The 72,089-nt window shown below is 46.0% G+C and overlaps 3 protein-coding genes and 1 long non-coding RNA gene across 4 annotated transcripts; 1 reads left to right on the forward strand and 3 right to left on the reverse strand.

Annotated features, from left to right (window-relative positions):
- Positions 1-23,306: 23,306 nt before the first annotated feature.
- On the forward strand, positions 23,307-23,893 carry LOC135367760 (uncharacterized). Its single transcript, XR_010414512.1, has 3 exons — positions 23,307-23,379; positions 23,453-23,585; positions 23,653-23,893. It is a non-coding gene; the product is annotated as an uncharacterized LOC135367760 (long non-coding RNA).
- Positions 23,894-35,388: 11,495 nt separating this feature from the next.
- On the reverse strand, positions 35,389-39,340 carry LOC135382954 (uncharacterized). The gene is made up of 12 exons (XM_064612625.1): positions 39,131-39,340; positions 38,038-38,097; positions 37,884-37,937; positions 37,566-37,616; positions 37,316-37,375; positions 36,992-37,033; positions 36,869-36,913; positions 36,647-36,808; positions 36,275-36,319; positions 36,138-36,206; positions 35,755-35,817; positions 35,389-35,606 (listed from the first exon to the last, which is right to left on the reverse strand). The coding sequence occupies exons 1-12, from the start codon at positions 39,131-39,133 to the stop codon at positions 35,394-35,396; spliced, it is 867 nt and encodes a 288-aa protein (XP_064468695.1). The 5' UTR covers positions 39,134-39,340; the 3' UTR covers positions 35,389-35,393.
- A 9,048-nt stretch (positions 39,341-48,388) lies between these two features.
- On the reverse strand, positions 48,389-49,597 carry LOC135382961 (uncharacterized). The gene has a single exon (XM_064612631.1). It carries the CDS (start codon positions 49,595-49,597, stop codon positions 48,389-48,391), a length of 1,209 nt encoding a protein of 402 aa, XP_064468701.1.
- Positions 49,598-66,664: 17,067 nt separating this feature from the next.
- LOC135382968 (zinc finger MYM-type protein 1-like) lies at positions 66,665-67,666 on the reverse strand. The gene has a single exon (XM_064612637.1). It carries the CDS (start codon positions 67,664-67,666, stop codon positions 66,665-66,667), a length of 1,002 nt encoding a protein of 333 aa, XP_064468707.1.
- Positions 67,667-72,089: the final 4,423 nt, after the last annotated feature.

The raw sequence follows: 72,089 nt of genomic DNA on the forward strand, positions 1-72,089 counted from the left end.
AATTAGAACTCGCGCACTCGTTATTTCATTTTTTCCCACCGTAACAATCCAACTCAAAAGAACAGTGGGTGGGCGTACAGGCAAAGTTATTGCTTGCACAGTCAGTGTTACGTTATGCAGGGCGCTTATTTTCATGCTTCACAGATTTTTTTTATTACAAAATCTATATGAGCAGCGCATATGTCGTTTTTGCAGTTGAGATATACGGCCAGCCAGGCACCCTCTGGAAGAGAGCATGTAACGAGAAGATGGCTAAAATCCACTTCATTAGGTAATTTTGGGCAAAAGCGAGATCCCAGAACGGGAGACAACCCTCGTTGGAAGTAAAGATAATTTAAAGATCCAGAAAAGAGCGCGTGCCGTGAAATATATATCGCATAACTTCGTTATGCAAATGAGCAGAAACCGAAAAAGAGCGGCCCAAGAGCACATCATGTGTATACGTCGACGGAGGCTTATCTGGGCATTAGTGACTCTATTTAGTGACCCTAATCTGGGCGGGAAAGCGGTTTATTTCGCCAGCAGATCGGCACCTACAATAATCATCTCCATCGCTCCAAATCACGTGGCCCTCTGACGTGAACTGAGCGCTGTGTTCCCTGCGTTCCCGGTCGCGAAGGTTTCGGTCTCGGCTCATTTGCATATGAAAACTTTGGGATGGATATTTTAACGCACGTGCGTGTTTCGGGATTTGTTAGACGTGGAATGGCTTTGAACGAGCAGTCTCTTATTCTGCCACCCCGCTTTTGCCCGAACTCCCCTAATTAAAGAGTTAAATAATTAAGTTTAGGTAATAAGTCATCTTGTAGTTGCACACCTTCTTCGAGAGGATGTCGGCGTGGCCGAATAAATCTAAATTCCACAAACGACATCAGTGCTGCTCTCGGCACTTTTTATAAAAATTCTGTAAACGATAAAAGTAAACACCCTGTATAACGCTCCTGAGTTCCTCGGATGTTCCTCTGAAGCTCCGCGAAAAAGATGTGTTTGTTTAGGCACAGGCATCCTTTTCATTGCCTTTGAAAGCTAAAAAATTAGAGACGGCCCCGTGTTTACAAACACGTATCGTCACGGAAATGATGTGTTCGAGATTACGTTTTGCTTCGATGGGCAGAAAGATGCAAGCTTTGTCTCACTTCCGGCGTTCGCAGAAACGATGTCTCGGGAGGCAAGGCAGCGCTGTATTAACCCAAGCAGCACAATGTACTGAAAGTCGAGTGCAATAGGGGTGGGCGGTATGTGTCTTATCAATGTTCTTTAGTTTCAGGAGTCTGTTCAAGGCCTTCCACCTACCCGTCCACCCCTATTGCACTCGACTTTCAGTACATTTTGCTGCTTGGGAATGCGTTGGCATTAGGAGTGTCAAAATGGAAAAAGCTGTATATATACGAGGGGTGTTCAAGTGAAACCGGGACTTGTCATTTTTCAAAAGTGAAATGAACTTACAGGCGAGAAATTGGTTTTATTTTTCAACGTAATCTCCACCTGCACTAATGCACTTGTCGCAGCGTTTTACGAGGGCTTGGATGCCAGCAGCGTAGAAATCCTTACCGACGCGTAGCAGCCATGATCGGACCGCATTCTCGACCTTGTCGTCGCAGCTGAAGCGGCGGCCCCCAATGTACGCTTTCAGTGGCCCGAAGAGATGGAAATCGCTGGGGGCGAGGTCTGGACTGTAAGGGGGATATAGCAGCAACTCCCAGCCAAGTTCATGTAAGGTGCGTGTCGTGAGATGCGCGGTATGCGGGCGGGCGTCGTCCTGTAGGAGGAGGACTCCTTTCGTGATGAGGCCTGCCGCTTTTGCTTCAGCGCCTTATGCACATCCCTGAGAACCTGGCAGTAATATGCACTATTGATGGTGGTACCATTTGGCAGAAAATCAACATGAACAACGCCAGCCTTGTCCCAGAAAACCGTGGCCATGACCTTACCCGCAGACGGGGTGCTTCGGAACTTCTTGGGAGATGGCGAGCCCGGATGCTTCCACTGTTTTGATGCCTCTTTAGACTCAGGAGTAAAATGGTGCACCCACGTTTCATCGCACGTGATGATCCGATGAAAGCACGGCTGTCCTTCAGTGTCGAAACGGTACCTTAGCTCTTGGGAGATTTCCAGTCCTCGCTACCGGTCAAACACGGATAGCTGCCTCGGGACCCAAAGGGCACTAACTTTCCGAAACTGGAGGTGTTCATGAATGATAGTGTTCAACGTTCCCACAGAAAGGTACTTTTTCGAGCCAGTTCGAGACATGTTATCCGTCGGTCCTTGAGGATCAGGGGCTCCACAAGTTGGATGTTCTCAGGAACTCTGACACTGGGCTCTGAGCCGCCCCGGCGTGGATCGTCCTGCATTGATGTACGGCCGTCTCAGAACCGTTTGCACCACTCAAACGCTTTGCCGCTGCTAAATGTATCGTGGCCATACTCAGCCTGAAGTCTTCTGTTAATTTGCGAAATGAATCCGCAAGCCATTTGTACGCTCAGGCGACAGAAAGTCCCGGTTTGACTTGAACACCCCTCGTATATGTGTGTGTATGTGTGCGTCTCGTGTGGCTGTGTATGAGAGGTATAAGTAGACATGTAAAGGGGATATAAGGGGGTAAATGTAAATGCAGGTAAATGATTTGAAACTGAAGTAGTCTAAGGTGATTAAGAGTACGAGGTAACAGCAACAAAGGCAATTACAGGTAATTAAAGCAAGAAAGTTGAGTTTAAAGGTAATGAATATAAGATATATGTAATTAAGTGAAAGATTATATGAAATTAGAGACTACCAGAAGTAACTAAATGTAATGAACGTCAATTAAAAGCAAATTGAGAGTAATTAAAGCAAGTGAACGTAATTCAACGGAAATAAATGATACTCAAGATTTATCGTCATCATATTCGTCAGACATAAGTTGTACTGACGCCTGCACGTTTTGAGTCGTTTCTTTCATTTGTAGAAGCTCATCGACTTTATCTTTCAGTGGCAGAAGCGTGTGATGCAACAATGAAATATCGCTTAATTTTTCATTTATAGTACAACTGCATTCGTTGGGAGTGTCATTGCTGCTTTCGTTCACTCGTGCTGTAGCATTTTGTCATTCTTTACTTCGGATGCTTTCCGTTTCACATGTTTGACATTTCCACCCACTGCTTTTGTTCCTTAATCCTGAACAATCAACCCAAGCAGCAAAATGTACTGAAAGTCGGGTGCAATAGGGGTGGACGGGTAGGGAGAAGGCCTTGAACCGACTCGTGAAGCTAAGGAACATCGCTAAGACACATACCGTCCATCCCTACTGCACTCGACTTTCAGTACATTGTGCTGCTGGGAACTAGGTGATACACTCTGTACATGTGATAACAGCGTCGGCAATAGATATCCAAGACAGACGCATGTCATTATCACTCTTTATATCTCGTTCATTTGAAATGGCCGTCAGCAGTACAAGGAGTTGAATGATAAAGCAGTTAAAACATATCTCACCTGTTAAATAATACAGATATACGTTTACTTTCCAGTCAGGAAACGTGTTACTGACTGCGATGCGTTGATGGGCCGCCGACACGTTTAAAGTAGTCCACAGTGCTGCCACCTTGTAAACTCAATAGATGACGCAGTGATCCAGAGTAGATGACACGTTTAACTAAGACAGGTTCTGAGCAACCCTCCCGATGTAGGACACGGCACGAAAGTACGGTGACGGAGGTGTGGCCCACCAGGTTTATCTGTTAGAATATACACATATCTGTTTTCCAGTCAGGAGATGTGGACTTAATGCAATCTGGACATCGTGGACATGCCCACTCTCGTACACTTTTTCTCCCTGGTTGGAGATCGTACAGGTCGTATCTAATATAGAGAAACCCAACCTATTAGAGGCATATATACTGGACATGTATGCTAACACGCAGCATCGTCTGCTAGCGTCTCACTGCTCCCAACACAATTTGAGCGTTTCTTCGCAGAGGTGCGAGCAGCAGTAACTATGCAGGCCCTGCACACCGCCTATACTTGCCCCTGACCGTTCAGGCGTGCTCTAAGACACGGTCCACCAAGGCAGACCACGTCAACAATAATCTGTCTTGGCAAACGGGATGTTGCATATACTCAATTATAAGTTCATTCATTACACATCGCTTAACTGTGGTGAGGCGTAAATCGTTTGTAGCGGTGACGGGGATGTATCTTTGCAATTAACGAACACCACCTAGATACACAAGGACTCTCCACAGTTCGACAAACCAAAAGGGCTGCCAGGCACACGTACACAGAGAGAAAAAGAGGGGGGAACTGGTGTACACATTCACATTCCGTCCATCTAGTCTGAAGAAGAGCCTTCGCTCGAAACGTCACCCTCCATTTCTTTACACCCCTCTTCGGTACACCAGTTCCCTCCTTTTTCTCTCTCCCCACAGTTCCCTGACGTCACTCAATCCCGTCCGACGGGAATACAGCATGGCATCCGCTTGTTGTGGTTGTGTTCTGCAGATATGTTATTCCGAGGACGAATTCACCCGTTTTCTCCATGTGAACCAGCGAAATAGCATGTGCCTTCGAAGAATGGGATTCTACTGCAGTGTTTGTGCTCATAACTTACGGAATAATTGCGTAGACAGAGGCAAACCGAGCAACTTGCAGCTTCTTTTGTTATGAACATAGGAAAGCACGAACGCAGGTGAGTTGAACAACTTTACTACTCATTTGGACTCGTGTAGCTTTCACAATTCATCCAGTACAGTTCTAGAACGGTCTGTCAGCAGCATAGTTTAAAATACGTGCAAAAGGCATTGTACGTTGAGGCGTACAATTGCAGGTACATATGTTTTGGATGCTACATTGACTACGTTATGAATGGCACCCGTAGAACGCTCCGATCAAATGGCACGATGAGTATTCGCCTTGTAGAGCTTTCTCTTTCGTTTCTGAGAAGTTTCCTGTTGCTTCTCCCTGTGCAACTGATCTTCCGCAGCTTGGTGTTGTTCAACAGCGTGTTTACAGCTAGAATGTGTTGAAACAAAAGTTTCCGAATATGTCGAGACTTGAACAGCTAATGCTATCTTGTTCCTCCCGACTCTATTGAGCAATGACGGTGAATGTAGGTTGTTGATTATTCTAGGACAGGAATTCCTGGCTGTTCTCTTTTGCTCATGCAGAAGCACAACTTGTCGAATTACGATTCATAGAGAGCAGCATTGACAACAAACGTATGCGTTTCGGCTACAAAGGGGTTGGGAATCTTAAACGCTAACTTCACATTCTATTGCTCAATGTTTGCTTCGTCGAGAGCCTTAAATGTCAATTCAAGAGCTTGCTTTTTTAGGTTGTTTCTTTCAAGCGCATAGGAATTACACAGTCAACTAATAGCCTACTCACACTAGGCGAACAACAGCAGAACACGCGATGAAAAGCACGTGCTCGCAGACGTTTTGCAGTTGTTCGGGGCCTTATCACACTGGGAAAACAAAAAACAGAGAGCAGCAACAGTGCTGGCGAACATTGCTTTGCAAAACATTTCATGTTCTGCCCGTGCTTCGCAATGCATGCACACTGCACGAGCTCTCGTGAAAACGCGCTAGGAAAAAAATCCATCATGGACGACGCTTTTGCGATGCGGCGATACTGCTGTGCTGTCTGGCTGATCATGGGCAACGACGATGGTGACATTTTGGCAGCACTTGCGATGTACAAATCAGAAACAAGGGACGACAACGACGAGAAACAACGACAACGATGATGGTGGGTCAGGTCATGATTGCCGTGTGGTGCAGGGATGCTGTGAGAACTTCGAGAAGACCATGATAACTATTGGTGATGAACCTGGGCACACATGTGAGGAGCTTCTCCATTCCGTGATACTGTTGAAGCAGGTCACGCCCTTCCATCTCGTGACCGAACCCAGAGAAAGGCTGCCCATCACGTTCAGGTACCTCGCTACTGGTAGGTCGAGTACAACTACTTTGCTAGGCGAAATGCTTCATGTTACCAATGTACAATCTTCACACTAAGGTGAAACAGACCAGAGGACATCGCACGAAACTGAGACGGCACAGGAGGCTCTCTGGCCACCGCATGCAACCGCATTCGAGCACATTCAAGCCACATTTCTTCATTGAAGATCTAGTGAGTGGTCGAGGCTTTGCTGCAAGACGAGTTACAAGCTGCAGCCACAAAAACAGGTGCAAATAAATTGTCTGGAACAGCCCTTCTGAGAGAGTGACTCCGTTGAACATGCATACCACATGACATGACATGGCATGACATGACCGAAGTTTTCTCCTGGAGACGACAGTGACAATAGATCTGCCATATTTAATTTCTCTACGAGCTCGACCCACAAATTAAACGAAAAAGTGTTATTAACAAGGCTGTCCACAAAGTTCGCTGAAGCAATTAATACTTCTTGCGGAAGTCCACCCGAGGTCCTATCGTGCGGCACGTGCAGTATGTCGCCACACAAATGTGGGAGGACTCACCGTACGTGGAAATCTAAATCTCTGCTTCCAAATTGACTTTTTTTTTTTTTCGGAAGCGCCTGGTGACTACTCCAACTGCGCTCTCTGGGAGAACGGAAGGGAGAGTGAAACTGTTGGACGAGCAAATCGGATGGCGGGCACTAGTTTTAGTAACTTATGTTCTTTTCGTCTTAGAAAAAATGTCATAGCTCCTACACATGTATATTCGACGATATATATCTCCTTAAATTTTGAGCAAGAATTTTATTTTATTACTATTATTATTATTTCTTTTTGGTCGATGCAACTTCAAATTCTATAGAGATTAAGAAAATTCCCTTGGGTTCGCAACGCTGTACTGTGGACAGCCGTGTTTTCCACCTCGAAAATCGAGCAATGTCCGAAACACAGCTTTTTGTTCAGCGCACATGTTCTTCGTGCATGTTTTTGTTCGCGATTTCAATCACACTGGCAAAACATTTGCTGCCTCCGATGTTTTTTGTCTGCTTCTGCAGTGTGCGAGGATGTTCGGCGAACGTGCTCTGGAAACATTGTTCGCTAGCAGTTTTGCTTTCGTGTTTTGCTCGTGCTTTGCTGCTGCTTCGTGTTTTGTTCGTCTAGTGTGAGGCGCCCTTTAATTAACTTTCATTAATTAACTTTTTAATTATAAAAGCTACAAACTTGTCGGAATGAGAACAACTGTTCCTTTCGGTCACCTGATATGGTAGCCGTTTTCAGAACAAAAATCCGTTCGATAGATCACCCGCAAAAAATTTGTGAAGGAACGCCATTTTCTTCTTTATTTTGTTCATTGCGCTTCTTAGAACACACTATCGCCTCTCCCGTCCTGGAAAAAGATTAAAAGGAAACAGAAAATCCAACCCAAGATTAGGCCAGTTCCGATAGAGTCACCCGATACATTTGTTTTTGTTTTGTTTCCGCAAGTTAAAGCTCATCTTCGACGCATGAGGCGGCACTGTACTCCTTTCCCCTCTCACGTTGGGGATGAAGGAAATACGCCTCTGCGAAAATGCGCAATGAACAAAATAAAGAAAAAAATGGTGTTCCTTCACTAATTTTTTGCGGGCGATCTATCGAACCGATTTTTGTTCTGAAAACGGCTACGATATCAGGTGACCGAAAGAAACCGATGTTCTGATTGGGACAACCTTGTATCTTTTATATTTAAAAAGTTAATTAATAAAAGTTAATTAAGACATTGCCTTTGGACTTTGCTAATGCCCTTCTAGGGAGTGCCCTTCAGCATATGCTATATTGCAATTGATTCCATCTTGGAAAAGGTATTATATATATATTTTTTAAATATGTTCATAGTTGGCTGGGACACCCTGTATAGCTCCCTAGATTTTGAGCAAGAATTTTATTTTATTACGATTATTATTATTTTTTTTGGTCGATGCAACTTCAAATTCTATCGATATTAAGAAAATTCCCTTGGGTTCGCAACGCTGTGCTGTGGACAGCCGTGCTTTCCATCTCGAAAATCGAGCAATGTCCGAAACACAGCTTTTTGTTCGGCGCACATGTTCTTGGTGCATGTTTTTGTTCGCAATTTCAATCACACTGGCAAAACATTTGCTGTCCTCCGATGTTTTTTGTCTGCTTCTGCAGTGTGCGAGAATGTTCGGCGAACGTGCTCTGGAAACATTGTTCGCCAGCAGTTTTGCTTTCGTGTTTTGCTCGTCCTTTGCTGCTGCTTCGTGTTTTGTTCGCCTAGTGTGAGGCGCCCTTAAATGGTGCTCCTTCAACGTCGTCTTCCTTGTCAATGTCATTAGAGAGCTTTAGTAGACCGTTACGCAGCGAACAGAAGGAACGCTATTCTCCACGTGAGCAAGAGCGCGTGCGCGGGAACGGAAACGTGGCTTCCGCGTTTCACGTTGGAACGATCGGCTCATCTTTTTGCGTTCCGTCCTCTACGTTGTTTTCGTTGCACAAAACTACATGACTGCCTGCAACACCTCGTCGACTGTGTCCGAACTGAAAGCTACGAGACTGCGCTTCAGTACGAGGGACTACATCTTCTTCTTATAAGAAGCGGTATACCTTGTACCATTCGAAAACACGAACTTCTGGTCTTTGGATGCTGCCAACCAAGTCCGACTGAGCAGCAGCGTACGCCATAACGGCGGGTGATAGCGATGAACTGACCGGCAGGGGGTGTCCGTTGTCCTTTCGGTTGTTGTTGGAACAACAAATTAATTTTCAAACGCAAAGAAACAACAACAACAACTTTATTTTCGGCCTTGGAGAGTGGGGAGTTTCATCGCAACAGGCGATACTCTACCCCAGTGCTTGGTGGAATGGGGGGAATAAAATAACGAGCCCCTTTACAATAACGATCGAAGTCCGATGGTGTCCAGAAATGTCAGAAGACCTTTGAGCGCAGAGCGTTGCTGGGCTGGATTGGGCCAGGGACCAAGCAATTTCGGTAGGGAGAAAGGGCGAGAGTCCAGCTGACGAAGAGACTCGGAGAGTGTGGTTCGGGAAGGTTCGTAGTGAGGGCAATGAAGAAGAATGTGCTCCAGATCCTCAAGAGCACCACAGTGGCAGCAGGTGGGAGAATCAATTTGTCTCAAGCGGTAACGCCACTGAGCTGTAAAGGCCACATCGAGGCGCATGCGGTGAATTAATGCAGCATCCTGACGAGATGTGTTTCGTGGCATGCGGAAAGCGAGCGTGGGATCAACTCTGTTCAACATAGAGTTTTTTTGTTTTTTTTTTCGGTTCCGGTTTTCGATTCGCTCCGACACCCTGGCGATATCATTGCCTGCGTTGACTTTCTTGCATTTGCTTCGGTGCTCACTTTGTTTTTAATTTCTTCTCAGGTGGTGGTGGTGGTGGCGATGGTGAAAGGGCTCGCCGTTGTCGGCCTCACAGATGTGGGCAACGGCACGACTGACACCCTGGGGGAATGTGCGTCCTGGGCAGACTTCTAAGGGAACGGTGCCGACATATGTCTGAAAGCGTCTGAGGAAAACCCAGGAAAAACCCCAGACAGCACAACCGGCACCGGGATTCGAACCCGGGTACCTCCCAGTTCTCAGGTGCCTCTACTAACATACTTGCAGTAGACGAATAACTGGTGTGGGCGGTGAACAGATACAAGGCACACCATCAAGAGTCAGCCGTGTGACCTTCAGTTGGACTACGACTTCCTTCCCTGTCTTGCGGTCAACATAGCCTGATGTTTTTGTGATTGGTTCTGTCTCAAAATGAAGCTCGCAGATCTATGTAGAAATGTTGAATTTTCATAACGGGTGACTAGTATGCAGTGCTGTAGATAAAATAGATGCGTATTGATATATGTGTACATCTCCTTCTTCGATGGGCAAGGTTCAGTGATAGCTGAACAAAAAAGAAAATCTCATAGACACAGTTTACACCTTTTATGATTACTTTTATCTATGAAGGTTCAGAAGGATTAAAATTCATCCGTTTCGGACTCGTGTCATAATAGCCCTGGCAGCCGGGCTTGTCGACCAAACATGCTACAACGCGACAACTGAGCTAGACTACAACAAGTGAAGCTCATTCACTACAACAGCGGTGTCAGCGTGTATGCATTAAAGTGTTGGGAGTAGAACTCTGTGTGTGTGTTGTCCCGTTCTTAGTGAAATGGAAGCTCACTCAGTCAAAAAATAATCACGCACACAGTGGGACGCGGGCATCTAGTAATGTAGAATCTCGCCGCAGCAAACCAAGCAGTGTGGAACTGGATTGTGTCACGTCACGGCACAGGAGAGGGAAGCATGGAGAGGCCTTGTCTATCTAGGTGCTGTTGAATTAACCCGTGCACCTGAAGAGCCAAGGTATACACGCTTCTGACATTTGTTCCTGTCAAATACTGTGAATTTTTAATTCTTGCTACTATCAATAAGTGATTACCTGCTGAATGGACCTGCAAAAGTGATAGATTTCCTTTGTTGCTTGATAAGTGTTACGCACAGGTAAATACTTTGCGCGGGCAGCAGCACGCGAGCGATAGAAATAACCCCATAATCATTTTATTATTCCCCATATCTATTTAACGCTCACAGAAGTTATTTTTGCTTGCTTTAAGCACCAGAAAAACTTTGTATCAGATTGACAGTCGGAAAAAGATGTCATAAACATCACACATTCATCCGCATATCCAGAAGCCGTTATAGCGACATTCCTGTGACGTTCAATCAGTGGCCACAATCTAAACTCCTGGTTCTCCCATGAACACCTCGTGGGATCTGCAGGCTGCTTCCTATACATCCAAACATCCAGAGCGCAATATCCCGCAGGCGTACTTGGGACATCTGTTATTCACTGAGTAACACTGGAACGCGAATATTGTTCTGGGACATCTTATAGGTATACCATGGGTGTCCAGATACTCAGGACGTTCGTAACCTTGTAGGGATATCCCAGGGATATTACCGCAGAGAAATCCGATACCTCACATTCTATAAACCTGTGAAAATGTGTTGTATTCGCATTGTCATTTTCCAAGCATCGTACAGCGAACATCAAGCGGAAAACGAATGACAACTTGATACAGCGAGCATAGAAGAGTGACAGTGCATTGCGCGAGAACATCGCGACACGTCATGCCGTCACGCTGTTTCATTTCCAGCCGGCACGGTGCGGGTCGCTGCATTTCACGGGTAGGTCATGTCACTCGTAACAGAAGAGCACCTCGGAGCCTAACAAAAATCTTGCCACGCGGCCCGCAGCGAGCGCCAGCGCACCCACGCAAACAATCATACGTCACTGGGTGCCATTTCTCCGACCATGAGCTCACGTGCATTGAATAGGCCAGTGACCACACCAGTCATTCTAGCTCACCCCACACATACTCTTTATGACCTGTGTTGTCGCTGCGCCACAAAACCCCCAATCATCATCACCACACATACTTCGAGTCAAGCAATTAACCTGACGGAACCTGGTGTAAGGTGATAAAGCCCCAGTGCTGGGCTTTAAATGGATTACCAACCTGCCCATATTTTAACGATATTCTGGGATAATGGTACCGCGTTTTCGGCATTTGTTGCTGGGATATTCGGCAGGTGTTTTGCGGCGTTTACATGTTTCGTCGAATTCTGATAGTTTCGGCATTTTAAAATATTTGCTCCAAAAATACAAGATGGAAAATCGGCAGCTATAGTGAGTCATGCAAACAGGGCAGCTTAGTATCAGCACACTGAGAACGCGGAAAGTTTCCTCGCCTTTGTTGGAGGGCTCCACTTTAAGGCTATGGTCTCACTCCCCTCTTAAAAAGAGGCAACTTTGTACCAGACCTGTAGCTCTCATTTTCGTCTATTGGTAGTGAAACTGGTGCCATTCGGAAGCTATGATTCTTGACTTGGGGGGGGGGGGGGGGCGTCTTTCGATTTTCGGCCAGGCATGCGGTTGCGGCGCCATAAGGCCCGGAACATGCAAATATCTCCAATTATGTGTGGTATTTGTACGAATCTGGCGCAAAAGGGATAGCAGAGAGCGGCGCACAATTTGTTGCGTTGTGTTGTTCTATGATACGTGGAGGGTGCACCGTCTCGCACTTATTGGTATATGACGCTGATAATCCGAAAGCGCCTTCAGAAAAACATGAAAAAATGCCTTTCTTTGGCCTGTTGTTTCGAGGTGTTCTAATGTCGCCACACAAGCCTAAAAGTGGGAGTGGATGGGCAATTATGCAGAAAACAATTTCTGAAAATTTCAGCGTGATTGGAAGACCACAGTGCAGGTTATTACGTTTCGAAGCCATTCCAAAATATTCAGACCAAACTATACGAAGACGAAACTATACAAGATTTCCAGTGGCCACATCGTGGCGGAGCATGTAACTACCGTGTGATCAACTCCAGTATTTTGCGGAAGGTGGCGCTTGCGTCACTTCTGTTCGTTACGTCACGTTGGTTGCGTACTGGTGTGCTGCGGCGGACGCATCCCTATCAAAATGTGTCTAAGAGACCTCTCAAAATTTCCTGAGAGGTCTGAGAGGGCCTTTCAAGAAATCTTGAAAGGTCTGGTAGTACCCTTTAGCACTTCTGAAGGGTCTGAGAGGACCTTTCAAGAAATCTTGAAAGGTCTGGTAGGACCTTTCAAGCAGTACAGAGGGGTCGAGAGGACCTGTTAGAGAAAATCTGGAAGACTTTGTTGAATCATTCATGTAGCCCTGAGGGGTTTGGGGGGACCTCTCAGACAGCTTTGCGACAGTGCGTCGTGCAACACCTCCCACAGCAAGTTGCTACATGTTTTCCGCGCCGCGGGACATGCTACGTCGTCCGCTTTGGAAAATAGTTCGCAAGATTTCACATGTTTGTGCATTATTTCTCCAAGGAACACGTGCCGTGATAACCTTGTATTGCCGTTCCCCCTTTAAGCTATTGTTCTTGCAATCCGTGCATTATTGCACTGCACGTAAGTGGAAGCGTTTCGGCCAGTCGCCAGCGGTTGAATCAGTCTGTTTTGAAACGTTGAAATGTGAGGACGTCGGCCGTGGATCTCAAGTAATTTACGTTTTGTCTTCGGAATTCTAACTGTTTTTGAGGTATGTAGAAGATGTGTCAAATATGCTTTATGAGTGACAGGCATTCCTGTTCACTTTACGCTTTTACCACTGTTCGCAGACACGCATTATGAGCGCAGACAGGAAGATTACCAACCACGTTAGGTTACCAACGGAGCTTTGTGCCAAACGGTATGTTATATATTTCGGTGCCTACATACTGACTTACACTGACATTTTGAAATTGTATTTCTTACAGATGAATCTCGTGCGAAGCGACAGATGGTGAGAACCCAAGGTGGTGAGAACCCAATCTCGACAGTTAGTTGGCGTCTTACGCAAGCAAGGGAAACTAGACGGTGCATCGCGAGTCCCCAAGTATACGTAAAACAGACGAACTTGATCACCGAGAAGCAGAGTTCCTCAAGAATATTTTCCATCGCCGCTGTACGGACATTGCGAATATGTATCTCATGAGTTCACGCTTTGTGGAATACGTTGATGATGACTGTATGCTTTCGTAGACATGTAAGTGCTAAATCTAGTTTCTGTTGCTGCTATTTACCGTTTCGTGTAGTTTCTTGCGAGCGATCCTTAAACAAATATTAGATATTCACAATACTGCAAAATATTTGAAATAACTGTTAGATAATCTGATAGCAGTGTGCATGCCTTGAGTGTATCTGTACAATCGAAGGAACTCAATATACGTGGAGTTTTGTGACATGTACTTGTCTCTATCTATCTCTGGTGTATCATAGCACTGTATGATTGTACCGCTCCGACGACAGGTGCAGCGTAGACGGCGAAATTTAACATTGATGTTCCGATGTTAGATCTGGGCATTAGCTTCTTAGAGGTCCTGAGAGGTCCTGTCAATCTGAAAGGTTCTCTCAGTCTGAGAGGTCAGCCTGAGAGGTCCAGCAGCCTGAGAGGACCTCTCAGACCCATAACACATTAGACCTGAGGGGTCTTTTCACTAGGGATTCATCCACGCCGTGTTGACTGGTGCTGACTGTCGTGTTCTGATTTGAACTGTTGATATTGCGGTAGGCTGCACGTTCACAGTATCGTTGCTGTTGCCGCTTCGCACAAACTGGAAACGCGCGGCAATGACACGGCCGTGGAAGAATCACCGGAAACCGCGGAGTTGCGGTCGGAAATCGGTCCGCAGGCTGCGTCGGCGGCTGGCGAGAGAGAACCTGTAAGCTGTAACCAAGTGGTTGTAACTTTGTACTGGTGCAGTGCGCTTGCACTTATTTATTTGTTCTTCCCCGCAGGCAATCCAAGCTGTGGTCTTTGCCCCCCTTGTATGATCTCAGACATCAGTGGTCTTAGTCTAGTATCATTGCCTTGACTCTGGGGGCAAGACTGAGAAGCACCTGTATTACGACTCTCCCCCGATGATTTTTTTTAAAATATAGTCTGAGGTACAGCACCGGAGTAAAAGGGTAAGAATGGACAGTGTTTTCTACGTTTGAAACAGGTATCTTCTGCTGTGTACCCCACTTCGATATTTCATTTGTGCCCATGAGAGCATTGCCAAGTTTTTGTGCATTTTGCCTTTTTCAGATTACCACAGTGGTGCCACCTTTCACTTGCGGCTGTCCAAGAGACATGCGTACGATGTGATGTGGTTCAGCTCAACCCTGATGTTATCATAAACAATATATGCATTTAGCAATTTCTAATGGCTGTGTTCCATCTCCTCTTTCTCTATCTTTGCTACAGTTGCCTCACTGCCTCATTTCGTTGTTTTGCCCTCGCCAAGCGAACGGCCGCTTCCGCAGTACGATGAACTCAGCATGGGCATGTTCATAGCAATATCACAATGCCCGTACTAACATACCTGAAATTTGACCCGCACATTACTTTAGTCTCAGCCTATGTTCTCGTCTTCTTTTTTTTACCTTCTCCAAAGCCCTGAGGTCTCATGAAAAGTTACCGTGCTTATCAGCAAACTACATTCTTCTCCCACAAAAGTCTTCTAACACTTGGAATACGTTATGCAAGAGCAGGAAATAGACCAACTTGCACGAGATTTCCGACCACTGTCCTGCTGCAATCGGGTTAGCATGGCACACGACCAGAGGAGGACAGATGAGCGAGACAAATAATGGGAAAGCACGCCCGTTCACATTCCTTCAGTTGTTGTACCACCTGTCTAATTGTAAAAGAAAATCGTGGGGGAACGCATAAGGCGACGCATAACGCGAAACGTGTCTCTTGTGTGCTTCCTTGTTTGTCTTTCTCGCATTCTCGCAACGTTTCCTCGGCCAACGTATTGGCCTTGGATTATAATTGTTGTTGTGGACGAACTAAAAATCGTAGAACCCTATTTTTGCGCCTAGAGAGCAATACGTGCGTGTAGTGTGCCTGTGGACCAAATCTAGCGGTACAATGAACGACTGTAGAATTTCGTGCAGCACTATCTTCGGTACGCAAGCAGCCATGGTCTCAAGGGAATATAAAGGTGTAATCGGTATCATCAACATAATTATCGTAATGAACCTAATTATCGCAATACTTTTGAATAATAGCAATGGCGCACCTCGCTGCGCATGCTGAATCATATTCGGTTACTGCAGTGTCACTGACATCCTGCGTTTAGATAAAGCTGTTAGGGGCAACAAGCAGGCTCCTACAAAAGAGTTGTCACTGCTAGGCAATAAATGTGAACACAAAAAAAGGCTACGAGCTAGTTCTCTTCTGTCTCCCAAACACACGCTTCTTCGTCTTGTTCCTTTATTTTTCTATTTTTTGCTTCATTGTTTTCTAATCGAACGGAAGGAACCGGGTTATGCACCAGCTTGTCTGCGTCCTGCCCTTCGGTGGGCAGTTAGGTAGCGGAGTACTGCTGTTGAGAAAAGAGGAAGAAGGGGCTGATAGCAGCAGCTGATAGCGGGCAGTCCCCTGTCGACAGGTGGCAGCACGAAGCGAAGTATGGTGGGACCGGTGGCGTTACCGGCGGCGCATCATCACAACGCCGGCCGGGGAATATGTTGAGAAAAGAGGAAGAAGGGTCTGCTAGCGCGCGCCGGTGGCGCGACCTGGGATTCGGTTTTTGCTTGTTGTTAGTAGTAAAACGTTTGAGCTTCATCGGGTCGGTGGTCTCCTCTTTTTGTTACATTATTTGGTGCCGAAACCCGGGACTAACCCGCTCTCGATAGTCGGAAGCACGACCTATTCTCCTTCAGGCGTTCACCTGGTTTCCCTTTTCGTTGCTCCGGGAACCACCCGCTCTCGTCATTTTTCGGAGAAACAACCGAGCCCTCGTCGTCTGGCCGCCATCATCTGTGGTCGATGGAGTGTCTTCGGCAGACTCGTGGTATCCTACGCTCGGAGATCATCCATCTCATCACCAAGTCAGATGCGCTACGGGCCACCGGTGATGCAGTACGTGCTTCCATTGTGAACGTAATTTTTCAACTAGAAGAAGGATCCAAGACGCTCAAGGACCTGGACGTCGCCATTCAGGAGGCAATCGATGACGAGGGCTTTGAACAGGAGTTCCTGGAGGCCTCGGAGTAGCAGGACAACATCCTCCTTGCTGTTTTGAAGGCTCGGCGTTTCGTGGCACAGAAGCTTGCTGTGGTGCTTCATGAGAGGATGACGTCTAGTTGCACAGAGCCAAGCTTTATTGGATGCACTTGCATGAGAAGACAGTCACATTGTACGCGGCTAGCACTGCCGCCTAAAAAGCAACCGGGCGCACGAGAGTGCTTCCTTTAATAGAGACAAACGCGATACGCCCCCCAACACATGTGATCACTCAAGAAGCAAAACAACACATGGCCTTCAACTTTCATGACAGATAATGTGCCGAAAACAGATATCACATCTCTTCCCCCAAGCAAAAAAAGCAATGACTTTTACTTTTAACAAAGTTTCACAAAAGAGAGGCACAGTTATAATTAGTTCAGTTTGTTAAGCACAGCTGTAACGATCAGGAGGTCTTCTGATGCGCTGAGGGTAGCGCCGCTCCATAGAGACCCTTGAGGCTGTTTCTGTATTGTCCATTTCGGTGGCTTCGTCATTTGTGACTTGAGTCTCGTTTGGAAAGACCTCCTGAGGAACGGATGCTGCACTTGGCGATGCTGGAACGGGCGGTACCTCCGAAGCAGGGTACGATACAACAGCTGGATAGAGCTTCGGGATGATGAATTCGGGCTCTGCATCAAATGGTTCCGTTGAGCCGTCTCTTCGCAGGTGGTCGACATGCCTTTTCCACACGAATGACCCACCAGGTGTTGATACCTGTAGACGGTAGGTTACCGCGATCCCACTTTGTCGAGAATCTGTGCAGACAGCCACTTGGGTCCCGACCTGAAATTATTTACATACACACGGTCACCAGGCAAGAAGGCACGTTCGTTCCCGCGAGCATTCAAAATTTGCCTAAATTGTTTACGACGCACTATCACCTCACAAGAGTCAGGTCTGAGCAAGTCTAGCCGAGTTTTCAGATTTCTTCCAAGGAAAAGCTGCGCTGGAGATTGCTGTGTCGTTGCATGCGGAGTATTTCGATAGCTTAATAAGAAATTTGCTAGGCGAACATCCGGAGGTTTTTGCATGTCCTTCCGCAAGGCTTCTTTTACTGTGCGCACAAAACGCTCTGCTAGACAGTTTCCAGATGGGTGATACGGAAAACACTTCACATGCCTGATGCCATTTTCGTTGAGAAAATGCTGGAATTCCTTAGCACAAAATTGTGTACCGTTATCTCTAACTATGGTGTCGGGCAAACCAAAACGTCCAAACATTTCTCTCAACTTCGTCACCGTTGCTTCAGCTGTCGTCATCTTGAAAACCTCTGGCCATTTTGAATGGGCGTCCACTACCACAAGGTAGAATGAGTGTTGAAAAGGTCCAAGAAAATCGAAATGAAGGCGACTCCAAGGTTTTGTGGGCCAGGCCCAGGGATGCAGCGGTGCTGGGTAGCTGGTGCTTCGTTGTTGCTGGCATGGGTGACAAGTACGAACTTGACGTTCAATGTCGGAGTCCACTGTCGGCCACTAAGCATAACTGCGAGCGACTTCTTTCATTCTGACCACACCAGGATGGCCATTACGGAATTCCCGCAGAACTTCATTCGTCAGCGCAGCTGGGATAATGACACGCGTGCCCCAGAGAAGACAGGCTTTAAAATGCGTTATCTCCGCTTTTCTTGCGAAGTACGGTTTGAGGCTATCGTCCTGAGTCCGATGCGGCCACGTTGTTTTGACGTAACGTAGAATGAGACGCAATACCTTATCACGAGCTGTCTGACGTGGTATCTGCGAGCTTACAACAGGAAATGTCTCTAATCGTAAAGTATACAGTTCGTCGATGTCGTCGTCATCGGTGTTGTCAAAGTCTTGCTCGGAAGTCGTGATAAACAGTCAGCTTCTGCGTTGTATTTTCCTGCACGATATCGAAGGGTGAAGTGATAAGCAGACAAAGTGATAGCCCAGCGCTGCAGGCGGGCTGCTGCTATCGCAGGAATTGCGGTTTTTGCGCCGAAAATTGTTTCCAGGGGATTGTGGTTCGTGAGTAAAAAAAATGACGGCCAAAAAGGTAACTGTGAAATGCGGACAGCAAAGATAAGAGCGAGCGCTTCCCGCTCTATTTGGCTGTAATTTTTCTCACTCTTAGACAGCGTTCTGGATGCGAATGCGACAGGTCTTGTTTCTCCATCTGGCATCACGTGGGACAGTACGGCGCCAGTTCCATACTGTGAAGAGTCTGCCGAGACTTGCAGTGGGAGATTTTGGTCGTAGTGATGAAGCACTGGAGCAGAAACAAGAGATTGTTTTAGAGTTTGAAACGCATGGTCACAGTCACTAGTCCAATGCCACTGAATCTTTTCGCTCAACAGATGATTCAGAGGAGAATCAATGGTTGATAGTCCCTGGATGAACTTTGCGTAGAAAGTTACCATCCCTAAGAACGAACGAAGTTGCTTGCGATTTTCTGCCACTGGACCGTCTACAATTGCTTGTATCTTTTCCGGGAATGTCGAAACACCGTTCGCGCCAATGATGTGACTCAAAGAGCACAGTTCTGATTTCACGAATTCGCACATGCTTTTGCTTATTCGAACCCCTCTGTCGCTCAAACGCTGAAGTACTTGTTCCAGGTTTTTCGAATGCTCCTCTTGCGTTCTTCCCATGACCAATATATCATCTAAATAGCAGACGACGTCGTTCAATCCCTTTAGCATGTTGTCCATAATTCGCTGAAAAAGCGATGGTGCAGACACCACACCGAAGGGCAGACGGTTGACCGCGAATAAACCTTTGTGTGTGTTCACAGTAAGAAGACGTTTAGATTGTTCACTCATCACAACTTGGTAATAAGCCCTACTGAGGTCGATTTTTGAGTAGTACCTTCCACCGGCTAACGCAGCAAGCATTTAATTTATTCGAGGCAGCGGGTAGTTCTCTGCTACCAGTTGAGGATTTAGTATAACCTTATAGTCTCCACAGAGACGTATGCCTCCGTCTTTCTTCACGACGGGTACGATCGGTGTCGCGTATTCGCTTGTCTGTACTGGAGTCCAAACCTCATTCTTTATCAATCGTTCTATTTCCCTCTCAACGGCTGGTTTTAAGGATAGCGGGAGACTTCTTGCTTTCACAAAACGTGCGGTCGCATCTGGCTTCAAAATGAGTGTAGCACAGTCATTCGTTATCATTCCCACATCATCGGAAAAGATATGGCTGAATTTTTGCAGAAGGTGCGTCACGCCTCTGTTTTCAGCTACTTTCACTTGATATAAACTTTGCCAATCAAGACGAACTTGCCGTAACCACTCTCTGCCGATTAACGGTGGTCCCGCTTGGGGTAGCACGTGCAATGGAAGGACACCTTGAAAGTCCTTGTGATTAAAGGCTCGTTCCGACATACAGCGCTTTGCTCCAGAGCACTGGAAACCAGCGCTGTTTTTCTCTCCTCTTCCGGCTGCGACTCAATGGAAAACAGCGCTTGGCGAACTTGGGCTTCGGTGAACTTTCCCATCGCTGTCTCCCAGCGATAGGCTCCCTGAACCAATGAGAACGCGGCGCCGCGTTCACGTGACGGTACGATCACGTACGATCACGTGAGATAACCAAGTACAGCGCTGGGACAAGCGCTGCAAGTGCGAACCCCACAGTGGAAATACAGCGCTGTTTCGCAGTGCTGTGGTGCAGCGCTGTGGAGCAAAGCGCTGTATGTCGGAACGGGCCTTAACACGGACGTTAACTGAACCGCAAGGAATCACTCTCCGGTGTACGTTTTCAGTTGCAACGACGTTTGAAGTAAGTTTAAACTTGGAAACTTTTGCTTGAAGTCTTTCCATGAGATAACAGAGACAGCAGCTCTCGTGTCCAACTCCATACGCAAAGGCACTCGTTCGATTTCCATGTCAAACGTAATAGGTTCTGGACCTTTCATGCAGTTTGAAGACTTCAATACACTTTGCGTGGTCCCCGGATTAGGCGACAACTTCTTAAGCGTGTTTCGACTTGTACGCTTATGCTGATTATTTTGACGTTTTACACTACCACAGGCAGCCGCTATATGCCCAATTTTTCGACACTTGAAGCATGTTGCGTTTTTGAACAAACATTGGTGGGCTGCATGCCTTTCAGAACCACAGCCATGGCATGTACTCTTCTTCACACTGGCATCTTTTTGCGTGCTGAATTTCTGTAGTCCTGACTCAAACGAATTTGGCTTTCTAACGTGGCATTCGGCAGCATTTCTCGTTGCACGTTCCAGAGAAAATGCTCTCTCTACCGCTTTCTTAAAGCTTAAAGAATCGTCTTCCGTGAACAAAGATTTCTGAATATCTACTCTTAGAAGTCCTGCCACAAATCGGTCCCGAAGCATTTCGTCTAACACACTCCCAAAATTGCAGTGTTCTGCCAGGTGTTTTAGCTCCGCAACAAATTCGGCCATCGTCTCATTCTCTTGCTGTGACGGGTTATGAAATTTTGCACGTTCAGCAATAACGGAGCGTCTCTGAGACAAATGGTCTCTAAGCACTTTTAACAACTCGTCCAGAGTCTTGGATGCGGGCAATTCCAGCGAACACAGGTTCTTCAACAACTCGAACGTTTTTCCTCCCACAATGCTCAAAAAGGCGTCAACATGGTCATTGTCGGGGATGCGGTTGACACGAAGAAATTACTTTAACCGCTCTTCATATGACGGCCAATGAGAAATAGATTCGTCGAAAGGCCCTACTTGCCCTATTAGCACCATGGCGCTGTGAGCGCTGCTTGTAGACATAGACGCAACTGATGATATTCCGGAGGACTTCTGGTCTTCAGACGTCATGGGGGCACCAGTCTTTGAATCCCATTCTCGTCGCCATTATGTGGTGTTTCATGAGAGGATGACGTCTAGTTGAACAGAGCGAAGCTTTATTGGATGCACTTGCATGAGAAGATAGTTACATTGTACGCGGCTAGCACTGCCGCCTAAAAAGCAACCGGGCGCACGAGAGTGCTTGCTTTAATAGAGACAAACGCGATACGCCCCCCAACACATGTGATCACTCAAGAAGCAAAACAACACATGGCCTTCAACTTTCATGACAGATAATGTCCCGAAAAGAGATATCACAGATATCGCACTTCCTCCTCGCCTCGTTTCCCTCGGCGATTGCGGTGGTATACACGAAGACAGTCGGAACAGCTCTATTGCTTCCTCTGAGGCAGAAGGCAGGTCGGACGACAGAGATTCTGGAGGGAATGCCAGAGAAGATTCCGACACTGCAAGGTACTGCTCCAAACGTCAGCAAGAACGATACGAGACTTCGCTACTGAACGAAATATCGTTCAGTGGCGATCCACTCATCGTCATCAGCGATCAGCGTTCAGCGTCCTCAACCGACGAGACAAGAGATTTCCCTACTGAACCCATACCAGGAGCGGGACCTAATCCAAAGCCCGTGGAGACCCCATATATTTCTCCTGCCGTGTCAACGGGCGAGGGCTCGCCCATCCCTAGAAGCATCTCTCCCAGCATGCGCATTGACAAGTACGACACTATTCTCGTTGAAGACAGCGATCCAGAACTCCGTGTGCCTTGCGCGCCTTTAGGTCAGATAGCACTGCGCGACGTCCTCAAGGGGGGCGGCCTGCGTCGCGCGAGGTATACAGTAAGAACAGCTTCTCAGAAATCTGACATCAGGACTGCGCTGGCTAGCAGACTCTTCATGACGTGAGCCCAGACAAGGCACGTGGAAATGTCTGCCTTTGCACTGCCGAACCCGCAGAGCTCGCAGGACGACCCTAACCTTAGGTCCCCATCGGATCGCGAAGTTCGAGTGCCCGTGGCTGAGGATCCTGAGCCGGCAATTCGGTTTGCGAATGTGGCCAACGACTACGGCTACGGATCTATCCGCAAGACAAGGCCTTCTTTATCCCGGGCATGCCGCCTCGCAGTCGAAGCTGCAGGAATAGTCCGCGGATTCGACATCAAGGATTTCCATTACGGAGTCAGTGACGACCCGCTTCACAGCCTTGACGCGTGCGTCCTCCGAGTGGGGCGTACTGGACGTTTAGGAAACCTGGGCCGAGCGACGTCTTTCCACGACTCTGAGGCCAGTTGCACTTCTGCGAGAGTGTTCATGAAGACGCTGGCGGACTTCCTGCGGGCAGTCCCCTGTCGACAGGTCCGACAGGTGGCATCACGGAGCGAAGTATGGTGGGACAGGTGGCGTTACCGGCGGCGCATCATCACAACGCCGGCCGGGGAATATGTTGAGAAAAGAGGAAGAAGGGGCTGATGGCGCGCGCCGGTGGCGCGACCTGGGATTCGGTTTTTGCTTGTTCTTAGTAGTAAAACGTTTGAGCTTCATCGGGTCGGTTGTCTCCTCCTTTCGTTACACTGCTATTCGCTACTCCTCTGAAACGCCGCTACGCATTCCGAAACGTAGCGCGGTACCGCTACACTCTAAATCCGGCACCCGATATGTACCGCATGAAAGAGGACCCGCACCTGGGCCAAGCGGTAAACATGAGGTACAGTCCTCAACCAGCAGGTACAGTTCGCGACCACTGCGAAATTCAAACGGTACAAGGGCTCCGAGACCCATCCGTACCGGCTAGGTACCTTTTAAGCGCGATCTATAGCAGCTGTACCTCATGTGTACCGCGTGTTTCCGGCGCATGAGTACGAACGCCTTCTCACGATATCTATGCGCTGCAAAAATATTTCCTGTGATTCCGAATACCAGTCAATAAATTCCCTTATGCAGCAGTGCCGTAATCGATGAGCACTATCATTCTGTCAAAGAAGTGCAATAACTAGAACCCGTGACCGCGAGGGATCGCACGTTCGGGAAGAATGCGTTTCTTGGAATGGCTGCAAATCAGTTTGTTTTGAAACGTCGGGGAGCAAGGACGAGTCTGCTCGGTCTTCGAAGAAATTCGTTCGACGCTTTCAAGATTGGAGTCATTTAATGTGCGTATTATATATCTGAAGTAATTATTCGTCTGCACGACGCATTTTCGTTCATCTTCGCTCTGATTCCCAGTGGTCCTGATCACCGGCAGGCTGGACACCACGACTGAGGGACGGAGACAACGAACTTTGTGCTTCATGCACGAACGTTGATGCGTGAATTAGAGGAGCCTAGATTGCACTTTACAGCTGGATTACACAAGCAAGTAGGCATGTTTTTCAGGCAAGCTGTTTCGGTTGTCGGATTTTTTTTTACATTGTATTTTCTCCTAGGTTACGTCCAGGCGATGTCGTAAATGGGTGAGTCAATCGTCTACTGTGGTTTGTGTTACATTCTGCGGAAGAAACGGAAGTTGGGGAAGAACAGCAATCCAAAGATGTGGAAAAGATAGAGAAGCGTGACCACAGAGCAGCTGCAATGGTGAAAGAGAGATGCAGTGATCATCGTTCATCCATATACGTTGTGCCCCGTGTGTTCGGCGTTTGTGCATCATGACAATGCACGCTCGCGATCGACAAGCATCACCCCTGAAGTGGATATAATTTTCGAATAAAGGTATTTGTTTGTTATATTTATCGTGCAGCGTAGCTGCCTGGGGGCTGTTAATATATCGTGGAGGAGGGGAACCACCCCGACAGGTAGGCCTAAATCGCTGTGCGCTATCCGTTACATGTACAGCATGTGAGGGTGCATGTACTTCTTAATTTTAAGAGGTACATATTTTTTAAGAGGTACATATTTTTTAAGAGGTAGAGGTATTTTAAAAAAAATGTACCTCCTGGCCAAGCGGTACTTAACCGTTACATATGCGTTACCTGATTTAGAGTGTACCGAGAGGAAATATGTACCGGCGCTACTGCCAAGCTGCCTCGTAAGATATTTTTTGTATGACGAACATGTAACCATGATGAGTAGAGCCCACACAACGCTTAGGCAATAAAATATTGTTTTACGCAGGAAAAATAAGCAGGAAAAATGTCGACACCAGCTATGAAAACTTTATTTTAGGCAGAATAAAAGCGTACAGAAATTAGAAAATATCACTTTGGTCATGCCGGATTGTGAGACTTCAGACACGGATACTGCCTTGTCGAAGTGAAATGATGTGGAATACGAGTTACTTATATTGTCTTGCCCACTAAAGTAGCGGGAAAGTAGCGGTAGCAGCATCAGACACGTTACCAAAATTTGTAGCGGGAATTACTTTTCCGCTATTGGTCAGAAATTTAGCGCGACCGCTCCTCCGCTACTGAAAAAGTAGCGAAAACAGCAGCTCTGCTAGTAGCGTCGCTACGCACAGCACTGTCTGTCGACATGGAAACGTGTCCAGCCACACACGCAAACACACAAAAGAAAAACCCGTCCCCGAATTATGCACGTGTGTGCCGTAATGTAACGCGTATGACTGAATTCAGGTGATCACCATGATAAACATTCATTATGTAGGCAAGGGGATTTTGTCGGACAAATGCTTTTTTTTTGGAAAGAAGAAAAACAAAAGAAAGAGAGAGAACAAGAGACAGCAAATCGTGATAAAGTTTACCCTTTTTTTAGGGGGGGGGGCATTCATAAAATTAGATGAGGCATATGCTGTGGGACTCAGTGTGAAGTATTCTGGTTTTTAGCATTGCAAGCTCTCGAAGCCTTCCGTAAAACGTTCCTTCCATCTGCCGAAGTCCTTGACTCTTGCAAGTGAACATGTACGCGTCCTTACATATGTGGCTTCCCAGCTAATAGTTCTTATGAAGCCACAAAAACATGGTAGTTAGTTAGTAACTTAGTAAAATAAAAATAGAAACTTGGTATTTCTGGAACCATGTGAACTGTTTTAGGAAAACCGTGCTACGGAACCTGCATGACTAACGTCATTTATCCATATAGGAGAGGTTGGAACGAATTTTCGTTCCTTGATTTCTTGAATGGCACTCCAAAATTATCAAAGTCCGCATTACATTTCCTGCCATATTGCATTTCCGATCTATTAGAAAATCCATTCATTCCTCGCTAAACGGTATTAGACCAAAAGCTAAGAATAACAATAAAGAACAAGAAGGGAAACGAGAACCCGGGATTCGAGATGCTTCTGGTGATAACGCAGCAAGGTTATACATATCATATCGTTCGACATATCGGAATTAGGAAGGGGCCGGGTGGCTGTTTTTAAAATTACGGTTGTTACGCCTGCCGAAATATCATCAAGCCGAACTATCACAAGGCCACAGAAAAGGATTATCGTAAACTAAAAAAAGCCGAAACCCGATAGAGAGTTCTGATAATTTGTAAAAAGAAATGAAAAAAGCAAAAAAGCGTGGAGCGATTGCCACCACCGAGGTGAATCTTGCAAAAATCCGATTGCGCGCTCCCAACACACACCTTAGCGGCACAGCGGCTATCTAGCGGCATATCTTATCACCAAAAATGCAACAATGCAATTCAGCTTCCTGAAGCTGTACAAGTTGATGCATAACTTTCCCATCAAAACAATTGGAGGGGGTGGCAATTTTAGTTCGTAAGGTATGGAGTTCGGGATCAACCTCGAGATGCTATGGGGTTGATGAAATAGACTGCGACACATACAACAGGTACCCGAAACAACAGTGAGAAAAAACACCAAAAGGACGGGTAATCGTATTCGAGCTACGACGTGCTACACATTTTTGTGAGTGATAAAGCAGTGTGTTTCTGTATAATTTCACACTTATTGTGCTGTGTGTTTGTCGACAGGGAAACGAGTCCAGCCACCCACACAAACACACGAAAGAAAATCCCGTCCCCGAATTACGCACGTGTGTGCCGTCATGTATCGCGTATGACTGAATTCAGGTACCATCTGCACCATGATAAACATTCGTTATGTAGACAAGGGGAGTTTGTCAGACAAATCCTTTTTTATGGCAAGAAGAAAAACAAAGGAAAGAGAGAGAACAAGAGATAGCAAATCGTGATAAAAAAATAACCTTTTTTTTAGGGGGAGGGGGAATTGATAAAATTAGATGAGGCACATGCTGTGAGACTGCCTCAGTGTGAAGTATTCTGGTCTTTCGCGTTGCACGTTCTCGAAAACCTTCCTTAAAACGTTCCTTCCATCTACCCCGTGTCAAGTTCCCATCGAACCCCTCCCAATTTCTTTTTTTCTTCTTTTTCCTGGCTACGTTAGTGATCCATACGACACAGTTCTATACTGTATTCATTCAGGGATTGCAAATTCCATGCTTGGTTGGACCTCGACAGCAAACGCCTGACTGAGAATGGATTGTATTTCATATCGTATATCATTATATATTACACTACCCGTATTGTTGCAGGGACAGGTATATCAATTCATACTCATATAGCAACACACAGTCTTGTCTAAACACATATACGCACGCTGTTGTACCTTCCGTACATTTTATTGCAATAAAAGAGGTTATTGCAGTAACGTAACGCATAAGCAGGGTAGCTCATGCCCTTTCCACCAGTGACAGAAAGATGTGTGTATGTGTGAGTGAGCATACGCGCCTGTGACCGGGCAATCGTTTTGCCCGTTCTTTTTTATGAAACGAGTGCAACACACAAACAGAGTGTTCCAGTAGCCACATCAGGTTTTGACGTGAATATGTCTTATAAATTTTCAGCCACACGGTATGGTTTCTCGTAGCTTTCGGACTTTCCCATGAAACTGTTCATCTTGTTGGACCAAATCTTGGTAACCTTGATGCAGATAGAGCTCTCCGGAAGGTAGTTCCGTGCACATTGTCCAGCTGAGTTCAAACGCTTTCCAAACCGTTGTAATGTTTGAGAAAATGAAAGAGAAAGACAGAAACCGAGGGTAAAATGTGCGACAGGGACGCTTACACAGTGTCCTGGCTTATTGCGCCTCAACGTAAGAAATGACAAAAATGTGTTGGGACAGCCAAATCAATGTCGACAATTATGTACAGCCATAAAGTCCGCGAAAGAGCCAGGGCATAAATATGCAGTCCGCTGTTTTACGCGTTGTGCACCACCCACACAGAGTGCTTCGCTAACAATGTCAAACCGATAAAAGAAATAGAAAAGCGCGTCACGGAAAATATATGGACAACGACATTCGTCTGTTGGGAATATAACAAGGAAATTTGGTTTCAATATCTAAACTTCTAAACTTACCGAATCAATATCTTCTCTTCTTTTTGTCACAAATAGAAAGCGCGTGTAAGAACTGTCGTTCACCTTCAAATTATATCAAGCAGCCACACGAGGAAATTATCACTATTATCTCGATGCTGAAGCAAGCAAGGTAGTAAGCAAAACAACAAGTATCTGAAACAACAGTGAGAAAAGAAACGCCGCTCATAGCCCCAGTTGCTTCGGGGCGCTAACACGTAATAAAAAAAATCGAAAAAATATGAAGAGGACAGGTCAGTTGTTTTCTAGCTTCGCTGTATTACGCATTTGTCCCTCTCTCTTCTTTATTTTCCTTTTTTTTTTTTTTCAAAAGTTACCGTCGCGCTGTCTGATATTGAAAGGAGTATGTCGGACAAATTATTTTTTATAGCAAGAAGAAAAACAAAGGAAAGAGAGAGAAAACAAGCGATAGCAAATCGTGATGAAATTTACTTTTTTTTTAACTGATAAAATTACATGAGGCATATGCTGTTATACTTCCTCAGGGGGAAGTATTCTCTGAAGGATCTCGAAAACCTTCCGTAAAACGCTCCTTCCGTCTACCAACGCCCTTGACTCTTGCCTTTGTGAAGGGATAATAGGCTCGTGGGGTAGCCCAAGTCCGAAGGGCTATTTTGGGAGTACGGATTTTCTAGGGAACCTGTTTAGAGAAAGCAGAGTTGCTGCTGGCCACTAACCGACAAACCAGCTCCGGTGGCGCAGCGGTAACGCGTGCGCTTGGAGACTGGGAGGTCCGCGGTTCGAATCCGCGGGCCGGCTGTGCCGTCTGGGGTTTTTCCTGGGTTTCCCTCAGATGTGTAATAGGCGTATGCCGGCACAGTTCCCCTGAAGTCCGCCCATGGACGCAGCTATCCTCCCCCGAGCGGATTCCGCTCGGTCTTCCACTTCACCCTTTCCTCTCCTCCTCTCCACCACCTTTCCCTTCCCGAGAAACATGCCGCCTAATCAGGCAGGCAGACCTCTCGGGTTCCTCCCAACGACACTCCTCCTCCTCCTCCTCCACTAACCGACAAGATAAGGATTCGACGAGATGGGGAGGGGAAATGGTGGGACCGTAGCCTTCACTTGACCTCCCTTGATCCACTGATCAAAGTGTTAAACGGGAAGGCTTTTCCCTGAACTAGAGGCTAGCAGGCTCCACAGGGCGGCATTCCCTGCATTCTGCCTGGAAACGAGGTGAAGGAAAAAAACGATAATGCGAATTCCCGGCGCGAAGAAATGCAATTGGGTACCGGCATTTTCGACATGTAGCACCATATGCAAGACTGTACGTAATTCAGAAGTTTTCGGGACATGCCGATATTTCTAGAAAGATGTGAGGCGGGTGGACTCGGAACCTCGGAACCCTAAACATAACAAAACGTCCGACGAGGACCTGTTTAAATGACAGAAGTTGCCGCCTCTGTCGCACTTAAAGAGGCACAAAGCAGGTCGACGAACATTTTCCAATTATTACGCCCAATGAAAGAACGTAGCTGACTATATCCAAATATGAAATTCTTTTGCTTCTAGCGAGCGCTTTTAACACGAAACAATGCCATTCAAAGAGCATAGTAGAAGTGGTTTTTTCCGCGTGGAAAATATTTTCGCGTTTTCGAGCAGAGCTGCTTTGTGGATTGCTTCGCGAGAACTTAAATTCGCGACACAGGTTTCCGGGAGTGCTTTGCTCTTGCATATCGTGCCGCCGTCAATACTCGGGCATATTTCGGCACGTACTAAGACATCCGTTGTTCACGTGGATTGAGGCATTCTAGGTCTATTCCTTTCTTCTCCTCACAGAGATGGGACGAAAGGCCCTGTCAAATGGGCTTTAGGGACCCTGTAGGAGGCCATAGTACTGGCCGTGTGCAAGGTAGCCAGTTTATTTTAGCAGTTCTTATTAATTATCACTCGGGGCACTGACCAGTTCGGTTGAGATGTGGTACTATCATTTAATCTGGTTTTGAGAATGCGGGGAAAGGCATGTTCTGGCTTCGTGGTATAGTGGTATATTGCATGTATAGTGCAAAGCGTTTATAGGAGTAACAAAAGCATGATTAATTTTCATTTCTTTTCATCTTGCCTGATGGGATAAAACAATCTTCTGCGCTTGCTTAAACTGCCTACGCTACATGGAATAGAAAGGGTCAGGTAGTCGCTGTATAGCGTCGAACGCCGAACGATTTTCGCCCCCATATGGCCAGAGTTATTCGCGGGAACTTAAATTCGCGATTTTGGACGTGTGCGCGAAAAACGTGAAAAATAATTCCGCGCGAAAAAAACCACTTCTACAGTAATCCGCGCGAGCCTTTCCTTATCCTTGGAACCGGGTGACGTCACTATATTCCAGCGTATAGCACCACCGAATTCTAGGCGCTGGAGGTGGGGGAGATTTCGCTCTCCTAGCCAGTGACGGACCCCACTGAGACAAGCTGCAGTTCGCGAGGGCACCGGTTGCGGGAACATCGCGGCTTGGAGGAAAGAAAACTAAGGAGGGAGCACGACCGTTTCTTTCCGAATCACAAAAGTGTAGTGGAAGTGACGACATATAGTACGCATAATGTAAAAAACCCCGAGACTAGAGAACACGAAGGGACAGACACAAACACGAAGTCTCTCTCTCTTGAGACTTCGTGTTTGTGTCTGTCCCTTCGTGTTCCCTAGTCTCGGGTTTTTTTACATTATGCATCATCTTCACCAGCTCGCTTGCTTCCTAGCCATTTTTTCATTGTCATATAGTACGCGTCATGAGGACGTCATATCGATCAGGTGACTGGAGGCAGCCAATCTGCGGTGAGCCTTCGCCACAACTGGGACAAACAAACTGGGGCAGCTGCCGGCGTGGATGGTGGTTTCTGGCGCCCGGCGAGATGTTAGCAATAAGAGATAAATACGAGATACTAGCAGTTAAGATTACTAAACCGACGCACAAGTGATATGGTAAAGTTCGTAGCATTGTCGCCGCACGTTGCAAACTTTCAGGGAAACAATTGTGCTGAAAATTTGACTGGAGAAAGCAATCACGAGCTGCGCGGAACGCATATGAAATCCGACGATGTTCTTGTTAGCGTTACCTATTCAGTGCCGTTTAATTTGGCTCCATAACGTAGTATGGTTTCATTGTCTGTACCACGGTACTGAGAGTAACCTGCTGGATGCAACCGGGAAAGTACAGAACGCGCGGGTGGTTATGCTGCATGTCGTCGCTGTACGCAAGTAGCTGAGAAAAATCAGTTTTTCTACTTGTGTTATCAATGAATATAACCTTCCTTATCTTGATACCATTTCTTTGTCTCCTGTGATTAATATATATATATATATATATATATACGGAATGGAAAAAAAGGTAGCACCACTGACCACCTGTATGCACTGTACCACATACTCACCCCATCCATATGAGTTTTCAAATGCAATGTGTCGTGTCCCATCTCCGGACGATTTACTGGGGAGGACAGCTCCTTTTGCAAGTGTTTTCTAGGCATTGCACATGTGGGTGCAATACAATAGTATACGCATGTACATACATCGGACACTTAATGTTTTCTTGTTTCATGAGGCACAGAAATAGGAGGCAAGTTAGCTAGTGCGAATGCGATGAGGGAAACATCTTGAGTTTGAGAAGCAAGCACAGGGACACGGATGAAGGGGAACATGGAAAAATACCAAGAAGCAGATGAGACAGACTCAAAACCAGCAAGTAGTCTGCCTCGGCTGCTTCTTTGTATTTTTCCGTGTTCCCCATAACCCATGTCCCTGTGCTTATTTCTAAATCTCAAGGAGATGTTTCCCTCATCACATGTTTATGGCTTGTGCAGATGCATGACATAAGTTATATACATAATCACTATACATTTGTCTCAGAGCACAGATAAAACAAAAAACAAACAAACAAAAGGGGTTGGGGCGGAAGCCATGCAAGATCACTGTTACAAGGCAGCTGTCTCCACAATCTCAACAACTATGCAACGTGGCAACATGTTCAGTTATTCGAAATAGCTGCAAAGTCCTAATTTACTCACCTTTAAACTGAGTCAGCTTTGTAAACATATGCCTCACTCTTTTTACGTGAAGTTTTTGTGTTGTCTTTTAAAATGGATAAAATACCCCAGTGCGAAGGTAAAACAATGGGATACAACAAACAACCAAAAAAGGAGATGGTGACGGAAATAAATTCTTTTGGTTGCAGTCAGTGCTGTGCGTCGTCCCTTTGTCTGTGTTTGTCCCATTGTTTTACCTTCGCACTGGGGTATTTTATCCATTTTAAAAGATGTCATACCAACCCGCCCAAATTTTAACCTTATTTTGTGTTGTATCCTTGCTAATGTGATGCAGCCTTATGTCAATGTAGTTCTCTGCTACGCATTTTACGAGATGGACATAATGATTGTCTAAAGGACTTTGATCGAACATGTGATCACGGAGCAAGGGAAAAAGGCTCCAGTCGAGGAATTTGTGGAGCACTTCGGAAGTCATTGTTGCAAGGATGTTCTTGGCCGTGAGTCTATTTTCTGCACTGGCAATCCGGACAACTTGTTCTGATTTCTGTGCAATTTTGATTACACTTTCAGATGGATAGAGCAGCATTCCTCTGCTCTTTCGATATATAAGAGCATATGTTGGCTCTTCAGAAGGTGATGCAGTTAGTGCATTTATGCACGTTTCACACAGCAGGGACTTCTGAAGTTTGCGCACAACAAATCCTGCTATGTATGTAACTATCATTCCCCCGCATTCTGAAATGTGCCCAGGATCAGGACAGTAATCGTGGTCGTCATCAAAACCCAAGTTTTCCTCACAGCTTGGCAGCAGTTGCCTTCGATCGCTTGTCCCGTTTAAGACCTCTTCAGAATGTGCGGCTCTTGCACTGCTCACATGGAGTATCGCAATGTGCTCCTGTGGCAAGCAGTTGCCAGTGGTGATGTCTCTGACTTCGTTTTGCACAATCAGTCGCTTGAATGCTGCGGCGAACTGTTGGGCACTAGGATTGTCGTTGCACCGTCCATGGGATCTGATAGCACCAAAGAAAAGTTCGAGATGATCTTGGCTCACCTTATGAGATGGTATGTACATCAGGACCTTTTTCTTCACAACCAGTTCATCATAGAGAATAAGTAGGCTTTTCATTGCAATTTTGAAGCCCAAGAATCCAGTCTTCCGATTGGTCTTCAGTAGTGGGATGCCATTTGGATGTTCTCTCAGGCTGGACAGGCAAGTGTCTGCAATGTTGAACAGGGACTGAACGGAAGAGATGTTAGCTGAACACAGTGGCTTTTTCCAGTGCTTCTGATACATACTTCTTGAGTTTAGGACGTCAAAAATATTATTAATGATTCGGAGAAACTGTTCTGTGTCTTGACTTTCTTCAAATCCATACATCCCTTGTGTGCGACATTCTGCAATGGCATCCGCAACAGACATACTTAGAACTTGAGCTGCCAAACTGACTTTCATTGGTTGTCTTCGGCAATCGATATGTGAGCTGCGGAGACGGTTAGCAAGGTGCAGTCCCTCTTTCTGTTGCAGACTGTGCAGTTTTTCGATGAAATTCCACTTTATAGCATTCCCGTCTGGACTCATTATGATCTTCTTGTCACACAGCGCATTTCTCACGAGCTTCAGCATATGACAAGGATCCATGAAAGCGACAACAACTTCACCTGTTTCAGGGTGCTGGAAACTTGTCTTCAAATTTTTGGGGTCACTGAAGTTGCACCCAAGCTGTCTAAACATTGCGAAGTTTCACGGTGCCCCATCACAAGTTAGGGAGACAACAGTCGCTCCCACTTCATGGGCAAGGACAAGACTGCGTTGTACTAGGTCAGCCCTTTGTTCACCGCCAAGTCCATCAACAAGAAAATAGCCCAACGGGACCTTCCACCTTCCATTAATAGTCACTGCCATTATCACGAATGCTGCCTTAGCCATTGGCAAGCAATCGTCATCTGTTCCAGTGCCCATGTCAACATAGCCTTGGAATTGTTTGCCGTCCCATTGGAGCTGCTGTCTGATTGAAATTTCATCCACCATAAGACTGCATAATGTTGGAAAGCCTGACTTGCTATTCTCTGTTGCTTTCATTTTCAATGCATTCAGAGCTTCTTTTCAGAACCCTGGCCTGCCATCAACTGATTGGTACCATTTGCTCAGTGTTTTTGGATGAGGCAGGCAGGTGTCGTATACACTCCGTACATAGTTATAGGCCCGAGGTGAATAAAAATGTAAAGTCAATGCAAACGCTCGCAGCTGAGGTGAGTACTGTGTGGGGAGGGGATTTCCTGTGCGTTTTGCAACCTGTCTTTTCAATAATTCTTGATTTGTAGTACCAAGGCTCTCCAAAACTGCAACATTCTCCTCAAGCAGGATCTTCTGTCTTGTTAAATCCTTAATCACACCTTTCAGCCCCGCATTTCTTTTCTTTAAACGTCGATTTGCCTGTTGAAGTCTCTTTATCTGTTTGCTGCTTTTGGTATGTAGGGACGTATACCACTTGACCCGTTCTCTTAAGAAGGCTTTCTCTGGAGTATCAGCTGTGGATTTTGCCTAAAACAGATCCATATACAACATAAATTTTTGTGATGTACATTTTTCCATTTTCTGACTTGGTATGTCCTTGTTAGAATCTTGTGAGGATGGGAAGGTTTTATCCTACAGCACACTTTGCCATCTGTGCACAGGACCCGTAAACTGACTCAAACCGGCATATATGTGGTGCGTGTATACATGGTGTCTACTAAACCCCTCCTTACTGTTTTCTATCCTTTTAATAGAACTGTCAGGTCTACTTGAAACGACCACGAGTGGGAAGGAAATTTAGTTTCTCGTAAATGTTATATCCTTGCCTTCGAAATGATGTTGGGCCATGCCTCATGAATATGTATACACACCAGTGTGTGGTCTGTAAATGCCTGCTTCTAGTACTGCTTTTTGGTCTTAATTTAATTCAGCCAGATCACATACTCACAATGCTTTCTAGTCCCCACAGTACTCCAGTCTACGTACTACAGATACATGAATCACAAATCCGTTTACAGGGCTTGCGCAAACCACATTGTTGTACCTGATGTCGTCACAGGAATAAATGGGACGTTTCCTATCATTTATTCGTTGAGAACGTGTCGTGTCGTCTTTTTTCTGTTCAGTGTCTCAGGTTTTATCGTCGTTTTACATTGTGCCAGCTCCCCTGCACCCTTGCACTTCGTTTCTTTTCAGTGTTCAGACCTCTTGCACGTCATGACAAATATTGATGAAGGGAGACTGTTGTTGCAGTCCTGACCGTTTCAGAGTAATATTTTTTCCCAATAATTAGAAACACTTCACAGATAAAATTACTGCACATATTACTACCATTCTCCCCAACAATTCCAGGCTCAGGAGGTTGGTCATCCTGGTATAGTATAGCTGATATGTGCCTTCAGACTACTGTTACAGGCGTATAGTTATATAAAGAAAATGGGGTTCACATTTAGCCTGCAGTACGCCGTCTATAATATTTTAGACAACAATTATACTAGAAAACTTTCCATTCTACTGCAAACTTACCCCCTGTTGTAATTTGCTGTCATGATTCCTATTTAGAACAATAGCTAATTTGCATATGAACAGAAGGGACATGTAAATATAACTATTTTGCTAAAAAACATGTTCATCTTCTGTAAGGTGCATAATCTCAGGGTAAATAGTCACACATGCTTGATTTCAGAAAAATTCATTTGTTTATTGATTCACATAGAGGAGTACATTGCGCAGAACAGAGTCAGTAGATGTTAGCAAAATCATCATTGAATCATCAGTCATAAGTGTTTAGTATACATTTTATTTCGAGGAATGAGGTTAAAATGCATGCACATTCTGCCATGTGAGAAGAGAATCAGTATGGATAGATTTATATGCAGATGCGGCTATATGCACCTGCTCTGTAACCTAAAATTACACACCATGCAAGACAGAAGAATCCGGGGCTTTTGCCGAACGATGAATGACTGCGTAATGCTAGCAGCTGTGTGTCTGCAGCACCTACACACGGGACTGAGCTTACCCATAACTTTTGCGCACTTGTAGAAGGGCCAGGGAGGGAAGTAAATCTTTCCTCTTCAACCTAAATAGGTAAAAACATTCAGAATATCATTCTTTGTGTCACAAGTGTTTGCATTGGAATGCTGTTTCCTTTTGGAGCCCTGTTATGCCAACATGCTTGCAAAAAACTGACAGCTAGGGGCTGTGAACATAGAATTCACCATTCATACCTGACTTACATGGTTTCCAGAACCAGGGGATGAGTCTTCCTCGAGTGCAGATCCACTTGTGCCCTAGAGTGACCATTTGCTCAAATAAATTGTAATGTGTAAAATTTGCATGAAATTTGCATGTGGTGCCCTTTCAGAAAGCCACACGTACTCTGAGAACTCTACTTGGGACCCCATTACGACAGCACTCAACAGTAAACTTCAAATGTGGGAGCGTAAGGGCTACTATATTCTGTGGTTTCCAAGGGCACCCACGTCACATTACAGGAAAAAGCGTATATGCACAACTAGGTCATCATGGCATAGGGAGATGATGACACCCCAAGTGAAGTTAAGGGGAGCTCTACACTGTTTTCCTTTGTCAGAGCAGAAGTAGTATGTACCTCTCGTGGTCCTTCAGCTTCCTCAGTGTCCACGCTGACAAGACGGTCCCACAGGAGTTCAGAAACATGCTACATTTTCATAAGAACATTTACGTAAAATTTCACCAATCCAAGCTAAATGTTGTCTGGCATTATACCTGTTCCTTTTCCTCCATGTATTCTTGTGATAGCACGGGGGATTCCTGCAACAGGAGCATGACATGATGTAGAATTTACTTCATTTATTTTGAGTATATAGGCAAAACATCAAGCTCTACAACTGTTAACTTGTATGTCAGAGGCAGTGAACAAAGGAGAACCCAGATAAGCACAAAAACCTTGGCACTAATATTTTATTCTGCGCTTTATGGCCTGCTTGGTGGGGTGCGCAGTGCATATAAATAGCTGCAATGCGTCTCTACACTGACTTAGCTTAAGTTACTGCATCTGGTCTGCAACAGGTCTCATTAGCAGTTGTGGAAATATTTAACACGCTGTGGAAACAATTACTTAAGGCAAATTTCTTTTACCTGTTGAACTTGCTCCACAGAGGGTGCACCTCCCATCACAGAACTAGAACTCTCCTGTAAAGTGTGGAGAAGAAAGTCAGCCTGCATATTGCCTAATGGATGTAAATGAAGGTTTACATATTTCATTTCTGCTGAGCAAGTGCAATAGAATACCTTGGTAAACTGAACACAAAATTAAATTGACAGCCTATTGAGTAGCACATAAGCTGGATAATATATTACCGCCTGCATGTCACCCAGAGAGTCACAGGGAATTGGTGACGTGCCCTAGAATGTGAGGAATGCAGATACATAAGGCACATAAGTTCACTCCTCTCCAAAAGCTGCTGTATGTATTCATTTCACCTTTTGTGTCACGAGGTTCATCAGTGATGGTGGAGCCACTACCTGCAAAATTAATTCAGCATAGCAGCTAAAATTTCTTTAGAGCATGTAACTCAATACATTAAAAAATTTTCAGGACGTGTTTGTGCACTGAGCTTGCACCTTAATGTATAATATGAAGCATAGTCTGTTAGGAAGACGAAATATACATTCTTGTGGCAGAAGATCAGGAACACAACTTTTTTTTGTTACTGGATTGTCACTTTAACCAAGTGTATACCTATGTACCTAGTATCTACACTCATATACCCCCACATGTGGTATATTAATTTACAATTGTGTTACCTGGCTCATTTGGGACACCAGCTCAACAGGGAGGTGTCCCGTGGAAGGACTGCAACTATCCTGCGAAAAGCACTATGTTAGCTTGCATAAAAAAGTAAGCGCTTGACTCAGTGCTCTATGCGTTCCTTGCCATGTGCCCAACTGTCATCGCTGTATTAATTTTGGGGATAGCGAGTTAGCCAGCTAATGAATACGCATGACTTGAACTACAAAACAAGTCTAGGAGAAACTATAAAAAGTGATGCATTACCACTTCCATTTCCATAGTGGTGAGAGGGTCCCACAGCAGCTCAAAGCTAGTCTGGAATTTGAAAACACCTATGAGCCCACAAGATGCACTATTCAGATTACTATGCAATTGCATCACTAGGGGCCTGCCGTACACACTGGGTGATGTGACGGAAGGGGGTGATGTGCTGGAGCAGTATTACACTTTCTGTACAGTAACATATATTTTTATGTATTGCAGACCATGCTACTGTGTACAGTGTATCACACATGGAAAAAGATTCATTATGGGAGAGGGGGTGACATGCAGCCTATAGTGATGCCGCTGCTGCTATTGTACCTCTATGGCTCGCCCCTGTGTTTGCAGTGGTGTTGCGAATGACGTAGAAGCAACCTGAAAAATTAAAGCCCACATGAATGAGGCCTTACACGTCCTACAGCTTCAATGTGCATAAGTCCACGGTGGCACAGTTGCACGTCACAGATCCTCATACCTCTCCTACAGGGGGCTCTTGTGAAATCTGTGACAGGGTGCTGTCTTCAGTAGGGATGTCCTGTGGAGCATATGGAACCAGTTATTCCAACAGTTATCATATGATAAACATGGGTCTTTCTCACTCGGTTTCTAGCTATAAGCTGTTATGTGAAAAACAAGCATACAAGGTGTCCCAGAACTATGTCATTGTATTCTAATTAAAAAACTACGCCACCTAGAATCATGAGGCCAACGGCATTCGTTCTTACTAGGTTTTTGTCACCTCCTTACGTGCATGTCATGTATCCTATAAGTTTTATTATGTAAATTTTTGTGAAGGTTAACTCTGAAATTTGCCAAGTAAAGGACACTTTTTTACCCCGAAGTGCGTGCTGAATTTACTCTAATTCATGATAATTGACAGTGATATTCAAGATCTATCCTATCGGAAAAAATAGCCGAACATCACTCTTCTCGGGGTGCTTGGGCATAACGCACGAGGACTTTTTCAGCGCAGTCGCTGTTCGACGAAAGGAGGTTGGAAACCCAGCCCACAGAGTGATCGTAGAAAAAGTGACAGCTCCTGAATTTGGAAGAGGGAAGGCATGCATGGTCCCCAGCCGAAGCCGGACACGATAAGCGATATCTGTGTTATCTCTCTCTGCCATGCCGATGTGGGCTGGGTTTCCAACCTCCTTTTGTCGGAATGACAAGGATTTTGCTGAAAATTTCGTCGCACGCTATCCTGTGCGAGCTCCGTAGAGCATGATTTTTGACTATTTCTTCCAATGCGATAGCTCCTTAATATTCCTGTCAATTTTCATCAATATGAGTAAATTCAGCACTCTCTTCACATTGGTGGGGCAAAAACGTGATCTTTACTTGGCAAATTTCAGAGATCAGATCCCAAAACTTTTCATAATTAAGCTTAGGACACATGATATGCACAGCAGGAGGTGGCAAGAACCCAGTAAGAACAAATGCTGCTGGCCGCATGATTGCAGGTGGCGTAGTTTTTTTTTTAAATTAAAATTCAATGACACGTTTTCTGGGACACCCTGTATCTTCTTGCTGCTGTACACTACAATACAAGATAAGCATAACTATCTCACCATTGTGCCTTCCACTGTAGCTTCAGCCCCACTTGTGGTTCCAGCATGCTAAAGAAAATAGAGGACATCTGTTAGTTTGAAATATTTTCTGAAGTATCCAGAGCGCTGTACCTTGCGAAAATAGAGAACAATGATTTTCTTTTTTTTCTTCCTGTACCACTGAGGGTAAAGTACGATATATTTATATCACGCGCGACATGCAACCAGCGTGATAACTAACAAGCAGTCAAGCTAAACTACCCATTTGACGATGAAAGCATTAAAAGTATCACGTGCGCGCTCTGCGTCGTTTATGTCGTCCTACCCCATGTTGTTGGAAAAATTTGGGAACTGCACATGGACGAAGTCGGACGAGAGACTGCGTTTGGACGAAGTCGTCTGGGTGAAAGTGCTTCGAGCAAACTCGGCTCCACTCTGGCGGCACCCAGTTCACGTCTTTCCCCAAGGCCTCGATCCATTTTGCTCTTAGCTGTCGGTTTTTTAGAAACCTACACAGTGACGAAAGCAATAATCAGCCGTAACTTAAAGTCCAGCATTTCTGACTAACAACTTTCAGTTTCCTTGCATATGAATTGATCATATACTCACGAATGGAATGAAACTCCATGCTCTTTGCGAAGAGAGCGCGATCTGCAGCGTTGCACGCAGCAGGTCGGCATCTCCTACACGCTGAAGAATGTAAACGAAGTTTCAAGTGCAACTGCAGCAAACACACGCAATTCAAGATCCTTGAAACGCACGATCGCAAACCAAAACTCGCACTCACAGCTCCTCTGACAGCTGCGGAGAGCTGGGAGAGGAGGATTGTTTGTCCCAGTTGCTTCTCCTCACCCAAACTTCCGGAATCGCGCAAAATGACGTCACACTCCCTCCTTATTTTCCTTCCTCCATGCATCGCGGTGACCTCACGGAGCAATACATCACAGAAAACATAGTGCGCATGTGAAATAGAATATTCAGGGTTTTTGGTACAGTTTGAACTGGCTACCTTGGATTGGACAGGTGGGAATATGCTTAGAGTTGACCTCACTTCTCGATATGACAACAAAATTAATGTATGAGCGTCCCGCATTCTAAATGGCTGATGATGAGCGACGTCAAAATGATGTGTCGCTATTGCCGCCAGGACATCGCAGGGCGGGGCATGAGGGCGAAAGAGTGCAGTGAATATTCAGTCGGTTTGGAGCCATTATTTACTTTTTCGCGACAACATTTTTTTGAAAACGTTCACCGTCGGCAACGTATCACAATGTATTAAAAAAAAATGCGCCTCGTATACCTGTTTATTGCCCCTTTAACAAGTGCCTTATTTCAATCGTTGCCTCGATTGCTCTAAAGGTATTAATGTCGCCATGCATTACTTCTTGTGAAATTGGAGACGGCGAAAAATCTGCAAAAAAACGTGGTAGCGTAATAAGGTGATAGTTTTCCTTATAATTTCGGCAGGAGAACCATATTGTCAAGCATAGCGCTCATAACTCAAACCTACACCGCGCTCAAAACTACATCGTACCAGATCTTCAGTTTGTAACGGATACACACATTCATCAAGTAGGTTCTCTTAAAAGATGCGAGAGAAATGTGTTAGCATTAACCGCTTTTTCTGGTCTAAACTCGACTTCCGGTTTCTCACTTTCAGTCTATACATGACTTGCGGTATCCATTTCTGGTCCAACTAGACTTGAGGTTGTCAACTTCCGGCCTAACCCGAGTTACGATTGTGCACCTCCGGTCTATACTTGACTTCCGTTTCAATACTTTCAATTACCATAAGTCAATTCATTTAATTAACCTTTAATTAACTTCAGTTACCCTTTAACTATCGAAAGCAACCGCAGGCTACCTGAGGTAGTCTTGAATTTCATTTAATTCCCTTTGATTCGATTTACTTGCTTTAATTACCTCTAGCTTTTAATTACTCTCGGCTATTACTTTTAACTACCTTCAACTACTCAATTTCATATTGTCTACCTTCATTTTTACCATCTTATCTCCCCTTTACATTTCCACTTATACCTCTGGCTCGGTGTTACCATCTCTCTCACACACACACAGCTTTTTCCATTTTGACGCTCCTAATGGTTGGAGGCGGCTGCCGACTAAGCCCTCACACGTCTTTGCGTTCATTTAGCAAACGGAAACTACTTTCGAATCGTGGAAAAGAAGTCCTCGTCAATATCTTTAGAAACGCCTACTTCGACGATTCGCGAAAAAGCGATCAAGTTGTTGTGGTTGTACGGTTACAGTATTTAAATGTCAGGAAGCACGTTCGTTTTGTTTAGGAGCGTGAGTGAGCAAGGGAGTGCACAGGACGAAGTTGACGGCATTGTAGCGTGTAGATGTGGTCACACAGATGCACAAAGTAAGAAATGAAGTCAATGGTGACGAAAATGCTGGTCAATTTGAGAAGTCATTTACGAAAAATACAATAAAGAGTAAGAAACATCTGCATTTATTTGAAAATAAGCTTTCGCGGAAAAACTTCACTTTTTCAGATAACAAAAATTTCACAAAGTGGATGAGAGATATTGCTATTATTCCCTCATCTGCATCAGTGTCGACCGTTACCATTTAGAAAAGACCTGGAGACTAGTTCCTCTTTTGTTTTTTGCGCAGCATGTGACCCAGCATGATGCAAGAGCTTCTAGAGGCCCCATAATGTACGGTGGTTCCATAATGTTCCACAGTGACTGAAGATAAGGTTTAGCGAGCCGAAAAAGAAAAAGGGTAATATAGTACAGGCCTCCAGGCACGCGAGTTTATGCACGGTAGCGGTTCCGAAGTTTTTTTGAAACAAAAACAACCTATCTGCATAACGTTTTCTTGTATTTTACATATTCTCTTGCACGCGTGGTGAGCCGAACCGCGATAATACACAAAAATTTCAGCAACTCATTTTGAGAGATGGTGGAGTTTGTATCTTTTCCACCTTTCTTTTTTTTTTTTTCTTGTGTGTCTGTGTGTGTTTTCGGGGAAGCATCCTTTCACCGTAGTTTTTGTTCCATCCTTGATCTTCAGCTGCTTTTCTTAACTTGTTTTCGTTTGCCTTTTCTTTTGGCATGTATGTGTACGGCATTTTTGAGACGATGAGCAGGATATCACTGGCAGCTAGGGGCAGTCGTTCCTTTACGTCGCGAGACAACTGTCAGAGGCAGTCAGGGTTACACGTAGCGGCGCAACCGATATTGCTATTTTTTCAGTTGCGAAGTAGCTGCCTCGCTAAATTTTAAATTGGTATCTTAAAGAGTATTTCCTCTACAAATTTCGGTAGCGGTGGTCTTTGTTTCCACTGCCTCTTCCGCAACTTTTACTGAGATGGACGACGTAGGAGACCGCACAAAAAAGTGAGACATCGGCGAATCAGATTTTCTCTTCTTATTATTCCTTTTGTAAACCTGACATCCAGGCAGAGAGATCTGTCTAGCCTCTTTTCTGTCAATTGTTCTCATAGGTTATGTCTTGTGGCACTATTGATAGTTGGGGTAGTTGGTACAGTGACATTGTAGATAGTATGCAGCGAAAGGACAGGGACACACATAGAGGAAGACACAACACGATGACTGCAAACTCACAACTGACGATTTATCCACGGAGGAGAACAAAGTGAAAGGTTAGAGGAGGGGGAGGAGAGTAGGTTTATGTTCTCCTCTGTGAATAAATCTTCAGTTGTGAGTTTGTAGTCATCGTGTTGTGTCTTCCTCTATGTGTGTCCCTGTCCTTTTGCTGCATGCTATGTACGAGGGGCGTTCAAGTCAAACCGGGACATTTCATTTTTGGCAAAAGTAAAATGAACTAACAGACGAGAAATTAGCTTTATTTTTCAAGTTGTTTTATTTTTTATTTTTCGGTATGACATCACTTTCTCTTCTGAATTTCGGAAAGCACGAGCTGCACGCCTTTGTGCAACAATTAACATAACTGTATGACTATCGCGTGAGGCTGTATCCCTGTTTTCAACAGGTCACTTAGAGAACGATGCCACCAGGGAAGATTGTTGGCTAGGAGCGTGGTATGCGGTGAAGTTGTGTTCGCAGACTGAAGTTTGAACAGATGTCATCTCATATCGCGGTTGCGTGCGCTGAGAGGTTGTTCGACTGACCGGTTGGGAAGAACTTCCATCATTAAGGAGACCGTGAAATTTGGAACTGGCGCCATCTCCAAGGACTTCTAGCTATACACAAAAACGCGATTCAATGAATGGGCGGCGCCATTTGTGCACCCACCCCGTGGTGGTCACAGCAACTGTGCACGTGTGGACTGCGGTTTGCCGAGTTCCTTCATTTTGCCGTGTGTATTTTCGTTCATTTTCGTGTCCTTTCGTGTTCATTTCGTGCCCGTTCATTTTCTCCCGCTCGGGAACCGGTGTAAAAAAGGTATCGCATCGGTCAGCAGTCCTCACAAGTGTGCACATCGCATGGGGAAGCAAACAATCTTCTTTTTTCCTTTATCTTTCGAATGTCGATGCGCTAGTCAGATGTTTGTGGTTATACGTAATATTACGTTATCGTCAGTAATACCCATTAAAGACGGCGGCCACCGGTATTCATCCCAATGATAGAGCGATTTTGGCAATCCGCCCCTGTTGTGACGTCGCTGCACTCTCGGAAAAGCAACTCTTAAAATAACTCTTACTCCGTGTTTTACTCTTAGTAACCGCCATATGCGACGATGACGCCAACTGCCCTATCCGTTATCATGTATTTTACTTGTAATATCCGTTAAACCTCGCACTGTGTCCATTAAGACACTTGTTTTCACCCTTAGAAATGGACGCATAGAATTTCCCCTTGACCAACCTCGGTCAAGGTCCCTTAAACCAACCTCGGGCTCGTGACGTCACTGCTTTTACGCTTATTCTTGGCGAAGGTACTTGAGGTATCTAATAATGTCGTCTTGCAGCAACCGCCTGAGCTTCAACTCCTCATTTGGCTCCGTGGGGAGCCCGTCGAGTTGGGGGCGAAAGGAAGTAGCGAACTCAGGGAGTCCCCACGTCCATACGCATTTGCGTTTTGACACCTGTAGGAAAAAAAAACGTGTACTTTTATTCCGCAGGAGCTGTGACACTGCAGCAGTGTACACTGTTAAAAATAACTTCAGATAAATCGATAGACTGTCGGCGACACTACATGCATGACAGGCATAATAGCCATGTATAAGCTGCTCCAATCACAACTGTCACGTTGTGCCCGCAGGTGGCATGGCGTCTGCCTAAATTAATAGTCACACGTGGTCTGTTCCTGACTTCCTAGCAGTCAGCACCATCCAAGTCGGTGCGATACGTTATCTAACCCAATGGGTTCCTTTAAATTCAAGTTATTTATTTTAGGTATTAACGTTATTTATTTCGTATTTAACGTTAACGATATTTTTTTTAGTTATTAACGTTTATTAACGTTAAGGATTGGTTTCGGAGGTACGGTTTCGGAGAAGGGGGCTTGAGGCCCCAAAGCCCCCCCCCCCCCTTCGCTGCGCCCCTAGCGGCTATGCCTTACATGCTTGCATGTCTAGGCGATGTGAGGCCGAAACACTCCTTGCAATCGTAATGGCATCAGCCATATATTCTCTACCAGAAGTAATGCCGTTATGCAGTGAGTGACAAATGTCCGAGAAACATATGAAACCGAGCTACTGTCGCACCCGCACATTTATTGACAATGTACTATCATACATATATACAGGGTGTTCCATTTAAGATTGACCCCACCTTTAAAAAATAATGAATCATCGCAGAAGAATGAAACCAAGTGCATAGTGTTACTAGTGACCTGGTGCGTTTAATAGTCTTTTTGTCGCGCAATTAACTGATTAATTAATTAATTTAATTTTCTAACTTTTTAATTAGGAGGATCACACCGGAGATGTCAACTGTGAAGTTGTGGGCGTTGACATGAGAAAGCGAATGCAGTGTGTTGCAACTCTCTGGCTCATAAGAGTCTTTTTTCCCGGGCCAGCAGAAAAGGCCCGGAGTTCCAAAACAACGACGGAATCAGTTTCCGTCGCGCGAAAAGAGCGCTTGATTGCAGCGCTTTCTCACGGCCGCTTGACGAACAAGCATTGATGCCGTCCTTTCCGCCTGTGCTGTTATCTGTCACGGGTGCGGGGACACCAGCGAGGTCACTGCGGCGCTTTATCTCTTGATTCTTTGTTGTTTAGGCGTGAAGCGATACAAAACACGGGAAGCGGAAGATATCTGCTCACGGCTTACCTTGAACTACGAGCCCGAGATTATTAAATCAATAAGAAAGAAAGAAAAGCTGTGGGCTATCACTGTGCCGACATTCTTTGTTGAACGCTCTGAGGGACAAACAATGCCCTACTCCAACGAACAGAAAGCGAACATGGTCCTTGCCCTAGGCGCTGCAGGGGGCAAAAAGAAAAAGGCAGTCAAGATATTTCAGATGTGGCACCCTGGCACAAGACCACACCCATCAACTATTGTCCGTCAATAAGAGGCGCTGAAGCAATAGGGCAGGTTAATCAAGGAGCGTTGTAGGCCAGCGGAGCTGTCAGACGATGTTCGCATCAACATCTTGGCATTTCTTGAGGCCTACCCTGTAGCTAGCCTCCGCGAGGCGAGCAGGCAGACAGACGTCCCGTTGTCCACGGTGTTTAGAGCGGTAAAAGAAGCAGGCCTCCATCCATACGACATACAACTTCACCAAAGGTTGGAACAAAAGGACTTTGAAAGCCGTTTGAACTACGCCAACCGGCTTTTGCAGATCGTCGATGAGAACCCCCAATTTCTAAGAAATTCCATATGGACTGACGAGGCAAATTTCTCTCGTGACGCACAGGTGAACTTGCATAACGCTCATTACTGGAGCGCTACTAATCCGCATTGGCTTGGAAGGACGCGCCACCAGTATAAGTGGTTGCTCAACGTGTGGTGCGGTATCTGCGACGGAGCTCTCATTGGCCCCGTCTTCCTTGATGGGACACTGGCCGCGATGAGGTACCTCAATGAGATTCTATTGGGCCCCGTGGAAGAGTTCTGCGCCAACGTTCCACTGGCACGGCTTGGCAAGCTGTGGTTTCAGCACGATGGCGCACCCGCCCACAGCTCTAGCCAAGCTCGTGCCTATCTCGACAGGGCATTTCCTAGCCGATGAATAGGAAGGTACGGACCTGTGTCGTGGCCAGACCTGACGCCGTTAGATTTCTTTGTGTGGGGATATCTGAAGGATCGCGTGTACGACCAGGAGACAACAACGCCTGACGCCCTTAAGGCGAGGATCACGGAAGTGTGCCGTGGAATCCCCGCGCCCACGTTGCGGAGGGCAACGGAGGACACAATTAAGAGATGCATGTTTTGTGTGACTGAGGAAGGCGATCTTTTCGAACACCTGCTCTGAATGTACATAGTATTGTTTCGGTCATGTTAAAATACCTGTGCAATGTTCTGTAAAATAAGTTGAATGAAAAAGAAGGCATACTATTTTTATCTACTCGTTTAATTCTTTGTTTGCTTGAACAAACTTCGGTTGCCAGTTTGAAAAAAAAAAAGACGATGGCTTGGTTAATAGCGTTTCCTGCTTCCATTCCCAAGGCCGCGTGCTCTGAACGCGGGCGGAGACGCAAGCAATAGACGATTTCGGGTAATCCCAGTGCTCCATGCGCACGCGTTGCATCCTGGGAGATTATTGTCACGCGGAAGGGAGAACAATCCTTCACTTTCATTTTCGCTGACCTTGACACATCGTGGACAACGGGCCGATAGAGAGAGGAGAAATCGAAACAGTTTGGAGACCTTCTCCTCCTTTCTGATAACCAAGTTCCCATAGTTCAAAGCGGCGCTCAGCTCTCTGGGATTTTCTGAAGTCGTCTATTTGTTTGAAGGTACGGATTGCTTAGCTATGCCGTCTCCTGGTGTGACTTACATAGGATCTTCCGTGTGTAAGATTCCACCCACGTTAGAGAACAAGTGGCAAAATTAATTCACAGGCCGACTACCGTGGCGTCGGTCATGATCACCGTTGTCTCCCCTATAGTCATAAACCCCCAATTATTACTGTTATTATTTACATGCTCGCTTGCTCCCTTCCTTTCGTGCTTGCCCTGTGCAGCATCTAGGACAAGCATCGTACCTACTGTCTCTTCGTTGGAAAAGACATAACTTGTGGTACAACGCAGAGAGTGGGTGCAAATGAGAAGGTGTAAAAGAGCTGCTTCATAAATTTCATAGCCCACAGCTTTTCTTTCTTTCTCATTTATTTAATAATCTCGCGCTCGTGGTTCAAGGTATTCCGTGAGCAGTTATCTTCCGCTTCCCGTGTATTGTGTCGTTTCACGCCTAAAAAACAAAGAATCAAGAGATAAAGCGCCGCAGTGACCTCGCTGATGTCCCCGCACCTGTGACAGGTAACAGCATAGGCGGAACGGACGGCATCAATGCTTGTTCGTCAAGCGGCCGTGAGAAAGCGCTGCAATCAAGCGCTTTTTTCGCGCGACGGAAACTGATTCCGTCGTTGTTTCGGAACTCCGGGCCCTTTCTGCTGGCCCGGGAAAAAAAGACTCGTATGAGCTAGAGAGTTGCAACACACTGCATTCGCTTTCTCATGTCAACGCCCACAACTTCACAGTTGACATCTCCGGTGTGATCCTCCTAATTAAAAAGTTTAAAAATTAAATTAATTAATTAATCAGTTAATTGCGCGACAAATAATACTATTAAATGTTCCAGGTCACTGGTAACACTATGCACTTGGTTTCATTTTTCTGCGATGATTCATTATTTTTAAAGGTGGGGTCAATCTTAAATGGAACACCCTGTATACATAAATACAGGGATCCTGCCAGTTGAAATACGAGAACAAATACTGTTCAGTTTCTGATCATACATGAATAATAATTAAACACAACGCTGCGCGGACGACATCAAGTGCTGAGGTGAGATTTCGTCAATCGGCAATAACATGAATGCATTTTGGTACACACATGAGGCCGTCTGGAAATTCATATGAAAACACGGGCCACGGTAACAAGACATCGCCCTCTACAAGTACAACCGTGTTCACGCTATCTTTTACAACGAAGCTGTTCAGAGCTTTCTCGTAGCGAATGACGTTCATTGGTGTACACTCAAACTAAGTAACTTCTCGATGATCAACAATTCTTTTTATCATCACAAATCGTAGTGGATGGATTGCCCGTCCAAATACTAAAATCGCACCTGGCTTAAGTAAGTAACCTTGCACCGTGCCGCATGACATGATGTGCGCCGGGCTTCCGACCTCATGAGGTCCACATCCACACAGGACATCACAAGACCACATCCACTATGGGATTTGCTGTCGCTTGATTCGATTGCAACACTACATGGTGCACTTCTAAGCTCTCGGCTATAGATGAACTGTCCGGTGAGGGCCACGTATGACGTGAAACTTGTAACCATGACGGTCCTTTCCACCACAGGTCAGAGTTCAATTGTCTCGGCGCTATGCCTCTGGTTAAGAGGTCGGCTGGGTTCGTATTGCTCGCCACATATTGCCAATGTTCCTTCCCAACGCTTTGCTGAATTTCAATTACCCTATTGCAGACAAATTTCGTCCAACGTACTGGGTCGCCCTTTATCCAATGTAGCGTGATCATCGAATCAGTCCAGAAGTAATTCAGATTCTTCAGTTTCAAGTTGTCCCTCAAGTACGTTGAAAGGCGTGACGCCATCAGTGCTCCTAGGAGCTCTAGTCGAGCGAGCGTCATCTCTTTGATGGGAGCAATCCTAGATCTTGCCATTAGCAGCTCTGTACGGTATCCTGTCGAGTCATCCTTGAGGCGTAAATAGACCACGGTCCCGTAGGCAGCAGGACTTGCATCCGAGAAGAAATGCAACTCTGCCACGGCCTGCTCCGAGTCTGTCATGCCATAATACCGTGGAATTTGTACATCTGTGAGGAGGGTGAGTTGGCTGTACCAGTCGCGCCACCTTTCATTGAGGTCACTTGGTAGTGGCGTGGCCCAACCCAGCTCTCTTTTCCAGATGGATTGCAGTATCAGTTTTCCGGTGACAGTACACGGTAGAATGAACCCCAGTGGATCGTATATCTGCGCAAATTTACGCAAGGCCTGTCGCTTTGTAACATTCGGAGTTTGCATGTCACCTTCTCCTGTGCCATGTATGGGTAACGATAGGGTATCGTTGGCCTGGTCCCATGGCACTCGAAGAACTTCCGTAGTTGTGGGCAGCAAGATTGCGTCCTTTTCCTTTCGAAATCTGTCGCGCATTGCCTTGCTGTTTGAACCCCATTTCTGTAGTTTCATGGAGGCGGTACGAAAAATGTCTTGTGTTTCAGCGTATCTCTGCGCTGCCTCTTCATCATTCCTGGCCCCCAATACCACATCATCCACGTAAATAGAGTTCTCTAGGAGGCCCACAGTCTCCGGATATGGGTTAGCGTTCGATCGCAGATGATGGCGTAACGTCGCTACCAGAAGAAAGGTGGCGTGGCCCCAAAGTAGGCGTGGTCCCATATGTTACCCTAGACATTCTCCACGTCTCAAGTTTCGGTAGCGGTTGCCCTTGCTGTGGGGTTGTTTCCTACCATAAATATCTCAGTGCGTCTCTATCCTCTTCCCGTACGACTATCTGTAGAAACGCCTTCTGAACATCGGCTATGAGAGCCACAGGATGTAGCCGGAAATTAAGAAGAACAGTCACGATGGACGGGTTTAAATCTGGGCCAGGGTGCAAGTTCTCATTCAGCGAATGCGTATGATCTTCATGAGAAGAAGCGTCAAACACTATTCTTGTCTTGGTCGTCATTCGGTCTTCTCTTATCACGGCGTGGTGCGGCATGTAATAGACATGCATATAACATATATATATACATTATATAACGCTCATTGCACGCGCATTCCAGCACTTACATAGGCTGATGTCAACGTCACACTCCCAACGCCCTTCGGCTTGAAGTTTACTTGACAATTGTGGAAACGTTTTGGATCGGTGGTCGAGTTCCACATCAAGAAAGATGTCTGAAGCTGCATGCACTCAGACACTGCGCGAATTACATTCCGGAAGTTGAAAAACTTTTTTGACTTTGAGACTGCATTTTTGCCTTCGAACCGCATTACCGAGTGGCGCCTCGATGGCCCGTGCTGCTTAATGTGCTCAACAATATGTGAACCAATGTTCTTCGTGTATAGCACGTTTTAGGAAAAGCTTGATTTCCCGCGGGACGATTCCCTCAAGTAAAATATGCATAGGGTCAAGCAAGGCGTCTTTTGTAATAGAAAGTACAGGACGTCGGTGAAGAGCGACTCGCATTTTGTGCCAGTTGCGGAAGACAGCTTTCGCTTTTCCGCTGCGGTTACCGCGGCATTCACTGCTTGTGCATGTTCTGCAATTTGCTGATCAGTTCTTAGGGCACACTCGCCATGGAAGAAGAGGAAAGGAAAATTGCTGTGCTCCTCAAAACAAACAGCACACGGCCGTCTAATTAAGGGACTAAAGCACTCCTGGAAGCCGAGCACGTTCTGGCAGGCTAACGCGTCACTTGCGAAGGCAACTAAATAGCCGTGAAACCTCTCGGTACCAGACTTGGTGGAAAACTCCACGCCAGATGTCGAAAGGGTATTGATAGTTGTGAGGGCTTCCCTGAGCAAAGCCTTTTATGCACCAATGCTGTTCAACGCGCATGCATGGCCCACACCGAGGAGAAATATGTTGCGCAAATGTGAACGATGTCTCCATGGCAGGCTCAAAAAGGAAACGTCAAAAACAGTCAGTTTCCCCTTCTTCCCTCGTTTCGTTCCCAGCGCGTTTGCCAGCTCTATATCATCACAGTAGAGTAGCATGCGCACTACGTTCTTTTGAGAGTGTGACTTTGACTGGTGCGTATGCTCACGAATCCCATCTTGAAAATCTGAGAGGACGCCGGGGCTAGACAAGGGAGTCTCACCTGCAAATGCCTCGTAGAAGTCCGGATGCATCATAAATGTGATAACAGTCCGTTCAAAGAAATAGCATAGGCCTCACTCTCGTGACCAATTTTAACTTTCGTTGTGTCGAGGTAAAGACCGCTGTCCTTATAGGATTTTAGGCGAGACGCATTGCTTTCAAATGCAGCGAAATAAGGGACTCCTTGGCTTTCAAGCATGACAGCTACAGACTGAACCACAGAATCAATTCATGTCTTTGTCACTCTGTGCCTGCCCTCTAGTTCGCGACATAACTGTTCCATATAGGCCTTCAACTCGTTGCCGCTGTCCGCTACGGAACTGAACGGGTTATCGGAAGGTGATTCATCAACTATCTGGTGGGATGGAACTCTGGAAGAGGATGTGGTCTTCTCGTCATGTGACGAGAATCCGTAACACGTACGTGCAGGTGGACGGGTCATTGAGCCCATCAGTGGTGACGCTGGGTAGCGAGATTGGGCCCAACTGCCCGAGCGCGCCACCGCATCCGGGGCTATTCTCACCAGCCGGGAAAAGACGTCTCGCTGAGATCACTGTCGGTGGCGTCTCTGATGTGTTTTTCGTTCTTTTTTTTCTATTTAAGGAGCCGCTACTCCTTCTATGTTCAGGGATAAGCGGTGCAAATAAACAGCGAAATAATGGAATATAAAAGGAGAGAGAAGGTTGTCATTGGTTCTCAGTACAGCAGCCCACACATCGTTGATTACCTCACCGCCACCCGTCATGACTGAATATATTTTGTACCCTTTGCACCGTGATGTCCGTCGGTCTGCACTTTTCTGTTCTATTGCCATGTTCACGATTTTATGAGGCTTTTCAGTATGGCAAACATGGATACACGTACCCCTCATGCCAATTTCTTAGCGTGGTAAGTTACACTAAGTAAGCAAGACAGGTATTCACATCACACATAGATAACAGCTGGCTTTCACGTCGGCGTATCGCAAAACTCTGCATAATGAGAGCTATGGCACATAAGAGAAGGGCCCTCCGACTTTATCCTTGTGACGGACAATGGTGATCTTGTTTATAAGGTACATATTATAACGTACGCGTGTCGGAACCCTTCCTGTACCTTATGAAATAGCAGCGTATCGTATAAAACAGTGCGTACCTTTTAAAAAAGAAGGCGTAACCATTGTAGGAAAGCGCACCTTATCAGTAGAGAGGTGTTGTGCCCTATATTTACAGGGTAGAGTAGTATAGAAGGTGCGTTATAAGTAGGGTTCCGCATTTTCGATGTTTATTCTTGGGCGGATTCGGTGTATGTTTTTCGATGTTTATTGATTTTCGCGAAATCGGAGGTTTTCGATGTTTTTCCTTGCCGTGTACATGGTTTACCCGACAGTTATCGGCGAATAGCAATTACAATGTTATTTCAGTGCTGTGCGCGTCTAACGCAGCCTTAACAACATGTCCAAATGTAAGTGCCTTTAGGAAACAGCTCCTGCCTTTCACTAATTAGTCGAGTTCTATAAGTACTGCAAGAAATGACCGGAAGGCGTTCGCTCAGCTTGCTCGTTACGAGGGTTCTTCAGATTCACGTGCTCCGATATGCACGCCACATCTCTTCCACAGCCCACATCAACTGTCACCCGACAATACTTGCATATGACAACATCTTCCTTGCCTGAGAGTTCAAATTTTTGATTTTCGCAAACGTATAGTCCCGGGCCTTCTACCTTTTCCCCCCCCCCCCCCCATCTCGGGTGCCGCTAAAGACAGGACCGCCTTACGTGACAAGTGGAGGTGTGTGTACTGTCGTAACCTCTCCACTAAGCAACTAAAGGCCGGTGACCGAGATTCTACTTGACGTCACGCCGCTCAAAAGTTCACAAGCACGGTGGGGCACCTACAATGGCAGAAGAATGAAATTCCGACCAGCGTACCTGATCCGGGATAAAAGAATGGACCCTGAAACACTCAATGTGGCCGCAGGTCATCCAACCATAGCAAATACCAAGAAAAGAGGAGCAATAAAGGAAAGCCTGCTTGGTATGTTGGAATCTAAAGCTGGGCACATGCAGCAATTTATGTGTCATGGTTCCTGGAATGTTCCTCTGTATTCGATGTTTTTCCATTAAAACCGAATGAGGAAAAATTTAACCGGCGTATGATTTTCGATGTTTTTCGATTAAAACCGAAAACACGGAACCCTAGTTATAAGGTACGGACTTTAGAGTGTAAGGAGCGCACGGAGGCTGGTGGTTTGAGATTAATGCGACATGGTCTATAGGAACGCGACGGATGGTGGAGCTGTGCTATTACATACACTTTGTACGTGGGAAACGTTTTGTCCAAGTCCAGATGCTGTACGTGAAATGGTCAAAGCGAGTGTCGTTATCATACGGCAGCAACGTAGCCACAAGAGTTGCGGTCATTACGTCAACCTCTCACAGTTTATACGGCTCCATCTTTTTGTCCCTACTCCGATAAGTGGAGCCCTATGCATAAACATGAGAACCTTTCTGCACCTGCTGATGCTTTTCAGGCGAATGTAATTTTGATCGCCAAATGTGTTCTGCCTCTTTTTTCTCCACCTATTGCTTCAGACAGCGTACCCAACCAACACCAACACCTTCTAGATAACGGAGAAGGCACCTGCATTCTTTCAATTTACGTTACGCGTCTGGTCCTGCTGTGGCTGTTCGCGATAGATAGATGTAACGTCACTGAAAGAGCGAAGAAGAGAAAAGCTGTCTCATTGAAAATGTATGGCAGCCGGGCCAGATGCGTGACGTTTTTGTAAGAGTGCAGAGGCCTTCTCCGTTACCTGGAAGGTGTTGACCCATTCCTAGTCAATAGAAATGAAATAAAATTCTGACTACTGTAGCGTACACTGTTAACACAGAGGATGCGCGGATGGTGCCACTGGCTCTTGATCACACGCGAGTGGTCATCGCAAGGGCTATACCCAGAAAGGGATGAAGTGATGAGAGGTGAGGTGGTGATTCTTCTGTTAAAACAGGACTTCACCGCATAACTTGCTCAAGGTCCACCACTTCAGAGACTGGTATCGCTGTCACGTACGATTTGTGGAAAGCGGCTTTATCTCACATTTCAAAATTTTGACGTTATTGAGTAGGATGGTCGGTCCAAGCGACCGTCACTGAAGGCCTGGACGAAGTACAAGCGTAAACACGACCATGAACTGCGACACGGGAACAATCATAAATATGTTTAATACCAGCTAGTGATGAACGAAGTCTAACTTTGATTGAGGTGACTCCCAGTGAAGACGAACTCGGGGGTCCGCATGAAGCGATCCAATCGCGTGGCACGGGCAACACAGATCTTCTTTTTCCTTCTTTTTTTTTTTTTTTTTTTTTTTTTACTGGTTGACATGGAACCAAGGCTCACAAAATATTTTCGCCGTGTACGCAGGCATTTTCTCGTTCGGTGGCGGTAGATTTTGTCCTAAAAGCGAGATGCGTTTGAATGCTTCTCCTCGACACACAGCTAAAGGAATTTTATGTCTGTAAACGTCAGCGTGGTAGTAACGGATTCCTATTTCATTTTGTATAAAAAACCTCGTGTGCTGATTAGTCTTTCGTACCGTACTACTGACCCATAAATTCGTGTATTTGCTGCATGTTTGCTATTTTTTTCTGAGTCACTGCATGCACATATAGACATAAAATTTAGTACACGTCGTTCTAGTCACATGATGAGCACGTGAAAAGAAACGTTATTTCTCAGGACGTAACAGGAAACAGAAAAACAATTTGTGAAATATGCAGAACTTGAAAAAATAGCTGTACTGCTAGCTGAAGAAAATGAATGTAGAAAACGCGAGGAGAAGCCATCAAAGGCTCTTCACCTTTAGGTCAACCAATAGACGCTAAGCGAAACATAACGTGCAAATACCTGCGAATTCGGCGAAACTACTTCATGAGCGTTCGTTCCTCTATTGGATGATAAGAAATCATTAGAGAGTTTTATTGTATCGTACGCTATCGCCTTTGCGTACGTAAGGCATACCGTTGTTCCTTCTGAGCACGCGCAACCCATAAAGGAGCTGTGCACAGTGCGCAGAACCACCAGGCTATCCCTTACGTATGCAAAGGCGATAGCGTACGATACACTAAAGCTGACTATTGCCTTACCGAAAGTAGTCTCGCAACTCCCTACATAAGTTCTGACGTACACTGAGAGCCACGGTCGCTTAAAATATATTTCGGAATGTCCAGTCGTTAAAACACTTCCACTGGTCCCTCTGTTACTGTTGCCTCAATATTAAGTAGCGCTACTGCCTCAGGGTATCGTGTTTCAAAATCCGCCATTGTTAAGGAAGACATATCTCTTCGCGTTCTCGGAATTTAGAGGAATCGTCCCAATTAAGTCACTGCCCGCTCCTGCCGCCGGTTCGCAAATTTCCCAGGGGTACTTTCCTAGCACTCCCTTTCGTAACCACCCTCTGACAAATGTCACAGGAGTGTGCGTATAACGTTTAACGTCGCGCTGGACTCTTGGCCAAAAGAAATCTGCAAGAAGAGGATCGCATGTTTTTTTTGGCCCTGGTCTCTGGCCATCAGAGGGTCATGTGCCTCTCTCAACACAGTTTCTGTAATGAGGTAGGTACACAGTAATTTTTTACACCTTTCATTGAACAAAAGCATCCTTTCTGATTCCGAAAGCTGAAATAAAATGAGTAAACAGCGTTACTGAATGTCTAAAGTGAGGTGTTGAAACGGATGTTCACGTTTTGTGACCCAGTTTACACAACATCTGAACTGAAAATATGGTGTTGAAAATGGTGTTTTAATTGGGGATATGTGAACCAAATAAAAAGTATGAGTTACTTTAGAGTACGCGCTTTATATATCGCCAATGTGACAGAATTGACAATTTAATTTCAACATAGCTGAAACCGATTCACATCATAAGGTGGCAAGAACCTAGTGAGGAGAAATGCCGTTGACCGCGTGATCCTAGGTGGCGTAGTTTTTTATTATTATGAAAATTTAATGACACGTTTTCTGGGACACCCTGTACATCAGTGCACTGAGCTTGCATAGAACTTTTCAAGACAAACACACTCATTTGTGCCCCAATGAACTTGCAATAAAGCACACAGTATGCTATTTTATGCATGATATGTAACCCCTTGAACAACAAGCCAGCAGAATAACAAAATCCCAATGAAAGACGGATGCTAATGGGTATACGAAATACTATTGACGTTAATAGGTAGAAGAGCGTGGTGTTATGATAGGCATCATGATTCATTGGCTTCACTGGTATAATACAGTGAACCCTAGTTAATATGCCCACCACCGTTGCCGCAGATTTTGGTCATAAAGCGAATTGTCATACTAAGGAGAAACGCACAATCCGCTGACCTCAGAGACCGCTTCGTTCCGGCCATTCTTAGGTGCAGAACAGCAGCAGCAGCACAGTGTGACCTGGTCTCGTTGTCACTGCTGTTTTAAGCACTACAGTGCTTTGGCAGTCCGAAAATTCTGAGTATGAGTAATTCCAAGGTCAACAACATCAGGAGTCATCCCAAACCTTGGCGTCCTACTTCAACACGTGTCACCCTCTGCCTGAGGTATGTGTGTAGCCTCCCTATGGGGCTACTCTGCGGGTCATGTGACCTGGTCATAATAACAAGAATATAATACCTGTGTTTCACCCTACTTGTGACAAAAATCTCAGTCTTAGTAGGATTAGCCGATTGTCATACTAACGAGATGGATTTACATGGCGGTGGAACGGTTCCCAAGAAAACCGGTCATAAAGTGAGTGAGTCATATTATCGGGGGTCATATTAACGAGGGCACACTGTATTCAGTATTCGCACTAGTATAGTTTGTACAATATTTCTAGCAAATAGCGCACCAAGTACATGGAGCATGTTTTCACAACCCAGAAAAGTCCGACACGTCCTATATTCACACATCCCTGTCGTCTATGAGACATCATCTGTACTTCCACAATGTGACGTTGCAATTTATTTCACTTTGTGGAACAAGTACTATGAAATTGTCAAACACACCAAGAGTTATATACATAGCCCTATACATTCATCCGTATCTAGACGACGTCCTGGTGACGTTCCAGCGACATTCAACCGGTGCCCCAAATCCTGGTCTCCTGAATCTCACATGAATATCCCAGTGTGTTGTGCAGGCTGCTCCATGAGCTATCCAAGCATATCCCAGCGTGATATCCTGCGTATATACCTGCGACATCTGTTGTGTGCAGGGAGCAAGCGAAAATAACTTGTCAGAGCGTGACCTACGTAAAAAAAAGTAAATGTATTAGGTATATTTCCACCGTTCGCGTGCAAAGTATTCATACAAGGTCAGAAGTAATCATACTATAAATATTTAAACTGTAAACTTTTACATATATAACTATAAACTATTTAAAAAGACAGTATTTCACAGGAAGTGATGTCAGAATGTTAGCTGGTACACTGCATTTTCGTCGCATCCGTACGGGTTAATTGGTAACAGGTTGCTTGAAGAGTGTTACGTGAATACTTTTCACGCGAACGATGGAAATACCCAATGCGTTCACTTGTTCCCCATATATACCACGTTCTTACAAGTTATTTTATGTAGCTAACAAATGTGTAAACAGACAGATGCATTAATGCATTCCATTTGGTATTTTGCTAGATGTAGTGCGCAAACCAATCTACATCACACTATACTGCTTATCAACATCAATATTTTGTATACATATCTGTTAATCTGACTCCCATGATTATTTTTTCTGAATTCTGTTTGCTTGTTGTTCTGATGGTTACATAATACGTATAAGAGGGTATAGTGTGTGAAGATAAGCGCGTCATTATAAGTTTATTGTGGCACATATGAGTGGTTCGTCTTAAAATGTCTTACACAATCTCAGTGTACATATAACGCGCCCCTCTTTTGCAGTTCACTGCACATCGGCAGCTATGCTGAAATGGTTAGTTCTGACACAATGACGATACATAAATGTGCCTACTCTCATTAACTGATACTTTTTGCTGTGTTCACATATGCCCAATTACAGGACCATTTTGTGCACCACGTTTACAGTTCAAATGGGTGTACACGTCGTGAACACCCTTTTCAAAACCTTACTGGCACCTCAAAACCATAGCACTGGCACCTCATTTACACCTTTAACGTTCGACGCAGAAGTAAGATGGGGTGCATTTTGATATTAAACCTTTAGTAACGCTGTTTTTACACATTTTACGTCGGCTTGAAGAATAACAATGTGTATTTCTATAAAAAATTTGTGCGATCAAAGGTGTACAAACATTGATTCTGCACGATATAATATTATAGTCTTTTCTGACTTGTTGAAAACAGGAGGCATAGCGACGTTTTGTTGCCATCTTGAAAAATGCTTCTAGGCTAAGATGAGGCAAGATGAGACACAAAGTTCCAATTGGGCATCATTTGTTTATTAGCACTTCTGTTGAAAAAAAAAAAAAAGAGGAGCGTTCTTGAAGGTCCCTAGCTTCCGGCCTATATATCTAAAAGCGTTAGACTGGCACAAAATATACAATGAAATTTAAACGGCACTGTCGTATCATATTGGCCCAAGCCTCGGCGCAAAATCTGACAATCTAGCAAAATCACCAATATCCGGCCGTTTCTTCTGGCAATAGAAGCAAACTAGGTGAAGCTGGTGATTCTCAATGCAATTTTCATAAGCCCCCCTTCTGCATGCAGTACGCTGCTCCTTTGCACGTGGCTCTTTTCTTTGCCCGTTTGTTTTGCATATTCCTGCATTTCTCGTATGTTCTAAATATGCCAGACGATGAGCGAAAAAGATATATATTCAAAACGAGCAAAAATCCACTTAATGGCTAGCTTCTGCCTTTCCTCGTGAAACGTTGTTCCGTTATGGAGTGGAGGGGCCCTTAGGCTTTTTCGGAGCCTTTGAAAGGAGCGACATGACCTTTCACGGACCTCCCGCCGTAATCTGGACGGGAGGTCCAACGTCTGCATGACACTTCCCACAGGTCAACAGGTCCCCGTCAACGACAACGGGTAGGGAGCCCTTCCTCTGGTGATCCCGACAATCCACATGACAGTGAATGTTCCCGATAACACAATGGACACTTCAGTACCGGCAGCTCCTCAGCAGAGAAACGAGATGAACGATGGCAACCTTGCCACTTCTCTTCATGACCCGTTCTCCACTGTCATCTACAGGAAGAACCGAGCCGGCGGTATTCCCATACCGTTTCGACCAGCAACTAGTGACTACTCCTTCTGGAAGGTGAATCCTAATGCTGTCGCTAGTAAGATACGCTTGCTAGCCCAACAACAGGTTATGGACCACCGCTTCCACAGAGATGGTTCTCTCTTCGTCTCCGTACGGTCCGAAGCAGCTGCCCGCAACCTTTTGTCAGCTAAGTGCTTAGCTGGGATTCCGGTGATACCATCAATACCCCAATCGTATGCCAGAAATATGGGCAAGATACATGAGGTTCCCAGAGAGTTTTCGAACGACGACCTCGTGCTCTACCCCAAAGACGCAGGGGTTTTATCTGCACGGCGACAGGTTCGGCATTCCATGGCAGAAGATGGCAGTGATGTGTTTACCCCATTACGGAGCGTTATCCTGAGTTTTGAATCTACAATCCGTCTTCCCCACCGAATTGCCCTCGCGTTTCAGGCCTTCACAGTCCAAGATTACATAGAAGGTCCCATGCGGTGTTGTAACTGCCAACGATTTGGCCATATTGCACGAAATGGCAGAGGTTCTACACGGTGTGGCATATGCGCCGGGCCTCACGAGAGATCAGACTGCAACAATAAAAGACAGCCAACGTGTGCTAACTGCAAATCCAGCCATCCCGCATCAATTTCTTTATGTCCTGTGAAGACCGCCGCCACCAAAAGGACCAAGACTGGACACTACGACTTTCGTCTGACGCTCCTAGGGGTGGTAGTGCCACACTCCCATCCGGTACAAATGCACAAGAATTTCGTGCACTACCCCCTCGATCTGCACCAGATGAACGAGGGTCGCTGAACACAACCACGGCTAAGCCCATCACAAGAAGCCGCCCACCGCCTCCTCGTCCATCAAGGCAGATAACACACACTTATGCCAGCGTGACGGAACCAGCAGTCATGAGGAGACAGTTACCCTCATCAGCCCCTGAAGATGTGCCTTCTCTGGGACTCTTCTCAGCGGTACTCGCTGCCCTTAAGGCAATTGTCTCTGCTTTTCCTCGTGCGTCGCAACTGCCCGAGGTCCAAGCGCTTCTGGCACTGGAGGCATTACCTTTTCATCAGCATGAAGGCATTGTATAGAAAGGCCATGGCAATGCAGTGGAATCCTCGAAGCCTGCGTAACAAGCTCCCTAATTTTAAAGTACATCTACAACAGTACAAGTTCCCTTTCATAGCTGTATGCGAACACGGCATGGATTCTACACATCGCCGTTAATGGATACACAATATATCGATCTCATCAATCCTCTGAGAGCAGAACAGCGCTATACGTTTGTAATGACCTGGTTGCTGCGCCCATCGGGTCAGTTTGTCTTCGCTCTTACGATTACGTCACCTGCAGGATCCGCCTTGGCCCCATGCTGTTAACGGCAGTCAGTATCTACTCGTATATACTTCCTGGGGTACAGGTCACATGGAGCGACCTCGAACGCATACTTGGTTCTCTGAAAGCCCCGGCGCTTGTGATGGGTGACTTCAATGCCCATCACTCGGCCTGGGGAAGCCGAAGGACGGACGGTAGGGGAAGGAGGTTGTTGGAGGCAATGGAGAATAATAACATGTGTCTGCTGAACAATCGAGAGCCAACTTACATGCGATCCCGAACGTCACTCGATGTATTGGACCTCTCGTGGTGCTCAACCGACATAATTCGCCACTTGTCGTGCGCTACGGACGTCGACGCTAGAAGTAGCGATCATTTTCCTCTATATATTTCGTACGACAGACTGTCCCTCTCAGCAACTACTGGACTGATTTCTTTTACAGCCTAGCGACTTTTTCGTGCGGGCCTCAGAACATCTGTGCACACCGGAATGTCCCCAGAGGCTTTCTCGCAAGCAATTGCTCGCGGTATTCAGGGCGCGGTGGTCATGACAGGCCATGTCGGTCATTCCCCAGCAATTAACCACCCTAGGGCATTACGTCGCCGAGCAGAAAGAACGGCTCGTCGGACAGGGCAACTGACGGACATTGTGGAATACCGCACAGGGAATACCAAATAGGGCACCTTCCGCAACAATACATTACAATTAGAGCGCCTTGATCACCCTACGAGCCAGGACGCCTGACACACGGAGATCTGAAACTAGGGAGACACCCCACAGCAAACGCGAACCACAATTTACTGGTGTCCTATAAGTTCAACAAAAACAAGGCATACGGTGCACCACGCTCAAACCCCAAAGAACAGGATGTGCGAACAGAAATGTGCTTACCTGGCTACGTGCATTCACGAGATTTACAACGACCACTTCTTCTTCTTCTTTGTAGGAGGTAGTCCTCCTTCCTCAACGATCGTCCTCGAAAGATGTTCGGCGTCCGGCGGTTGTAAATGACGGCAATGACCCGTACTTGGCTTGGCCTTGCCTCCGCATTAAAGTTTTTGGCCAGCGCATGATGATGGCCTGATGTGAGCCTGACAAGGTGTATGGGGAAACTGATGGAGAGAATGGTTTTGCATCGCCTCGACTGGTGGCTCGAAAAACAACGTGCGTTCCCTCACGAAATGGCTGGATTTCGTCGTCACCGAAGCTCCATGGATCCAGTTCTCGGCCTAGTCCCTACAGTCCAACATGCTCGTGCCCATCGACGGATCGATCCTATCGGTTTTCCTCGACATCAAGTGCGCATATGATACCGTCTCGCACATTTGTGTGCTGCACGCCTTGCGCTCGTTTGGGGTATCCGATCGGCTCTTCATCTGGCTCCAAGACTTCCTTACAGACCGAACTGTCGCTGTCCGTACGTCCCAAGGCCAAAGCCCTCAGCATCCTGTTCCTCAAGGAGTCCCCCAAGGAAGTATTCTTAGTCACACACTCTTTAATGTTGTGATGACCGGCCTACAGTCAGTACTTCTTCGCAAAGTGACGTTTTCCGTGTATGCAGATGACGTCGCCCTTTGGACAGTAGGAAAATCACACCAAGGCATACAGCGCCACCTGCAGCTTGCTTTAAATAATGTCCATACGTACCTCACAAACCTTGGGATGGACCTTTCACCCGAAAAGTGTGTGGAGCTCCCTTAAACGCGCAAAGCTATGACCAATTTCCCGCTTTGGGTTGGTGCAAAGAAGCTTGAGCCGGTACGCTTCCTTGGCGTGGTAATCGACTCGGGCTTGCGCGGGGCTCGCCACATTAAACACCTTGAAACTAAGGTGCAGCGCTGGCTCCCCGCAATTCAACATCTTTCTGGCTCAGGATGGGGCTGTGATCAGCGTTCCTGCTCGCAGTTCACGCGGCGTTGGTGAGCGCGACTGTGCTTTACAGCCTTCCTATTCTGCACAGGATACCAACAACATCATTAAATACCCTTCGGTCCCTGTTTGCTAGAAGCCTTCGTCGCTGCCTCGGAGTTCCAAGAATGGCTGAAAAACGGCAAGTACTGGCTGAAGCTGGTGAACTCCCGATTGAGGTTCTACGTGGACGTAAAACGGCTCGGCATTTCCTACGTTTGCGTGCTCACATTCCCCGTCACCCGCTCCTCAGGAAAATTCGATACCGCCCTGAAAGCGACTTCTATCGAGTAGCGCAGAGGACACGCCAGACTCTCACTGGCTTCATAGCTAAGGACATTATACCGCCGGAAGCCCCCTGGTTTCTGCCGGTACCGCCGACTTTTGTAAGCCTCCCAAACCTTCTGGAAAGAAGAGATCAGGTCCCCCCTCAAGTCCTCCGAGCCCATTTTTATACTCTGGTAGACGAGAAGTTCTCTACTTTTACGGCAGCATATACCGATGGCGCATCCCGAAACATCAAGTCCGCCTCAGCATTCGTCATACCATCTGAACGCGTAGTGCACGGACGACTCCTTTCACATCAAACCTCCTCCACAGCTGCGGAACTCTATGCCATCCTTTTCTTTCTACAACACATCGCTGATTTTACACCGCGGGAATGGGCAGTCTTCACAGACTCCAAATCTGCACTTCAAGCTATTGAAAATTCCGGCATACGAGGCCCATCCGCCCCCCCTAGTCACAGATGTGTTAATGGCTTACCACACTGTGTACGCAGCAGGCCGCAGGCTCGTTCTCCAGTGGGTTCCAGCCCATTGTGGTGTCGTGGGGAACGAGCAGGCAGACAGCGCCGCAGAAGCAGCACTCTCGTATCGGACCAGTCTTGTTCTGCTGAGAGGAGACCGCCGTTCCATTCTGCGACGCCTCGTGACACCCCTGGCTTCCCGCCAATGGACAACCGACATTCTCCCCCCATCTATGTTGAGCAGAGGTGATCCAACGCTCGCTTTCTGCATGCCACGAAACACCTTTCGTCAAGATGCTGCATTAATCCACCGAATGTGCCTCGATGTGGCCTTTACAGCTCGGTGGCGTTACCGCTTGAGACAAGTTGACCCTCCCAACTTGCTGCCACTGTGGTGCTCTTGAGGATCTGGAGCACATTCTTCTTCATTGCCCCCCCCCCCTACCAACCTTCCCGAACCGCACTCTCCGAGTCCTTTCGTCGGCTGGACTCTCGCCCCTTCTTCCTATCGAAATAGCTTGGTCCCTGGCCCAATCCATCCCAGCAACGATGTGCGCTCAAAGCTCTTTTGACATTTCTGGACAGCAGGACTTTGTTCGCTATTGTGAAGGGGCTCTTTATTTTATTCCCCACATCCCCACCAGCAATGGGGTAGAGTATCGCCTCTGGCGATGAACCTCCCCCTCTCCAAAGTCAAAATAAAGTTGTTGTTTTGTTGTTCCGCTATGCCCCGTGCACGTTCTCATCTACATAAATTTTCCGCCTCGAGAACAGCAAATCTACATGGCCGATGTATTTTGTAGAAATTTTGCTAGATAAATTGATGAATAGAATGCAAAGTTATTGTGGGATAGTATAGCTTCGTAAACCACCGCTTTTGTGGACCCGTGCCGGCCTATACCAATGCCTCCTTATTGCTGCCTTGTGACTGGCAGACATGACAGACACTTTGTCACGTGGCTCCTCCAAACTTTTCATTGTCTCTTGCGCAGAGCCAAACTCTCGTACCGGAAACACAACTTTATTTTAATTATGATGATTGGGGTGTTTCATCGCCAGGTATCGTACCGTATTGCTCCAATCTGATATCCAATTTTGCGTATCCAGTTGGTTCGATTACAGTCACGATGTAAAGCTTACGCTTAGAGTATCAACACACTTTTCCTTTATTTTCAAGACGCCGCTCTGTATTACGACACGCCGTGACCGATCACATGATCTGGAGCGGAGCCGTACAGGCTGTCATTTTGTTGCTTGAAGCGGCTGTTGTGAATTCGTTGTTTAACGCTTTGTAGTCTGCGAAATGCCGTGTTGCGCGGCTCTATGCTGTAAAAACAGCACAGCGAAGGTTCATACTCTCTTCATGTTTCTCCTATATGAGAACGAGATGGACAACGTCTCTGGGCGTGACTTGGAATCGTGAACAGGAAGAACTTCTAGGCTACAGGACATTCTAGGCTTTGTCCCCCTCATGTATGCATTTCAATTCATTTCTGAAATGGGGCGAGATCGGACGACGGCCGTTCTTGAATCGTAACACGCGGAAGGATATTTTCTTCTTTGTCTATGTTGTTTTCGGTAAGCTTCCCTGCGATTAGCACATGCCCGCGGTCAACTTTGCGCATGCAAAACGTAAATTGCGAGGATAGGTTATTTTTCCGTCTCAGCCGTCCCAGCGCAATTTCCATGTAAGCAAGTGCCTCGTTCCTCTTTCTTGAGTGTACATGCTAAAGAACAACTTCTCTGTATGCTTCTTGTATGCTGTAACCGCACTGTAACATAAGTGAAGATACTGAACTTTACTATAATGACACGTGCTTGTTACCTGAAACATCTAGCATTGCGCACCATTTAGATACGAGCGAGATCCATAACAACATTTATGATTCCATTCACTAGGACTATTTTGAGCCCGAGCACTTCCAGAAAGGCAGAGCTGACGGCAGGCTGTTCCTTCTCTGGAACGCCATTATCACGATACCTGTGTGGTACCGCGTGAATGTGATGGCAGAAGAAGAGGGTGAATAAAGTAGACGCGAGAATGGAACGGTGGCAGGCGTGTACGCAGAGGCGGAGATTTTTCATTTTCCCGGGGGGGGGGCAGGGGCGCACCGGGAAGTAAGTACTCTGGCGGGGGGGGGGGGGGGGATATTTATTAAGAGCAAAAAAGAAAGCAAAGGTCAGCCAGATGGATGTCGGCTTGCTATTAAAAAAAAAAGTGAAAGGGGGAAGAAAAGAAAACAAAACAAAAAGAAGAAAAGGAAAATAAAAATGAGGAACACAAAACTAAAGCTGAAGGATCACACACTCTGGCGGGATCCCATGACGTACGCAGAACTGGTATAGAAATAAGAGGAAGGAATAACTGAAAAACAAAAAAGAAGAAAAAAAACAGAGATAACGTGAACAGTGAACATGTGCACAACTGAAGGCATTACGAAATTTATTTTGGGATTATATGCGATACATTGGGGGTAAAACAGAAAACCGTATAATACATAGCCTTTCACAGAGAGAATGTGTTTCTCCTCACGCTCGAGCGTCGAATAAAATTGTCTGCTATGTCACATAATGTTATTTTGTAGGCCAGCTGCTTGTGTCCATGTAGCAGTGCTATGTGATTAAGCCGGGCTTGCGACATAGTTGACCTCAAATAGGTCTTTACGCGACGGAGGCAAGAGAATGACCTTTCTGACGTGCACGAAGTGACAGGGACAGTCAGCGCAATTTTTAGCAGCTTTGTCATTTCGGGCAGGAGTTCTCTCAGATGTTCTCCTTCATCACCAGAAAAGAGGTCCACTACATCCTGAAGTGCCTTCAGGGGCGCTACATTCCGTTGTTTCGTGATATCCAACATCATGTCACGGTGCAGTTGGAGACGTACCGCGTCAAGATCTGTCCGATAGAACGTCGAGACGTACGTGCTGTCACTGTTTCCCGTTACAAAGTCCTCAATCTGTCCGATGTGGTGCCACGTTGCGGCTGGGTACCTTTCGTTCAAGGATAAATTCACGGTATCAGCAACCTCGTAGAACTGTTGCCGGAACATATCCTCGGAGGAGTCAAAGACATGTCCGCGAGACCCTTCCTGGTATCGCTGCGGGAGCTTTCGACGTCTCACACTTGTAATAGTTGGCTCATCAATGTCCAGTTCGTTCGCCTCTGGTTGTACTTCTGTCCAGAAGGGACGAAAGCCGCTGTGCCTGAGCTCACTCATGCTCTGTTTGACGCTTCGGACCATTTTCTCCGCCTGGTCAAACCTCAATCCTTTTTTCTGCAAAGCTGTGTTTGCAGTCTCAAGTCGGGAAAATACTAGCGTCAGCAGTTTCAACATAAAGTGCGTGTCGAATTTCGACAGCATTTTTGCGAACCCACTTGCTTTTGCTCCAGCGTCATTTCGCTCTTCCAAGGCGAGGTCGTTAAGAAAGTTGACCAGAGACCCTTAATTCTGTAGCACTGACCGGAGAGACGCGGCTTTCAGCGTCCACCTTGTTGGGCAGAACTTTCTCAAGTGTACGTTCTCGTCTTCTTCCTGGTAAGTCTGGAACGAACTAAGACGCTTTGGGGACGAGCTAACGAAGCCTATAAGTTCAGTTATCATACTCAGGAAGTCGCGACAGACGCTAACTCTTTGACCCATGTCCTGTAATACTAAGTTGATGACGTGCGCTATGCAGTGGACGTATAGCGCACGTGGCTCTTCTTGTTGTATCAATGCTTGCAGCCCGCTGCGCTGTCCTTTCATATTCGCAGCGCCATCATAGCACTGCCCACGACACTTGCCGATCGGGAGATTGAATCGACGCAGGATGTCATTGAGGATTGCACACAGAGTGGCTGCTTTGGTATCGGTTGTGCAGAAGAAGCCACAGAATAGCTCCTGCACTTGCAAGCCCTTCTGAACAATGCGGAAACAAACTGAAACCTGCTCCTTTACAGATATGTTCGTTGTTTCATCCATGATAACGGAATAGTATTCGGCAGCTCGAACCTCGTTTGTTAACGAACGCAGGACGTCATCAGCCAACAGTTCCAACATTTCGTTCACAACGTCATGAGAGATCCACTTGTACGTTGTTCGTTGCAGCCAGGATTTAAGTTCTGGCACATCGTTTGAACGAAGTTCTAGAAGCTGTTTCAGGTTACTATCTGCATCGTCATGTCCGCGTATCGCCAGACCCTGGCAAGCTAGGTACTTCACAGAAGACAGTATAGCAAGGAGAGCTTTCCTTGCGTCCCTCATTTCCTTTTGTTTCGCTCGGGAACAGGAAACCACAACATTCAAACCACCTTTCACAGCTGCCAGTGCGTTGGTCGCTGCCTTGTGATGGCTAGAGGCCTCGTGCGTCTGAAATCTGTGCAGAGCTTTCTTCCAATTAGAAAATCCATTTGTTACGAAGCTCAAATAAGAGTCCCTGTCTCTTGAAGTGCTCGGAAGCGACATTTGCGTCTCCGAAGCCTCGCGGCATATCGTGCAGAAAACCTTGTCTTTGGTTTCATCGTACAAAAGCTAGCTGTATGTAGCTTTCCAGGACGGAAGGTAGCGTCGTCCTTGCTTTTGCTGTTGCGCATTACCAGGTGGGCGCTTATTACTGGTTCCCGCGTGTCCGGTTGTTCCTGCCAAAGGTGGCGTTTCTATGCAACCATCACCCGCTCCGTCATCGCACGTTGGTGCTGCTGTGCTAGACGATGATGCACTCTGTGGTTCATCGTTTCCATCCGCAGGTTTTTGTTTCTTGATGAGGTAGCGGTCCATCATTTAGTGGTCTCTCCAACAAGCGAAACAAAGCAAGCCTCAATAGTCGAGCCCCTCCTGCGTGGTTTCAACTAGCACGAGCGTCGCAATCCACGTGACAAGGCGCGCGCTTACGCATGTGGAATACGCCGTCGCCGCGAGCTCAGGCTTGGAGCCATGTCGGCCACGTTGAGGGCGCAGCGTTTTAACGTTACGGTTTCGTTATATGACATAGCGCCTTTGAAAACTGAGTGCGAAAGGAATAAAATGCATTGAATCCTCGGTGTTTGACCCGAAATGCGTGCAATATAATGAATATGGTCAATGAATTGCAGCAGCTGGAGTTGAACCCGCACCCAACGGATTTGCGTTCCGACGGTCCTACCGTTACACTTCACTGGCAGCTGCTGGTACATTTTCGACTGCTGCGCTGATTTCATTGATCCGAATGCTTTGGGCGAAATTCAGGCTATGTGTTGTGTCATCCTCTGTGTTTCTTCGCCTCACCTTCTCCTGTCATAATGAGTATGGTGGGCGGATGCATATTTTACAAATTGCAAGATGCATTTTTGGGGAGGGTGCCTCTTCGCTCTTTTGAACCGGGCGCGCCGAGCCCCAAAGGTTGGTGTCAGTCTCTTAGCGGGACTTCCCAGGGGGGGGGGGCGCCCCCTAGTTAATGTTCGGGGGGGGTAAGGGCCCCCCCCCCCCGCAGTCGGCGCCTATGCGTGTACGATCTGGACGTCGGGGTAGCACAACGACACCACAGAACAACTTGAGGGCAAGGAAAAAACTCCTGCAATTCTGCTTTCCTTAAAGGCACCTTTCAGCTGTTTTCTACAATGCCTGGTTTACCACCGCCACGTCGTTTTCTGCCAAAGCCCGGTAAGCCTTCTCTACCGTGGGTACCGTGGAGAAAAGGGTTTCTCAACTCCTTGGTTGCTTCCGGGTTTGACACGCTATCGAAGGACTGCCAAAAAGCAATTCTGTACTACTGCCTCGGTACCGAAGGTCAGAGGATCTTCGATTTGTTGCCCCGACTTACAGCCAGGACAAATTCTCGATACACATTATTCTACGTCCGTGAACCTTATTGCCGAGAGGCATCAGTTTCACCAACGCCGGCAGTAGCCCATTGAAGAAATTGTGATGACTACGTGGTAGCTCTTCGGCAACTTGCTAGTATACGTGTGACTTCGGGTCCCCGTCCGATTCCATGCTACGAGACCAGACCATTGAATCAAGAAATATTCCTCATCTACGTGACCGCCTTGTCCTCGAATGACGCTATCTTACACTGGACCGACCAGTTCAGCAATTCCAATGGTCACAGATGGAATCTCGAGAATCCACAGATGAAACGCATCAAGGTGCTGCACAACGAGCAATGAAGAAGTTTTCAAGAAGGCATTCTCCACGAATGGAACAGGAGAAACATGACCGCCAACTCAGGCCATCGAAAAATCACTGTTTTCGATGTGACTTTCCGAATCACCTCGCGAGCTCTACGTCATGTAAAGCCAAAAATCGAAAACGTGTCTCGCCTGCAAGACACGTCATTTGCGTTCAGGTTGCAGATCCGCTGGATATTTATGGGAAGTGACCACTGAACGCTGCGACGAGCGTGATCAACCTCATTGGGAACATAGTCAGAGAGTGCTACAGCTAGGGCCTATAGATGGCAAAGAGAAAACAGGCATATACATTACGTCGTCTGCAGCACACAAGGGCGTTCATTTCTTGATTGACACGGGATCGTCTATGTCGATGATGCCTCACAATGTCCACCAGGAAGACTTCGCATCGCAATATGCGCGCAAGTCTACGTCAGTTACATTGTTCGACTTCTCCGAACGCTGTATAGCGATTGAAGGTTGTTTCCCTGCATCGGTGAAGTACAAAGATCGTTCAGCATGCCTACTGTTCTATGTCATTGCACACAATACTACTTTGATAGGCCTGGATGTTATTGCAGCCTTACAGCTGAACATCATGGGCAGCAATATTTCCTGTATCGGTACTACAGCCGCCTCTGTAACTCTGCCTCAAAACATTTCAGCTGATTTTTTTGGACATCTCTTCGTAGGCACTCTTGGTGTAACTGTAAACTACGTCCACAATGTCAAAGTGACTAAGCGAAGTACTGCTAAAAAATCGTCGGTTACGTCTAGCCTTCTAAAATATATTAAGCAGAAAAATAATCTATATAAAAAGTATCGATCTAGCTCAACCACTCAAGATCTGTATATCCGCTATAAGAAATATAGCAATATGCGAGGAAAACCCTCGAGAGAAGCAAAGCAACGGTACTTCGCTCGGTCTGTGTCTGTGTAGGGGGATCAAAAGAAGATATGCAACGTTATAAAGGCTGCACTAAGTCAGGCCAACAAGATCACTGACATTCCTTTCTGGCTGACGATCCTAATGCGGTTATTACGGACCCCGCAACTGTTAGAAATATTTTTAATGAATATTTTAACAGTATCATTGAACAAGGAGATTATATAGCTCCTCCGCAAGGCGTTCCGCTTCCACTGCCTGAAGCTAAATCGTCCAGGTTCTACCTAGAGCCAGTATGTGCACAAGAACTTCAAAATGTTATCTCAAATCTGAAATCAAAAAGGTCAATAGGACATTACAACATTCCAGTTGCGTTCTTAAAGGGACTCTGACCAGAAACTGTGGGAGCTCTTTCGTACCTGTAGTCGATAAAGCACCCAACAAGGACTCTCCATGCGAAAATTCACGCACTAAAACCCCACGGTTTCTCTAAACTCGAATTTTAAACATTCGACTTCATCCGAGTGCAGCACGCCTAGCGTCAAACCGAGAAAACATACGTTTATATAGAATATCCACCCCGGTCCACCATCAAGATGACGTCAACACGGGGGCCACTCGCAACACCCACAATTGGCTCAAACGCGTCACGTGGTCACGCAATATCTGTCAATTTCCTTCATGAAATGGCATTTCTACGTTGATATGTTTTCGTTACAGAGCCTCAAAAAGAAAAATATACCCTGCATTTATCACCTGCAACAGTTTCTACAATTTTCTTTTCAATCTGTACACGGCGTTCGATATATGCTTCCGTATCCGGTCAGCTGTAATGGATGCCGTATGCCGAGCTTGCGAACTGCGAACTTGTGTGACTCCCGGTTCATCCTCTTTGTTCGGGTCATTGGGTTGGTGTTGGAGTTGGTCACCATATTCTGAACGTTTCACCTATCGTTGCGGTGCACTGTTCTTGATCTGCTGCGAAGCGACGAACCGCAACGGCAGTCATTCGCCTCAGCGAACTTCTGTCTGCTGCATCTCAAAGGAGCATGGGGACCTGATGATACCTTCAACTAAAGAAACCAAATGTTCTCTCGTGTGGTCCTGACGGAAAAGTAGTATCAACAAGGTTAGCACATTTATTTTTCAGTTCCAAGTCTACGTACTGAAAACCATGCAGGTGCAGTCGATCATTCTCGTAGCTGTTGTGTAACGCGTATGCTTTCTTACATATCCCACAGAACCCTCCACTTTTTCGACCAAGTTTTCGTTATGAGATCCTTCTGATGGCTTCTTACTAGGCTATGCCGCTCCGAAGCATTGAGATGACGAAGCGTCGTGGTAGCTGCACCTCTGCCTTCGAAAGATGAATCAGTCATTCCACACTGTGCTTACTGGCTTTGTGTAGAGTCTGGCAAATCCGACAGACTTGGACTGCCTTTTTCAAGAAAGTTTGAAATGTAAGTATGTGTATATTGGTTTCACATATCCACCACATATTGAGCGTGTGTATGATTGTACTTTATATGCTACAGCGTATCAGCGTACATTATTATTCAACACGTAGTGTGGCAAACTCGACATCAGTCACACAAAGCCAACAATTGCCTTTTCTTCAATTGCTTATTTTTATCATATCATGTTTTTGTCTATATCTCAATTTACCAAACAACAAAGTATATTATTTTAGTATAATCGTCTGATATTTAACAAGTCACAGTTTTACCATGGTTTTGGCACACTATAGCCCGAGTTGCTTATGCGTCATTAAATTGAATCATCGTCATCTTCAACTGCTATTATTCAATTGAAGTGCCAGGTGGATATAATGATATGGCAAGATATATTTTTTTGC

The sequence above is a fragment of the Ornithodoros turicata genome, chromosome 1 (genome assembly GCF_037126465.1).
Source record: "Ornithodoros turicata isolate Travis chromosome 1, ASM3712646v1, whole genome shotgun sequence".
In the NCBI taxonomy this organism is placed as follows: Eukaryota; Metazoa; Arthropoda; class Arachnida; order Ixodida; family Argasidae; genus Ornithodoros; species Ornithodoros turicata.

Coding starts and splice junctions, on each gene's coding strand:
- LOC135382954 (XM_064612625.1), bottom strand. Junction 36,320..36,646: donor CTGTGGAGCAAGTTCAACAG/GTAAAAGAAATT, acceptor CTCCTGTTGCAG/GAATCCCCCGTGCTATCACA. Junction 36,207..36,274: donor ACATGGAGGAAAAGGAACAG/GTATAATGCCAG, acceptor ATGAAAATGTAG/CATGTTTCTGAACTCCTGTG.
- LOC135382961 (XM_064612631.1), bottom strand. CDS start 49,597: ATGGGACCACGCCTACTTTGGGGCCACGCCACCTTTCTTCTGGTAGCG.
- LOC135382968 (XM_064612637.1), bottom strand. CDS start 67,666: ATGTCGCTTCCGAGCACTTCAAGAGACAGGGACTCTTATTTGAGCTTC.